This window comes from Biomphalaria glabrata, chromosome 11, assembly GCF_947242115.1.
Source record: "Biomphalaria glabrata chromosome 11, xgBioGlab47.1, whole genome shotgun sequence".
Classification (NCBI taxonomy): Eukaryota; Metazoa; Mollusca; class Gastropoda; family Planorbidae; genus Biomphalaria; species Biomphalaria glabrata.
Window position 1 is genome coordinate 6,603,417 of NC_074721.1, and position 61,902 is coordinate 6,665,318.

The 61,902-nt window shown below is 36.7% G+C and overlaps 4 protein-coding genes across 9 annotated transcripts in view; all 4 read left to right on the forward strand.

The window, feature by feature from the left end:
* LOC106068622 (uncharacterized) overlaps nucleotides 1–3,389 on the forward strand; it is a 5,008-nt gene extending 1,619 nt beyond the window's left edge. The window contains exon 3 of the mRNA XM_056004631.1: nucleotides 931–3,389. Coding sequence (XP_055860606.1) covers nucleotides 931–1,432 — 502 coding nt within the window. The 3' untranslated portion in view covers nucleotides 1,433–3,389. The remainder of the gene's footprint in view (nucleotides 1–930) is intronic.
* A 2,273-nt stretch (nucleotides 3,390–5,662) lies between these two features.
* On the forward strand, nucleotides 5,663–15,713 carry LOC106068621 (serine-rich adhesin for platelets-like). Its single transcript, XM_013228058.2, has 3 exons — nucleotides 5,663–6,191; nucleotides 8,968–9,127; nucleotides 10,056–15,713. The coding sequence occupies exons 2-3, from the start codon at nucleotides 8,991–8,993 to the stop codon at nucleotides 14,194–14,196; spliced, it is 4,278 nt and encodes a 1,425-aa protein (XP_013083512.2). The 5' UTR covers nucleotides 5,663–6,191; nucleotides 8,968–8,990; the 3' UTR covers nucleotides 14,197–15,713.
* A 10,354-nt stretch (nucleotides 15,714–26,067) lies between these two features.
* Nucleotides 26,068–33,700, forward strand: LOC106068619 (serine-rich adhesin for platelets-like). Its single transcript, XM_056004186.1, has 3 exons — nucleotides 26,068–26,193; nucleotides 26,912–27,063; nucleotides 29,283–33,700. The coding sequence occupies exons 2-3, from the start codon at nucleotides 26,942–26,944 to the stop codon at nucleotides 33,355–33,357; spliced, it is 4,197 nt and encodes a 1,398-aa protein (XP_055860161.1). The 5' UTR covers nucleotides 26,068–26,193; nucleotides 26,912–26,941; the 3' UTR covers nucleotides 33,358–33,700.
* Nucleotides 33,701–36,729: 3,029 nt separating this feature from the next.
* LOC106068618 (uncharacterized) lies at nucleotides 36,730–53,737 on the forward strand. 6 transcript variants are annotated; one of them, XM_056004187.1, is made up of 3 exons: nucleotides 39,573–39,815; nucleotides 47,709–47,855; nucleotides 48,833–53,737. In XM_056004187.1, exon 3 carries the CDS (start codon nucleotides 49,342–49,344, stop codon nucleotides 50,095–50,097), a length of 756 nt encoding a protein of 251 aa, XP_055860162.1. In that variant the 5' UTR covers nucleotides 39,573–39,815; nucleotides 47,709–47,855; nucleotides 48,833–49,341; the 3' UTR covers nucleotides 50,098–53,737. The 6 variants fall into 6 exon arrangements, with proteins under 6 accessions (XP_013083509.2, XP_055860162.1, XP_013083508.2 ...); XM_013228053.2 differs by lacking the exon at nucleotides 39,573–39,815 and adding an exon at nucleotides 44,256–44,640; XM_013228055.2 differs by lacking the exons at nucleotides 39,573–39,815; nucleotides 47,709–47,855 and adding an exon at nucleotides 36,730–36,884.
* Nucleotides 53,738–61,902: the final 8,165 nt, after the last annotated feature.

Below are 61,902 nucleotides of genomic sequence, written 5' to 3' on the forward strand. Positions count from 1 at the left end.
GTTTTTTTAGCATAGAAGTTCAACAATATGGGGGTGGGGGGCAGCTTTTCAATGTGTCTGATTGTCTTTACTGCCTTTATTTTGGTTTCGCTGAAAAAAGCACGTATAGAAACCACAAATAACAATGATATAATGGAATACCAATATATCTATCCATAAACAATATAGAGAATAAGACATAGTCATACCATTTCTGACACCGTTACAAATGACATAGGTACCACTTTAAAATGATCGAATCAAGAGGTCCTACACAATTACACAATATTATAAAAGTAAAATAAAAGTTTCCCTTTCAGACCTTTACTTTCCCCAACTTAAGTCAGGTACCCAAGAGTTGGGTGGACCCAGGGGCGCCCTAAAAATCCCGAAATTCAAAATCCAAGTCTTCACTGAGAATCAAACCCAGGACCACAGATTCGGAAGCCGAGCGCTTAACCACTCAGCCGCCGCGCCCCCTACACAATATTATATTATTTAAATATTATTTTGGCTTTTTTTGACCAAAAATAATGAACACAGATTCTTTCACAATTATATAGGCCTATATATATCAATTTGTAATAATTATAAATTCACTATTTTTACAATGATAAAACTATGCTTTGATCTAAATCTGTATAGAATGTCTATCCCTCTAATATGTTCAATGTCGTCGCTCCCAGAGCTCCATTCTTGGGGAATGATTTTTTCATTTAAGTAGTTTATTTAAGTAATTTATTCTCTAGTTTGACTAACCATTTTAAACATTTTTTCAACTCTAAACTGCAATTAATGGAAATCAGAAATTTAGAAATTCCTCTCTTAGAAAAAAGAAATATATCAGCTAAGAAAGTAAAATTCATAATGTGTAAACAATATTATCATTTGATTATGGCAGCGTAATTAATGTATTTCAGTCAGTGTTAATATTAATCAATGTCTTTGCAGATTTTTCAGTGAGTTTTGTGATGACCCTGGTGACCTATATTGGAAGTTTAATGGAAACGAAACGCTCTTCAGCACAACGAGCGGTAACCTAACCAAGGAGGATAACTCAAGCTTGTCCAAAACTTACAGGTGTCAGCTCGACTGGAGCCTCATTGCCGTTAAGTGCAACGTCATCAGCGTGGACAATACTACGTTCGGCAATGTCACAAACTGTTCCATACAGGAACTCAACAGCAGCTGTTCGCACCGGTGCATATATGTCTGGACCTCACTGTTAGACAGGAATTCCTTTTTCCTGGACGTTGGTCAGTGCCAGAGAAGTGAGGAAAGGTTTGTTGACTATTGTAGGACTTCAGAAGAGAATCCACCTGTGCCCAGCAGCGATTCAGACGACTCGACTACTGGCGATCCCATGAAGATATTAGCATATTGTATCATCTTTCTTCAGGCCTCTATCATCAGTGTGTTTATGGGGTTTATTCTATACATAGATATATTTTAACTCTCTAAGTGCAATGAAAGAAAATAGAAAGAAATGACAACTTTGTCTTTGGTGTTTCTAAAATAGTTAGAGTTAAATTGAAATTGAAGTTAACCACTTTTCGATATGTGTATTCATTTAATTTTTACTGATTGTATTTTCTATTAGCTAGAAAATCAATTTAGCGGAATTTCCAGGGTAATGATTAAAGGATGTACAGTTTAACTGTATAACTGTCTATATTTTAAAGTTTATTCACTATTCCAAATAGTTATGAATAAGATGTTTTCGACACTATGCGTTACAAGGGGAATAAAGGGGGATAAATTTGCAACATAATTATTCCTGGGCTAAGTGGGAAAAAAAAAACAAATTGAAGTCCCCATCTGAGCGGATTTCGTTTTAACTAAATGATTACCCCACATATTATGTAATCAACAAGAGAGATATACAGCTATTAAAGCCGTACTCATATACCAGAAATAGTTTCATGCTCGTTCACCTTTTTTGGTTCATTTATAAAGATATTAAATTATGACAAACTTTCAATTTTTATGTATTTAATATAGCATGCATGATTCAACCTTGACAAGGGGATTGATACTATAACTTGTTCATTCCATACCTGTCTATTAAAGCCGTTATTCCCTCATACAGAAAATCGTATTGTAGATTGCGCATGTTGTATGACCTGGTACTCGCGCAATGTCAATACTGCCACGCACTTTTGGGTCTCCCATTACTGTGGTCATCCTGAAAACAATACTTTACTTGATTTATACATAGTACCAGGTGACCGAGCCTCGCTCGGTTGTCTAATTTGAGAAAGATATTCATCCGAACTCATTTCGGAAACATCTTAGTACACGGCCTCTACTTTGGTGAAAAGGCTATTAAAGCGTACAATAAAATAGTGCGCGGATGCTTAATTATATGACAATTGATTCAAGAAAACTTGTGAATGTTTACAAAAAGGTTTCAGTGTACTGATGTAAGCCTAAAACGTAAGAGATGGCTCTCTTTTATGGCGTCCTCCGACACCCTTTCATTCATAAAAAGATGTGTAGCTAACATTAGTAATACAATAATAAAACATGTTTAATATGTTCAATATAACGGTCGACATTGAGTTTTCGCAATGTGGCAAAAGAGTTGAGAATTTTTTATATAGGCCCCCCCCTACATATAGAAAGTTAAAATTTTTAAGAAAATTGTTAGAGTCGTCTTCGAAATAATGTATATATATAAATATATATTCATTCAAGAATTGCTTGGTTGTTTGTTGTTTTACTTATTTCGGATGTTCCTTCAGAGTTGAAGATAATTACGTCCTAGTCCAAACCTCCCGCAGGACGACGGAGGATGGGAGCGGGCAGGGTTTGAACCCGGGACCATCGATAAGTCCGAACGACAGTCCAGCGCGCAAACCGCACGACCAGGCAGCCATCCATTGGTTAAGAGTATAGGATATATATATATCCTATTTTATATTTATATATATATATATATATATCCCTTAAAGCTAGATAATATCCCCAAGCTGGAGGAAGCTTTTTATACTTGGTGTAAACAGGAAATGATCAGACATGCCTCAGAAGCTGGAGATATTTTTAAAAGAGAAAAAAATCACACACAAAAAAATATTGTCGTGCTAGCAAAGGCTGGGTTTAAGGAAACAAAGGCTGGGTTTAAGGAAACGAAGGCTGGGTTTAAGGAAACAAAGGCTGGATTTAAAGAAACCAACATGTATACGTCTCTTATGTATGTGATATGTGAGGAGAGCCCGTATAAAAAACTTAAACATCAAAATCAATTTGAATTAGTTACATTACAATTACAAAGTATGTGTAGATTGTTCATGAATGAATTTATCTCTAAAATGTAAATATATCAGAATGGCTGTTAAAAAACAGAATATGTTTATGAATCTTGTTCGCTGTGAGCTCAAATTTTTTAATAAATACGTCCATAGAACAAATTGAAAGTGTATTTATATATATATATATATTTGTCTTTATATGTGAAGCATTTTATGATATCTCTATGTACTTTTTGAAAGGATCAGATCAACTACGAATTGCTTTCATGCATGTCAGTGCATGTTAATCAATAAATTATGTTCTGCCAAGTCACTGGTTTTCCTGGCTAGCTCAGGCAACCCATTCCATGCTCTAATAGCGCTAGGGAAGAAGGAGCATTTTATACAAATTTGTCCTAACATATCTGTTGAGGGCCACACCGACTAATAGATTCACACAAAAAAGGAAGCTGACATTCGACGGTTCCTTTCATTTCTATTAAACTTCTTGCTTAGTGTCAGCTTTGACTACCGTGTATTGATTGTTCGGCCTTTCACTGGTGTTATTGAATTTCGATGAGTGTTACCTCCATTTGGTTTATCTGCATTAGACCCTGCGGAAGTGCCTAACACAAAGCACTTGCCACAATAGATTTTCAAAAGACTTATTCAATCTTCAAATCGTGCGAATCCGCAAAACGTTCAATGAAAAAAAAGTTGGATCTGAAGTTGGATCATTCTTTTTTCAGCGGCCCCGAAAGGGGAAAAGATGCTATTAGTTTTGTGTGGATAGTCTGTCCGTCCGTCCGTCTCAGCGTCCGTCCCGTTTAGATCTCGTAACCTAGAAAAGATAATTAAAATCCGACATCATAATATTTTAGACCATTTAAAGTTCTGATGCAACGGCTACTTTTTTCTTTTCTGAAAGCGAAAAATCTAACTTTTTAAATCACTTATGCGAGTAATTTTTTTTTCATAAAAATACACAACTTTTACAACCATTCACTATTAATAGTAACAAACACGGGAGGCTCTTTAGGAGAGGAGATAGCTATATACCACATTTTTAACTTATTTATATAACGGTTTTAGATTTTTTGTCAAAAAATTTTTTTTTATTACATTTGTATTAGTATAGGCCTATGTACTCGGGCTGTAGTTTGGACAACACTGTGCATAACACTTCTAGCTAACCATATACAATTTGCATTCAATAATGTGTGTGTTTTATGTGTATCATTGTGTTATAGACGTGAATCGTTGAAATAACAAATTGAAACCATTCTGTTATCATGTTTATATTGTGTTTAGTCCTAGTGCATACAATTGTAACCAAACACACAACAAAGTAACAACAATAGAGGACATTTTGACATTGTCTCAAAGGAAGTTCATTTTTGGGATAAATGACAATCGAATGGCAAAGCCAAACAGAGAAGCCCATTATAAGTTGTTTTGTTTTTTTTTTGTTTTTTTTTTCTGATTTTTTTTTACCTTCCTCAATAAAATGTATTTTTAACTAGATTTGCTTAATGGTGGTTCAATGCGTGACAAAGAAAGGAGATAAAGAACTGAAAAGAGGCATTAGTAGTGCGCGGGGCCCTGAGTGGAGTGGGTGAGTGTCATATGAAGGTGCTTTGGTTTTGTGGACTGTCGCTGAATAGTTGCACCAAACTGCTGGAAGACAACTAAACCGCTGTTGATTTAATATATCTTATCTAATAAAGCTTGAAATAACTTCCTTGTGGACAAAACTAAATATAACTTTTATTATAATAAATTGTGATGAAATGCAATGAATAGAGTAGAATTTAGTACTAATGTAAAATGGTATTCAGGACAAAGACCAACTCACTACAATAACACGTCTTTTCAGTCTCGCGTTCTGGAGTCGTCTGTCTTAACTAGGACCGCTGAAGACAATGCCACCTATCTTTTATTCAGAACCAATCGCTAACCTCTTACCACCGACACCATAGAAAGACACTCGCAATAACAGATGACCACGAATATTTGTTGCGTTTTTCAATGTGAAGCTCTATAGGAGGATCTTGGGGTCTAACTTGTCTATGAGATCTTTGTTCTCTTCTGAGACCTTGCGATCTCTAGGGCAAATGATGTTGGCTAACGGTCAATGAGCAGGGTGTCGTGTGGTCAACACAACGACCAAACGACTTAACTTTCCCTAACTTAAGCCCGGTACCCATTAAGAGTTGGCATTGATTACTCAGGGGGCGCCCTAAAAAATCCCGAAATTCAAAATCGCAGTCTTCACCGAGATTCGAACCTAGGACCCAGTGGCGTAGCTAGGGTTGGGGAGGAAAGGGAAGAATAGGAAAATCCCCCCGTGCCCCCATTTGAGGTTGGCCCCAAAATGAGTGTTTTTACATTAAAAATTAAGTATCGTTAGGCGGCCCCAAAGAGGTCAAGCCCCCCCCCGGGCCCCCAAACGATGGAAAATTCCTAGCTACGCCCCTGCTAGGACCCTGTGTTAGGAAGCCAAGCGCTTAACCACTCTACCACCTCGCCCCCATGTGATCTGGACGTCTAAATAGATCTAGTGCAGGAGAAAGCAAATGCCGTTTTTCATTGACTGATCAGATGAAACTGTATAACATTCCAGGTAAGAAACTAATAAATCAGTGACTAGGTAACTTGGTCATGTTTACTATTGCTATTCAAGGAAATTATTTGTTCATGAAATAGCTAAAAAAGCTTTTAAAATAATCTCAACCATTTTTAGATGTATTTATGACCTTATTATTCTCTTTGTAGAGTTACCTTTGTAAAACACAGTCACGGAGTTTCCAAAGACAGAAATGACTTGATTACCACGATTCACTTCCTTTATTCGCGTATCGTTTACCTGTTTGCTGGTACAGGACGTCAAAGTCATTGTTTAGTCGGCAATAAGTTGTCATCTTTCATTACCAAATATGTGTGGATAAATTGTGTTAAAAATATTTTTTTAATTGTTGGAACGTAAGTAATTAATCTAAATATTTCTCAGATATATGATTTGTGATTTCTGGTTGTTTCATTGCTATACAGATTTTATAAGGCTAAGGATGTGTCTAGAAATCTTATAATAAATTCGTCTTTTTATGATATTTTTTTTCTTTATGGGACACGCCTTAGTTTAAAACTTATAGCGTTAACTGTCCTCTAGAACATCTGTTCATTACTAACGCAAGTACAATTAGCTAATTTGATTTGTTTCTTCACACTATCATATAGATTTAGTATGCTCAGTTTTAGTTAACTTTATTTATCTATATTTGAGACCAAAAGAAAACCACTGACGAGGACGGACTGTATTTCTAAAACTTCATAAGAGGTTTATAAAAGGAGAGCGAATTACCGTGGCGGCTCCAGCAGGGAAAAGGCCATACTGGTTTTTAATGGTTCTCCGATTGTCACGATTAAACCTAGAAAATAACGCTAGCTATAATCCTACTTCGCAATGACCTGTATCCGCTTCAAAATATGTCAAAGCTGCAAAATATCATGAAATCGCATTTCAAAGATCTTTTCTAATTTTGAGAATTTAAACGGGACGGACAGATGAACGAACAGACAGACCATACAAAGCTCGTGGCAGCTTTTACTCTTTCAGGCTGCTAAAAAGTCTAAAGACCATCTAGGCGTAAATATATATATTGTATATGAATGATAAAGAATTGCATTGAAGACGCAAAGCTTAGCGAGTGGTCTTTCAAATTTGTCGACTTACTACAAAACTTTTCAGCTCTGTCTGTCTGTCTGTCTGGCTGCCTGGTACAAATTTCGAACATGTTATTAGATCTCACTGCCTATTATCGGACCAAGTTGAAACTTAGCAAAATTATTCATTGTACTTGATCTAACATGAATCAATCAAAAATTTACCAATTAGTTAATTAAATATGGTAACTTTTTTCTGTTATCATAAGGGAAATAAATAAAACAGTATTGAAATATGGTTTGTAAATGCGGAGTTCTTCCTCTTGGATAATCTTTGTCTTTATTTAAGTATTTTTTTTATTTCGCTTGTTTGTCCATCTGAACGGTACTGGTTCGAACTCGAGACTATCCATACGTTGGTTTAGAAATTATTCAAAACGACTAGGCCACCCAAGAGATTTGAGTGCTGTCTTTAAGTGCTCAAGAAACATAAGTCGACTACGTTTTACCCGTACTACCACCTTTACCTTACCCATAGTCTGTTGAACCGTTTGGGCACCACACAAGATCTGTTGACCGTCTTTCTCCATTTTGCCTCGGTTAGAATTTCATTGAATGACAGGCCTGTCCATTCTTATGTCTTACCATCGCTTTCTCTGTCTGCCTCTTCTTCTTTTTCCTGGTACTGTTCCCTGAAGGAAAGTATTTGCTAGCCCCGAGGCCCTTGTGATCTGGCCATAAAGTTTACGCTTGTGTTTTTTTACAGTAAGCAGTTCATCGTTGGCTCCGATTGCTGTATTTATCCTGTTTCTAGACTCTTGGTGCCGTCTTGGTAATTGATACCTAGGATCTTTCTGTAGCATCTCAATTTCATTGCTAGGATCCTCCTCTCTAGCTCTGCAGTCTGCGTGTAAAATTCGCAAGCATATAAGAATGTGGCCGTGACCAGGTAGCGCATCAGTCTAAAGTTGATGCCTTTGTCCTTCCAGATTTTGTTTTTGAGTTTTCCTAAGTTTAAAAGGAATAACTATTTAGTAATGCAAAGTGTATATTTGAAGTGTGAAACAAACAAATCTATAAAGACATTGGAAAGTTTGATAACTTTGTAACTCCAAACGAAGTAGGGTATACTGTGCCTGGGTATGCTCTTCTGCCTCAACGTGGCACTCGGGGTGGAAACGATCGCTAGAGGAAGTGATTAGGCTAAATGAATAGCAAAACAAAACTCCTGTGGAGTGTCTAAGGGAATGCGAGAGCTTTCCCATTGCACGGTGCGGAGTTGAAAGAGAGCTTCCCTGTCCTTGTCAATAATCCATGCGCCTTTCCTCAATGGACCGTTACATTAATGACGAGCCCTGCAAGGTTAGCTTGGTACAACATAGGAAAATAGGGAGGTTCCCGGTGTGCTAGGCCTTCGGCCATGCATTCTAGTCCATGCGCCCGGAGTGCCGGATATATCGGAAATAGCAATATTTTACATAGACATTGACTTGGACCTCTTCCAGACAGAACGGTTTTGTTCAAGCAGGCTTACATGCCTAGAGCTCGAAGAGCCTTCGGCTCAACTCTTTGGACAATCACATGGGTATACACAGTGATGTTTCATCTCTGATTGCGGTTGAGAGTCACAAGCTCCCTTTCAGACTTTACGATCTATAGGGCAGATAATGTTATGGTCATCTGTTCCTCTGGCCCTCGGTTAACGAGCAGGGTATCATATGGCCAGCACAACGACAAGCCGCCTTTACTTTCCCAAACTAAAATCAGGCACCCTTTAGAGTTGGGTGTGCTCAGGGGCGCCCTTAAATCCCGAAATTCAAAATAACAGTCTTCACCAAAGATTCGAGCCCAGGACCCCAGGTTCAGAAGGGAAGCGCTTCTTAACCACTCAGCCACCGCGTCCCTTCCTTGAGTCATAGGTTATAATAAAAATAGTTCAAATATGAACATACTGTTGTTATAAATATAATTAGTTTCTAAAATTTTTTTCAAATGTAAAGTGAGAATGTGAATTTTATTAATTAAGGTTTCAACAATGCTATAATATGATAATTTAAATACATTAAACATTAAATCAGATATTTTGTGTCCGTAGACTTGCAGGTAAAGGAGAACAAAATGCTTCAGGCAAGGTATCTACTTCCCGAACACGTGCCAGTTTTAATGTCGCTGCTGGCTTTATATTTATGTGAGGGCTATCTCACAACAGACCAAGACAGCATTACAGTGTTGATTGACACTGACAACTGCACACAGTAAGTGTACCGTATCACTCTACTCCAGGGGTACTCAACCTGTGGGTCGCGACCCCCTTGTGGGTCCATTGACGATTTGCCAGGGGTCGCTTAAAACCATCGAAAATATGGATTGTTATTGTCTACTCTTCTATTGCTGTATGTGTGTGTGTGTGGTGGGGCGGGGGGGGGGGGTCGCGGCAGAGTTGGGGATTGTAAAAAGGGGTCGCCGAGCCTAAAAGGTTGAGAACTGCTGCTCTACTCCATCATAGACAGATCCATAATTAAATGGATAATATATTTATTTCGATGTATATATTATTGATTTTTATTTATGCGTAATATGATTAAATGTTTTTATAGGCAGGAGCATACCCGAAAGAAAAGGTAGAATTAACAGGAGCGGTCACTTAACGGGGGATGGCGCGAAATGATAACATTGTTTGCCACAGGTGTAAAAGTGTACATAAAATATGACTTAATGGATTTCATGTTTAAGACAATTTTTGTTCTTAAAAAAATGAAAACAATTTTATAAAAAAAAAATTCAACAAATATTGGTCCAGTATTTCGGATGTTTGACGGACAATTTATAAGAACTCTAATTGGGCTACACAATTAAGTACAGCAGTTATAAATGCCTACCAAAGATAAGATATTGTTACGCCTTTGCAGCAAGCAACTCAACGGCGAGGAAACAATGACACCATAAGTTTAATGACATCAATTACAATTCAAGGCGGATATCAACAACCATCAAAACAGTCCACTTCCTCTTTCTCTCTTCTATTCATTTTAGTCTATTTATAGTGTGCAGCCGTAGATCCCCTTCAGAACATGGTTATTACACTATTTTGTACAAGAAGTCAAATTACATTCACTGTTTTTAAAAATCCTGTTTAAACTAAAAAATAATGTAGTAATTTGTTTCAATGTTTCTCTGTCGCAGGTTGTTTGAATGTGTGAATCTAACCAGTTGCGAAGTGCACCTGGAAATAAACAACTACAGTCTAACAGTCCTTGAAACGAAGGGGAATAATTCAGTAGAATTTAATGATTCAGATTCTTCATTATGTTTGTCTTCCACTAATGTTAAAGGTCAATTTGGCACATGTGCTAAAGTGAACGCCACAGTTGAACCTAGCACCACTAGATGTTCGTCGTTAGACCCATTTCTAAATGGCTCTATATCGTATTTACTATTTACTATTGAGTTTGAGAACTCGACCTGCAGACTAGTCAACAGCAGGAGAACAAACTGTGATATCAATAAGACGGTTCACTCGGTGGAAGAGTCTGCATCGCTGGAGCAGACAATATTACCAACTAGCATAGAGTCATCGAAATCTTTGACCTTTGTGACGTCATCGTCGGAATCTGCAACGGCGATGGACGTCCTGAATGAGTCTTACGTAACAACAACATCGCAGTCGTCTCTCGACGTTACGGTGGTCGACAGTACATTCAGCGCTGACCATCTTCAATCATTTTCAATAACCGATTTTGTCTTAGAGTCCACACAAAGTTTAACAACAACGTCAACGCTATCAGCTTCATCTCCCTCATCAGTAGCTGACAGTGTGTTGAGCGTATTATGGATATCGGAAACATTGCATACTGTTGATGTAATTGATCTAACTAATTCAATCAGTCATGAGAATTTTTTTACATTAACTGATTCTGTTTTGGATTCACCTACAACATCAACGCTATCAGCTTCATCTACCTCATCAGTAGCTGACACTGTGTTGAGCGGATTATGGATATCGGGAACATTACATACTGTCGATGTAATTGATCTAACTAATTCAATCAGTCATGATCATTTTTTAACATTAACTGATTCTGTTTTGGAGCCTACCTCTGTAATGAATGAAATCCTAACCACTGTGTCACTGGAGTCTAAAATTTCGCATGATTCTAGCATTAGTTTTATAGAGTCTCAAAGTGTTCAGGTTTCTCCCAGCTCATCTGTTGTTGAAAGCTTACAAATGAATAGTTTAACTTTTTCCATTGAATCCACTCATACGTTGGATGAATCAATAACCAGTACACTAACAGATTTTAGTGTTGACGACCTATCATCTTTCCTAGAAGTAACACCATCTAAAGAAGTTCAGTTCTTAGAAACAACTACATTTCTTAGAAGTATATCTAATGAAATAATCAGTTCATTTAGAGATGAAACTTCAAGTTTATCAACTTCTTTCGATCTCCCTGTGTTCAGCAGTGCAAGTTACAGTATGACTGTTTATAAAGTAACTCAAACAGAATCTCCGTTATTTAGTAGTTCCTTATATTCTATGGAACATTTAAGTACTGCAACTAACCCTGAAACTGTACAAGCTAGTGCTACAATTATTTCTGTTAAAAGCTCATGGGACACTAATGAATCTACAGATCAAATCACACAGACAACTGAAGCTATTACCCCTTCATTAATGACGAATACATTTAACAATATAAATATTTCCATTGAATCAACTCATGTTTTAAATGGATCAATAACCAGTCCTCTAACAACAGGTTTTAGTGTTGACGACCTATCTAATGAATTTCAGTTCTTGACAACTAAGTCTCTTACTGCAAGTATACCTAATGAAATAATCAGTTCATTTAGAGATGAAACTACAAGCTTATCAACTTCTTTCGATCTCCCAGAGTCCAGCAGTGCAAGTTACAGTAGTACTGTTTATAAAGTAACTCAAACAGAATATCCGTTATTTGGTAGTAGTTCCTTATATCCTATGGCACATTTACCGACTGCAACTAACCCTGAAACTGTACAAGCTAGTGCTACAATGATTTCTGTTAAGAGTTTATGGGATACTAATGAATCTACAGATCAAATCACACAGACTACTGAAGCTATTACCCCTTCATTAATGACGAATACATTTAACAATATCAATATCTCCATTGAATCAACTCATGTTTTAAATGGATCAATAACCAGTCCACTAACAGGTTTTAGTGTTGACGACCTATCGAACGAATTTCAGTTCTTGACAACTAAGTCTCTTACTGCAAGTATACCTAATGAAATAATCAGTTCATTTAGAGATGAAACTACAAGCTTATCAACTTCTTTCAATCTTCCTGTGTTCAGCAGCGCAAGTTACAGTATGACTGTTTATAAAGAAACTCAAACAGAATCTCCGTTGTTTAGTAGTTCCGTATATCCTATGGCACATTTAACGACTGCAAGTAACCCTGAAACTGTACAAGCTAGTGCTACAATGATTTTTGTTAATAGCGCATGGGATACGAATAAATCTACAGATCAAATCACACAAACAACTGAAGCTATTACCCCTTCATCGATGACGAATACATTTAACAATATAAATATAGTTGTCTCAACATCTACTGAAACCGTTAACTCTAGAATAGACACCAGTATTGTGGTTTCCATAAGAGATCCAAGCATGCTATCGATGGCAGTTCATCCTCTTGCAACACTGACTACAAGTGAGAGCTTAGCTCCAAGCGAGTTTACGGCTTCCGTTGAAGCAAGCTCAAATGTTTTTGTATTCTCAAGTTTTACCTCCAAATCGTCACACCAATCCATGACGTTAGTTGGAGTATCTAGTACCGACACTACTTCTGAGCAAAACAACATTACCACTTTAGACAATGTGACCTCACACCAGAAAGTCATCTTAACGACGGTCTCAACAAACGATACCGTCTTCTATACAATGACCACACTTGACCCGAATGTCACAGTTAACCTGTCGGTATTCGCAAGCACTCTTCGGCACTCCGACGACACCGTCCCGATCGTTCTAGGCGTAGTGCTCGGCTCAGCAGCTTTGTCAGTGTTGGGTATACTCCTATGCTTGTACGTGAAGCACAGAAAGAGGAGTCAACTAGCCACAAGGGCGCAACGGTACAAGACGAATGGCTTCAGAAACTGGAAGAGCACGAAGCGCAACACAAGCGGTTCAGATCAAACCTCATTTGATCATATTCCTCTCGCTGATTATTCGCCAATGCATTCAAAAGAGTACGTGGGTAACCATACGAAGTCTAACGTGGACAGCTCTGGCACAAACATCGATAAAGACAATAATCCCCTTTTCGACAACGACACACTTCAAACCCAAGAAGATGGTCTAACAAAAGCCGCCGACTTTGGCAGGCTACGAGCTGACGTCATTATCGCTGGCCTGAACAATAACATTCAGGGTAAAATCAAACCCAGAAAAAGTGATGCTTTAAACTTAGAAAACATCCAGCTCAACGACTTGCGAACACAACGAGACAACACAAAAAGTGACAGCAATGTCAACCCTCTGCTCGTGGAAAAGAATGAAATCAAGCTTAAAGCGACCGCCCACGGGAAATCAAGAAAGTCTCGGGAGTATACTGATATTGCCACTGAAGTCTTCGACAAAGAAAACACTCGACCAAGACCAACATCCTGTGATGTATATGCCACTATTAGTGAGGTCGATACTGGATCTATCAGGTATCAGTATATTTCTCTGTATGACAAAGCTCGAGCACCTGAGACAGAAGTAGCTAACCCCGAACTCTTCGAGTACTACTCAACAATCGCAACAGAAAGCAATCAAAGAAAGATAACTTCGAATAAAGCAATAAACCAAAGGAATTCTGAGTTATCCACGGATCGAACTTCTTTTAATGGCTCCAGTTTATACGAAGATATAAATATATTCGAAACAAAAGAAGTGGATTCTTCTCAAGCAGGAGGCAATCAAGACATGTATTCTATTTTAGGGCAAGAGAGCAGAGAAAGGCTTAACCCTTACAACAGTCTTCCTTACCAAAAGGAGGAGGGAATGAACAGTGACTCCGAATACCCACAGCACGCAAAGCAAGTCTCCCAAAACACTTCCGGTCAAGTTCAGCCCGTCTACAACAAACTTTTCACTACAGACGTGCTCCAAACTGATGGGCATATCTACAACCAAAAGCAGCAAGAGAGTCCAAGTCTTGCAAATAAATCTAGATCTGAAAACGTTTTGCCCTCTAGCAATGAGTCTCAAAACAGAAACAGTGATTTAAGGGAGAATGGAGAGATTATCTATTTCATCTTGGAACCGGGTAGTCAGTATGATTAGAGTCTGGTCAGATATTTAAAGAAACGAGATGTGGCAAAATATTGAGGTCGCAGCGGGTCTGCGCCATATAAACCCTTGAATTCCTCTTTAAGAGTCAAGTCCGATTGCTTATTATCATGTATTATAGGGAAGAAGGGTTACTATATATTTCGTAATTCAAACGTCTATGGATTGGAGAAACACCTGACACAAGAAATTATCTAGAGACTGGGATGCAACATAATTTAGGTGTAGGACTCTGGAAATATACATTGTACTCTATTCTGAGATGTTTCAAATTCTGTTCTGGGAATTGAATTAATTCATAGATATTTATTATTTAAAACATAATGTTGTTGTTTTTTTTATTTTTTTCGCTTATAAGAATTTCTAAAATATGTTAGGGTTAAGCTACACTCAGAGCAAACTAAAAATATTTATCTGAAGCTAAACAGTTCACCCTAGCAAGATATAACTAATACAACGGGCTTCAGCCATTGATATGTGAAGACGAATGAATACCCGAACCTATTAAACTCTAAGGGGGATAAAGAGGGTACGAGCAGGCTTTCTCAAGTTTGACTAGCCTAATACAGACATACTACATACATAAAGGCAGCACTTGGAACCAAAGTATTGTTAATGAGACAAGATAGCGAATTAAATATAAGTAAATTAAAGGGCTCCAAACCTGGAAGTCTGGTGTGACCAGGTGGGGACGGAGCAAGGCGGGGCATCTGACAATTGACTACTGGGGAGGTAATTACATGCATGTGAGATGTTTTAATAGAGTCTAGAGTTTAGCTCCCTTAGTACCTGCATTACCTCTTAGCAGTGTTGCCGTATCGGGGCTCACTACTACTTACCCTGGTCGACGCAGTCCCATATTTTCTCTCACAAAAAAATGTGGTCTTTATATATGTAACATGGAAGCACTCTTCATTGTTTCACTACTTAGATTTACATTTATATTCACTATAGTCGGATCCAACTATTACGAAAGTGTAAACTGACAGTAGGGATTAAAAGAGAAAAAAAACAACAATCGAGCAAGCGCTACGCTTCCTTGTGATGTATGTGATGTATGTGATGTATGTGATGTATGTGATATATGTGATGTATTGATATATGTGATGTATGTGATGTATTGATATATGTGATGTATTGATATATGTGATGTATGTGATGTATGTGATGTATGTGATGTATGTGATGTATGTGATGTATGTGATAGAAGTGATGTATGTGATGTATGTGATGTAGTGATATACGTGATGTATGTGATGTATGTGATGTATGTGATGTATGTGATGTATGTGATGTATTGATATATGTGATGTAGTGATATACGTGATGTATGTGATGTATGTGATGTATGTGATGTATGTGATGTAGTGATAGAAGTGATGTATGTGATGTAGTGATATACGTGATGTATGTGATGTAGTGATATACGTGATGTATGTGATGCACGAGATGAACGTGATTTAGGTGACATGTGATGTACATGATGTATGTGATGTTTGTGACATGTTATGTACATAATGTATGTGATGTTTGTAACATGTTATGTACATGATGTATGTGATGTTTGTGACATGTTATGTACATGATGTATGTGATGTTTGTGACATGTTATGTACATGATGTATGTGATGTTTGTAACATGTTATGTACATGATGTATGTGATGTTTGTAACATGTTATGTACATGATGTATGTGATGTTTGTGACATGTTATGTACATGATGTATGTGATGTTTGTGACATGTTATGTACATGATGTATGTGGTTATGTAATTTACGTGATGTATGTGATGTGTGTGATGTACGTGATGTATGTGATGTATGCGATGTATGTGATGTGTGTGATGTACGTGATGTATGTGATGTATGTGATGCGTGTGATGTACGTGATGTATGTGATTATGTGATGTATGTGATGTATGTGATGTGTGTGATGTACGTGATGTATATGATGCGTGTGATGTACGTGATGTATGTGATGTGCAGAATACAATGTGATGTAATGTGATGTATTCATCTTCTTTTTTGAAGTAACGTCTGTATCATATAAGATAAGATAAGATTTAATGTGATCTATCTGATTTACGCTATGTATGTGATGTACATGATGTAATGTGATGTAATGATGTAAATGATGTAAGTGATGCACATGATGTAAATGATGTAAGTGTTGTACATGATGTAAATGATGTACATGATGTAATGTGATGTACGTGATGTATGTGAGCCAGAATGCGTCTCCAGTAGCCAAATATAATTATACAAGCCAAAATAAATAATTAAACATTGGATCGCTTTATTTCAAAATTTTAATGCTTTTATTAATTGATTTTTCTGAATGTTGACTTTCGTAATTATGTTTTTAGCTATTTTTGCGAAAGAAAAAAAAAAGAAAACATAACAACATAGTATACAACTCGTTGGATTGGTACTCTATATTATATTTCTAATCTTCCTGATCTACTGACTTATCACTAATTCACCACTTGCAGTGGACGAAAAAATACTAGAATTTAACTAGTTATTATTTTCCCAAAAAAACGTTTTAAAAAAAATTATGATTAAACTATTTTATATTAGATAATTATCCGTGTTTGTTTTAAAATATTAACTAGATTCATTTTGAGGGCGATAAATTTTAATAAGCAATAGCAAATTTTTTTAATAGGAAAACTTAGAATTTGCGCTATTCAATTTTAGCTTTATCATCATAGGAATCCTTGGGCCTTATGCCTCTTTTCTTTGCCTTTTTTTTTGGCTTTATGTGCCTCTTTTATGGGCTTTCTTTCTTGTTTTTTTTTTAATATATAGGTTTTTATTTGTAAGTTCTAATAATTCACAAGTATTAAATCATAAACAATTGAAAAGTGATTAACCTAAAAATATAATAATAGTAATAGAAATATTATTTAATATCAAAGACATACTACCTATCCATTGAAACCACTAGAGACAGAAAAATGATACAAGTATCCTCTACCTCAGAACAATCAACACAATATCAAATATCCCTGACCCCCAACACCCCATTTCTGGAATATATTGTACAAGTATATGAAAATCAAACTAGATAATTCTCTACCCTAAAATCCATTATTTTCCTAAATGTCAATTCTAGGTGATTATGATCAAGCACCTTATTATTATGTAGAGCTTTGAGCCAGCTAGCCCAAACAAGATTCCTGTATTCGGAAACAATAATCAAGTTAAAGTTATGTATCATTTTATTTTTTAGTTTCGGCAGCATGTTTAAAACAATAGACAAGTTAACATTTACATAGTTGCCACAGCTAGCTTCTTATAGGTCTCTTACAGTACCTTTAACCTTAAGAAATAATGGACATTCCAAATACATATGTTTCTCATTATCAGCATTTTCAAGATAACATAATTTACATTCAGGGTCATTTGTCCGTATTGAATGTTAGCTTTATTACCTTAGAAATCCCCCTCTTTAATTAAACAGTTGCAATTAATTCTGTATATCAAAAATAAAAGTTAGTAGCTAAATAGCTTTCCATTGATATGAATATAATCACAAACGTAATGAGCAAACAGAGAACTTCGACTATCTGCCACAAGCAAACAAGAGCTCATCGTGTGGGTACAGGGAGAAGAATTAGAAGAGAGAGAGCGATAGGGTGGAATAAAAATGTTTCATCCTAGCAAAGACAGAGAAAAATGAAGAAAGACAGTGGACGGATCATATGTGTGGCCCGATGGTCCAACAGACTAATGAAGTGGTGAGGGGTGGGTCTTTACACTCACGTTAATTTCTGCAGATTTCTTTAATCTTTGACTAGAAAACATTAGAGTTACTTGCAGTTTATATATGCAAGTTGTTGTAATCAAATAAAATTCATTTTTAAAAAGTATCAACAAACCAATGAATGTGGTAGTTTACGTTGAAAATAAAAACACTTAAACAAGATAATGCCTCATTTTACCCTCATACCAAATTACCATAGTTTTTAAATCCATATATTGCTATCAACGCGTCGAGTTATACATTTTTAATGCCTTGTGAATGGGGCTATTCATATTATAGACCTCGTATTGTCAATCTACCAGAATTCATAAGAAAAAAAAACAACACTTGAACCTAACGTAGATTTCATGCCAATGGTGTGCTGAGACTGTTGAAGCAAAAACCCATTCATGTGTTGAGGGCCAGACTTTGAGTGAATCATATCAGATGGGAGTATATAGCAGATATGTAAATTGTTTGGGTCTGAGCCGTGGGAATGTTGTCAGGTCAAAAGTTAGACGCTATATACAGAGATGTGAACTACGACAATAGTGTCTTCATGTATGTAAGGTAAGAGAAAAAAACGGTTTCATAATTTAATCAAGTATTCTACAGCTATAATCCCAAACTAACTTTGTACATAGTTTTATGATGGGAGTGTCAGCTGGTACGCTCTGAATGGCATTTGTGTATATGGTATACAATACTGGCGACAGGACGCACCCTTGCTGCGCTCCAGTGCTAAGTTCTCTCGTGCCTGACACATGCCCGTTCACTTTTATATATTTTGGGCGTTTGATAAGAAAGTTTAGAATCCAAGCTTAAATGTTTTTGCTAACGTTCAATTCAGAAAGTTTTTGTATCCTGCGATGTGGTTGGATGGTGTTGAATGCGGATGAAAAATTTACGAATAAAACTCTGGCGTAGTGTCTCTGGGTATCAAGATGATGGTATAGAGTATAGACAATTCAGCATGAATAGTGTTACATCTTCTGTACTTCTTGACGGTTTGTAAGCAAACTGGTGCGGGTCAAGACGTGTTTCGACTTCTTTCAGTAGATGTTTTAAAATCATTTTCTCCAGTCACTTCATTGGAATTGATGTCAGTGCTACGGGACGTTGTTGGAAGCAATGATCTTTTTTTTTGGGTACTGGAATTATTTCAGATGTCTTCCAAATGGAAGCTATTTTGTGCGTTTGCCAGGACTGGTTGAAGATAGCACAGAAGATATAAGACAGTTGTTCCGCACATAGCTTTACAAGTTTGCCACTTAATTTGTCGGGTCCTGAAGTTTTGGCAGTGTTTACTTGTTTAAATATTTTAATCACTTCTTGTTTATTGAACAGTTCTTGAGATTGGTTTAGATTGCTGTTGTCAAATAAAGCCAATACATCATGGTGGTCTTTCTCAAAGTCGTGGCAGTCAAATCGGCTGTAGAAATCATTTAATTCATTGGCAAATTTGTTATTGTCAGCGACACACATTGGTTCGCGCTTAGGTACGTAGCCAGTAATTTGTTTCAAGCCAACAAGCTTTAGAGTTATTTTTCTTGAAAGAGCTTTCAAGTTTTTTTTTCTTCAATCTCTCTTTTCCTTCAAATAATTTCTTTTTAAGGGCTTTTATGGCTGAGATGAATTTAGAAGAACTGCTCTTGAACATTCTTTTCTTGTATAGAATCTCTTCCTTTATGTCTTTGGTCATCCAGGGTCTATTGTTACTGAATGTTATAATTTTCTTCTTTGGTACAATCATGTTTTCACAGAACTGGATGTACGAGTTGACGGTTGTGGTAAGTTCATCTGTCTGGGCAGTTGTTTACAAACATGTCCCAATCTGTTTGCTCCAGACAACTTTGTAGCTGTAAAACAGAGTCGTCAGACCATGACTGGATGGACTGTGCTAAGGGTTTGGTTGTTGAAAAGGAATAGGACTGTAAGCACTTGATCCAGAATTGTGTAACTGACATTGAGAAGAAAAAAAAATGACGGCATCACTATTGATGTTATGCTTGTGGCAGTGTCTTAGTTGCATTATATATTATATATATGTCCATGAATCATACAGTGAGTTCCGATAACTTTTGGAGATTTATTCTGTATCAAACATTGAAATCCAGACCGACATCCAAGCACACTTGGAGCGCCATCTGATCAGGCATCACAAATATTTTAGTAATAAATCTTTTACTTTTCTAAACATGAACAGTGACATTTGATTAGAAAATCGCTCTACATTTTGTAAGGGATTCGGCTCTAACCATCACTTGAACAATGTCTTTGGTCGATGGCAATATCAACGGTGTAAGATTTCATAGCTCTGTCAATTCTGAGAGTTTCCAAATAAGGTTTTGATTATCGCCACCTGAGTTAAATCTGGATTTCTTGACTCTGTCAGATTTAAAGCAAGAATACTGCATGTCCTTATTGTCCAACTTTGGACTTTGCTCTGGTTTCAAACAGATAAAACTTCAGTACAAATAACGTATCGGAGTTTTTTAATTCATGCTGATTGAAATATGGAAATACAACCAAAAAGCGAAAAATGGTCATTCGAGATCCATGATCATAGAATATTTCGTGATGAATATATTATCTTCAATATCATGGACTATAAAGGGATGAATATATTATCTTCAATATCATGGACTATAAAGGGATGAATATATTATCTTCAATATCATGGACTATAAAGGGATGAATATATTATCTTCAATATCATGGACTATAAAGGGATGAATATATTATCTTCAATATCATGGACTATAAAGGGATGAATATATTATCTTCAATATCATGGACTATAAAGGGATGAATATATTATCTTCAATATCATGGACTATAAAGGGATGAATATATTATCTTCAATATCATGGACTATAAAGGGATGAATATATTATCTTCAATATCATGGACTATAAAGGGATGAATATATTATCTTCAATATCATGGACTATAAAGGGATGAATATATTATCTTCAATATCATGGACTATAAAGGGATGAATATATTATCTTCAATAATATGGACTATAAAGGGATGAATATATTATCTTCAATATCATGGACTATAAAGGGATGAATATATTATCTTCAATATCATGGAATATAAAGGGAGGAATATATTAGCTTCAATATCATGGAATATAAAGGGATGAATATATTATCTTCAATATCATGGACTATAAAGGGATGAATATATTAGCTTCAATATCATGGACTATAAAGGGATGAATATATTATCTTCAATATCATGGACTATAAAGGAATGGCGTTTCAATTGCTTCAGGACGTGCTAAAATCTTCAATATAAAAATATTGTTTGCTCCCACAACAAAGGTAACGCGTTACACGATTGCAATTTCAAAATACTTTTGTTGCGACAAATGTTTTATTTGTAAAATGTTTTACATGTTTCGGATGTTCCTTCAGAGTTGAAGATAGTTTACTTCCTAGTCCAAACCTCCCGCAGGACGACGGGGGATGGGAGCGGGCAGGGTTTGAACCCTCGACCGTCGATAAATCCGAACGACAGTCCAGCGCGCAAACCGCACGACCAGGCAGCCATGTATATATGCCTATATATAAAAGAAATAGCTACCAACAGAAAAGCTTGTCTTGTTTTAAACAGTGTTGTTAGACTCACTCAAAGTGCCCTCTATATCCTCTGGTAATACGTCCGTGTTCTTAAGTATATCTCCAGCACTCTTTACTCTCGTTTCATGATTTAAGGTATGTAGTAATTGGAGAATCCATCATCTCTCTAGGGACCACGTCCAGAGGTAAATGTAGATCATCTCTGCTACAAATGTGCCCCTCTCAACACGTATGAAACGACGATAAAAAAAAAATAAACTTCCGATGAGTACTAGATGAAAAAGCAAAATTTCCGGTGGTCTTAGGCAACCCCTGGCATATGGTCATTCGACCCCCAGGTTGAGAACCCCTGCACTAGAGGCACGGTACGACTTGATTCGTCAGTGTATTCTTACGATGATGTGCCTCGTACGCGGGTATACGGCCCTAGGCCGAAAAAAAAAAGAGAGGGTATCACTGTTTTATATAATGTAGCCTTACTTGTCCAGAGGGCTAAAATTATAAATAATAATAAGGCCTGTGACTTCGAGTTCGAAGATTAATGAAAATGTAGTATTTCCCGTGGCTAAGCAACCCCAGCTGTGACCTACATATTTTGCAAAAAAAAAAAAAATATAAATAAAATAATAAGCTTTTTTTGAATAACTTATTTCTAATCACAAATAACAATTCCGGTGTCTCCACCAGGAGCTAAATCTATTTCGTTCCGTTCTTAACTCGACCACAACGATTTACAGATCTAGTTTTGGTTGATATTTTAACGAGTACAAATGTCTCATTGACTTAACGAGCATTTCAAACTCTTTCCATCTTTAATTTTTACTTTTCATTCGCTTTCTTTATTACTATACCTCTATTCAAGTCAGAGTTTCATGGAACCTGGAACCAGGAACCACAAACATGGAACCTGCATGGATGCTGATCTCAAAAAAACGTCTCTAACGTTTCTCCCTGAAATTTAACAGTTGATGTAAACCGCTGAGAAAAGAATTACTAGCTCGATGGCCACATGGCGAAAACTCGAGTTTGGCCGTTATAATTTTTCAACAAAAAAATAATAAAATGTAAATTTGGCTTGAGAACTAGACTTACATCTAAGGCCAACTTGGGTTTTGAAAGGACTATAGCGTTCGGGAATTTCCGAATGTAAGGCATTATAGATTCAAAAGTTTAATACTTTTAAGTTCATAGAAATTCTGCGCCTCTAAGTCTAGATTTAAAGGCCTATCATTGGAATTATTTCATTTTTAAAAAATGACCTTGTTAGCCGTAGTGTACTGATAACTGAGTTGTTTATTAAAATTTAATGTTGCTTTAAGTTTGTTGCAAGATTTGTAAGTATCAGGGGCGTAACTAGGGATTTGGGGGCCCGGGGGGATTGACCTCTTTGGGGGCCCCTTGCATTTTGACATTCGACATATGACATGAGATAATGTACGCAAAAATAAATAAGCCCCAAATCAAATTGGTTCAGTATATCAGTAAACTTAACAAAAAGTAATCATCAAGACTCTTTTAATGAATAATACCGTTGTTTATTAGTTAAATAATGCACAAGTGACAAATCTAAATTGATATCGCTTCACATCTATAACATCAACTACATCGATACTTTCTAGTATTTGTGACTTCACTGACATTAAAGCTATAATAAGCCTTTCTTGCGTCTTTGTGCTCCTGACATAGTTTTTGATGAACTTGAGCTTTGAGAATGATCTCTCACATGACGTAATGGAAGTAGCCTGAGTTAGCAGTATTCGGAGGAGGTTGCAAAGTTTGAGCACACGTAATTCCCATATGAAGCCTGTTTCCTCAATATGACATCATTGAAAAAGCGATTTTCCCTTTATTTCATCATACAAACAGGAAAAGTAGCACAGTTTGTCACAAGCGTGTCTTAATCTAACAGGTGTCTTGGTTCAAGAAGAAACCCAAAGGTATCCATTTTCTTTCCAGCCTTTGGAATCTGCCCTTCATCTCCATATAAAATCTGTCCAGCACTTCTGTCGCAACACGTTTGAATTGCAGTTCTTTTGACAGTCCTACATTAGAACTCAACTTCCAATCAAGTCTTTTCTTTCTTCTGGTTGTTTTGATTACAGGGAATCCATAGTATTCACTACCTTCTTTTGCTTTTTCGATGGATTTTTGGTTTTTGTCAGTTTCTCATCATTTTGCAGAAAGCATGAAAGGGTACTAATTTCTTTAGCAGCTTTCCGTATATGCAGTCCAGACTTTTGTAGCTTCTTCCGAACTATATTAATTGGGCGCAGGAGCTTTGACCAGAATTCAAGATAGGCAAAAAATTCTTAATTTTCCACTGCATGAAGAAGATTTTGTGCTAATATTATATGGTACCAGTATTATGTCATTGTTTGTTGTTTATGTTTTGTGCGAAAGCAAAAGGATTCAGAGCATACAAAAGTGTGAAAGATCCATATCTCGTTATGCTCGAGTATAGAAATACTTCGATAAGTGGACTGCCGTATTCACCATCACAACTGCTGACGAGTAGAAGACTCAGGGAATCATTCCAACTGATCACAAACTATTGAAACCATCGGTAGCTCAAAATGCAGAGACATTACTCAACGAATGACAGATGAAAAGCTAAGTGAAATACGATGCAAAAGCAAGACTACCTAAAGATTATTCTGTCGGAGAGTTCGTCTAGGTCAAACATGGCAGAAAGCAGTTGTCATAAAAAACATTCATCACCCAGATCTTACATCATAAAGACAAACGATGGAAAAACATACAGAAGAAATCAACACTTTTTGAAAAAGAGTTTTGATGAAGACATCTCTGGGTACTATGATACCGATGAAGACAATGAACTGCAAACTGTTGGAACAAACGAAACAGACAGTTATAGACCAACGTCTAGAGAACTTGTTGTGCCAGTCAAGACAACCAGAAATGGACGAATTGTTAAAGTTCCTAGTAGACAGGGCCGGCCTTAGGCCACTGCAGCCTATGCGGTCGCAGTGGGCGCCGCGCTTTCATAGGCCCCGCGCTAATTCCAAATGTACATTATTAAATTAAACCATTATAACGTATGTAAAATAACAGGGTTTTCGCGACCTCCTGATTTTCCAGGGCCTCCAGGAAATCTCATGAAAAGGCAAAATATAGCCTACGATAAAGTCCTGAATTTTTTTTTAATTTATTCAAATCTCCTGAAGAATAGACGAAATTGACATTTTGGGGTGCCAATATATAAAAAGTGGCATTGCAAGCTTTCATTTGATAAAAATGTATTGCAAAGACGAAAGTAGGCCTATTTTCTAATTCAAAAAAAAAAATACCCAGACTAGGCCCCGCGCGATCCGTTTCGCATAGGGCCCAGCAAATGCTAGGACCGGCCCTGCTAATAGATATCACTCTTAAAAACTTTAAAAGGAAGGGTGTGATAATAACTTCAAAAGGAAGGATGTGCTAATATTATATGATATTACGTCATTATTTTTTGTTTATGTTTTGTGCGAAAGCAAAAGGATTAGATGTAAATAAAAAGGGAGTTTCTATTGGATTGAGGAAAGATTAATAAATGGGTAATAACTCGAGTGTGAAGTTTAATTCTGAAATTATAGACGCCAAACCCGAATAATGGACAATTTTAGCATTATTAAGAATAACTTTTAGATCTGTTATACTCGATTCTGTAAATTTTGCTTCAAGGTTAATTAGTGTAGCCATATAATACTCGCCATTTAGATCTATTATTAGTAAAGGTAACAAGATACCTGGAATTCGCTGTATATCATGCAGTTTTATTCGTGGCAACAAAGTTTAAATTTAAAATGTAAGACTAATTATTTTTAAAAACTTTGATCTCTGTGGGAAAAAATATTTTTAAAATGTCAACAGTCAACGTACTGATAGACCTAGATCTAGGTTTAGTCTTTGTGATAAATTTAATCCATAAATGTTGAAAAAAAGGACACCCGTTGACACTATTTGTCAATCAAATATATTAATTTATGTATTTACAAATAAATTTCGGAAACCCATTTGGGGGCCCCCCCAAGGTGGGGGCCCGGGGGGATTTTAAAATTCTCCCCCCCCATCCCCCCCCCCCTTAGTTACGCCACTGGTAAGTATGTCATATATTTCTACGTAGGCCTAAATCTAATATATATTGTATCTAGATTCTAGATCTTGACGTAGACGTAGACATCTAGGCTAGATCTTAAGAGTCCTAAACAGAAGTCCAAGTCCAGGATTAGATCTAAATGTCCATATTACGACAGATATCAATAAATAATCGCTGACCGAATTTATAACATCGTTTGTTTAATTATCTGATGGTGTCAACATCACAGGTTCGATACCTAGATTGAACCAAGTATGTTTTTTATTTATTTCATTATATATTAAGATTATATATTGTCTTTTTTTTCAATGTTTTTTTTTTATGTTTTTCTTGTTTGTTTGTTTTTTTTAATGTTATAATGTATTTATACATGAGCTTGAAAACTTGGCTTCTTCCTCTCAAAGCAACTGATGTGACCTACAGAGAGGCAGGTCCCGGAACAGTTTGGAAACAGCTCTTCATTTTTCCTCTGGGTAGACTCCCGAGGTCTTCACAATGTTTGGATATAACTTCAAGGCAGCAGAAGTTTGGATTCAGAGTTTTGCTTCTCCTAGGTGAGTAGTCTGCCTTGGCTAACGAGCCTTTCTAACCTTATCTCATATAGTACATATGTTCTTTATAAAAACAGAAGAGAATTACGTCCTACACATATACATTCGTCAATCTTATCTTATCTTATCTTATCTAATACAGACGTTACTTCAAAAAAGAAGATGATTACGTCCTACGCGTCATGCATTTAGTCATGCATATTAACCAAATGACTTAAATTCTGCCAAGTCACTGGTTTTGCTGGCTAGCTCAGGCAACCCATTCCATGCTCTAATAGCACTAGGGAAGAAGGAGCATTTGTACAAATTTGTCCTAGCATATGGGACGAGGAATGTGCCTTTATCTTTGTGTCTTTCTGAGTATTTTATTAGATTTTGTTTTAGTATTTAAAGATTATGGTTCAGTGTTTCATGTATAATTGCTACTTTACTTTTCAGTCTTCTATCCTGAAGGCTTTCTAAATTTAGTGATTAAACTAAAGGTGTTACTCTGGTTAATGTCATGTATGTCAATCAGAGACTTAACTCTGGCAATTAATTGGTTTCCTTCACTGATGCAGGCAACCCGTTCAATGCTCTAATGGCAATTAAAGTAAGGAGCACTTGTACGAAGTGGTCCTAGAATATGGTATTAGATATCAGCTCTTATACTTGTGTCTTTACAAGCGTAAGCAACTTTTACTTTAAAAAGGCATTAAGATACATTTTATATTATTCACAGACAGAAGTTTTACGTTTGTCTAAAGCAGGCATGATGTACGCATTAATGCTTATACTCATCAGTAGCATCAGTCCGGTTGTGTCAGATACCTCTGGGATCAGCTTTAACGTCAATGGCTACACTTTTATCTTTGATCAACAAAATCTTATCAAGTGAGTAGTTTTTTTGGTCAAGCCAGCAATGTGCCTTTGTTCACATTCTTAATTTTTTTTCCCCTTTCAGACCTTGTGGTCTGTAAAGGTCATCTGATTCTGTGGCCTACGGTTAACGAGGGTGTCATGCCAGCATAACAACCAGCCTTTACTTTTCCCCAACTAATGTCAGGTACCCATTAGAGCTGGGTGGACTCAGAGGCGCCCAAGGATCCATATTCTTAATTGATGTGTTTTTAACCTAATTTGCTTTTTTTTTTAATGGGATTGGGGAAGGGCGTTGATTTTATCGTAACTAACACTTAAGTTGTAACATGTGTTTTTCTACCACTTCCAATTCTGGAATCAAGTTGAAACTTTGCACCAATGTGTCTGACCAAACATGAATCAATAAAAAGAAAACTGCTTGCATAAGTGATTTTAAAAAAATAGATTTTTCGCTTTCAGAAAAGAAAAAGCAGCCGTTGCATCAGAACTTTGAATGGTCTAAATTAGTCTAAAATATTGTGATGTCGGATTTTCACTATCTTTTGTAGTTTACGAGATCGAAACGGGACTTACAGACAGACAGGCCACACTAAACTAATAGCGTCTTTTTACCTTTCGGAGACGCTAAAAAACCTAACCATTTTGTCAGGGGCACTCAAACAGAACAAGTCTGGGGCAGTCAAACAGAACAAGTCAGTGGAACTCAAACAGAACAAGTCTGGGGCACTCAAACAGAACAAGTCTGGGGCAGTCTGGGGCAGTCAAACAGAACAAGTCAGTGGAACTCAAACAGAACAAGTCTGGGGCAGTCAAACAGAACAAGTCTGGGGCAGTGAAACAGAAGCACGGTCTTCTCTTCTTCCTTTCTTTGATATCGAAATAAGGGAAATCTCTCTATATCTATCTATATATTTCCCTTTATTATGTTTTGTGCACATTTTATTGTCCCACTAAAGGTAAATCACTGTAATCTTTTGTTTGTTTGCATTTTAATTAAAAAAGCTTTTATAAACTCTCAATAAATGAATCAATAAAAAATTAACCAATTAGTTAAGCGTACCAGACAGACATGAAATAACGATTAAAATTAGGAAGAAACAAGCAAAATATTGTTAAAACCCTGCCATGCACACCGCCATCCAAGCAGAAGGAGCGCACGGCCAGAAACTAGACAGAAAGAGGATGTTGACATCAGGAGAAGAACGATTTCCGGCCAGTCTAGAACCGATAGGAAGATGTTGTGCTCCATGCAGATGTCCTATGTGTTTGTCATGTCTCCATGTAAATAAGCATCTATGTCTCGTTGAGTTGCCTCCCTTCAATTATTACAATTTAATTTTTTAAAAATCCTTTTTTTTTTCAAAAAACAAAGCTTATCTTAAGTTGAAGAACTCCGCCTATAAAAACTATATCTATCAGTAATGTGCAAGTTATTTGACTTATTCAATATGAAACAAAATTAGGCATAAGGCATAAATAATTTTTTTAAAAAGTAACCTATTTGGCAATTAATTGATGGTAATTCATTATTTTGTTTAATGCCAACAAAGAACTAATACTTGTCAATACTTTTCTCCCTCACGCATTCTCCGATCAAGTTGTTACTTTAAACAATTATTTATCGTATCTAAGAAAACATGAATCGATAAACAAAAATATTTAATTAGTCTATTAATTATTGGTAATTAATTATTTTGTTTGATATCAAATAAGGGAAATAACTTGTACATTATTGGTAGATATAGCTTTAAGGACAGAGCTCTTCCCCTTTACATAAGCTTTGTTCGTTTGCTTGTTTTTTAAAGGATTTTTTCATATGTTTTTTCTTATTTTTCTTTAACTTGGAATCACGAAAATATTAAACGCACACCACAAACACTCAACATCATTTGATTTCACCAGTAGATTCACAAAAGCAAAAATAATAACATTATTTCAAAATTGAGCTATGTCCCCTGTAACCCTCCCTTGTTTATATACTCTCTCTAATCTACGTATCTTCCATTGGTCCAATTAACTAGTAATCTATTTTTAGTACCATGGAAATCCCAATGTCTATTCTTAGCAAGTAACAGTATCTGCTAGAAGCTAATTAAACAACATATTTATGAGAACAATAAAAAATTGATGCGTAACTATTGTATTATGAATATTTTCTCGAGCCTAATTAGACCACTATTAGACCTTGACGCGTACATTAAGTAAAAATGGCTTACATTTTTTTTTCTCAGAGCGATGGACTGCTTTAATCAGACGGCATATTTTTGTGTTATCAAAACGTTATATGAAAATAATAAGGTTCTAACGGCAGAAGAGATATCCCTTTCAAACATGACACTTGTTGCGGCTGGCAGCGAGACTTACTCCAAGTATGTTAAATGTGCATCGCCTTCAGAGACGTCCACACAGCAAATCTGGTGCAGCAGAGTGCATCAAAACGCTGCCTTAACACAGAGCGACACTGCAGGCTCCAAATGCCACGCTCTGGGAGTGATCTCGAACGGCACTGTACTGTTTCAGTTCAACTTGATATTTCATATCAACGATAATGTGGTTCACTCTTCAGTGCAAGAGGTGAACACCTCCAGGTTTGAAGTTTCATCTTGTACACAAAACAGCATCACATCCTTTATCTACCATGACTCGAGTACATCTGTATATACTGCAGCCTACACAAGCTCTGTACCGCTTACAGACAGAGCATTGCAGACATCTGCTTTAAGTTCCTACTTCTCACTAATTACTGCAACACTTTCTGGTGATTTTGTTCATCACACTTCCAATAACTCTGAGACCACTGACTTGATGTCTTCTTTAGAAACTTTTAGTCATCTAAGTACTATGCCCATGGATGCCAGGACTGCTTCAAGGTCGCCACAAATAGCATCAATATCAATTTTAGTAGATCTGTTTTCTGATGCTTCTAATTATATTGAAAGTTTTGTCACATCTTTGACAAGAGAAATCGTGAATGCATCACTCATTGATGTTTTAGCATTAACTTCGACATTTAATTTCGTGGATGATTTCACAAAATCTGTGGCTTTATACGAAACTTCGCATGTAAATTACACTTTTAATGACGCCCTAACAATTGAGAAAAGCTCAACAGTACCTGTCAACTTTACATCTGTCAATGAGTTTATCAGTGTTACACCTTCCACATCACCTGTCAGCTTTACAGGTGCAAGTGAACATATCAGCCTTACTCCTTCAACATTACCTGTCAGCTTTACATCTGCCAATGAGTTTATCAGTGCTACACCTTCCACATCATATGTCAGCTTTACAGCTGCAAGTGAACATATCAGTCTCTTTTCTTCAACATTACCAGTTAGCTTTACAACTGCAAATGAGCCTATCAGTCTTACACCGTTAACAGTGCCTGTCATCTTTACAACTGAAATTGAATCTTTCAGCCCTACTACTTCCGCAGTGCCTGTCAGCTTTACAGCTGCAACTGAGCATATCAGTCTTACAACCTCAACAGTAACTGACAGCTTTTTAACTGCAATCAAACCTATCAGTCTTGCAACCTCAACAGTAACTGACAGCTTTACAACTGCAATCAAACCCATCAATCTTACAACCTCAACAGTAACTGACAGCTTTACAACTGCAATCAAACCCATCAATCTTACAACCTCAACAGTAACTGACAGCTATATTACCATAACATTTATAACTTTTTCTAGTCTCAGCAGTTCAGTGCTTTCAATAATATCGCAGACGGGTGTGCCAACAGTTGCATATGAAATGAATTTTACAGATTTTGAAACTCTACTAACCAAATCATCTTTTAACATTACAGCAGAATTTTCAACAAGATCTGAATCTTCAGGAATTGTTGAGCCAACTTCATCTTCAGTCTTTACAAACTCACAAGACAATGAAAGTAAACATCTGACTTCTTCGATGGACGTTGCAGCCGAACTTTCACACATAAGAGAAACTTCAATCAATGTTGATTTAGATTCTATAGACTCTCTATCTCCGACAAATTTAGCCCCTACAGTTTACACGCAAAATACAGAGTCAGCATCTTTTAATACCTCTGTGATACGTGTTACGGCCGCTACAACATTGGCAATGGAATTTATGAACACGAACTTGGCAGTAAGTGATGTTCCCGCAGCTTCTTTAAGAAATACAGAAACTACATCTTCTAACAATTTAGCAATAGACGTTCCTACAGACTTTAACACTTCACCAAATAGCGTTCATTTAGCTATGAGTAAATCAGAATGGATACTACGTGGATATTCTACCACTTCAGTGGATATGTTATATACAGTTCAAACTGAATTAGAAGATCTATTACCTACAACCTTTGTCAGTTCATTTGGCATTTTACACTCAACACATATCTCTTCAACGGAAATACCAACCATTGCCCCAACTATGTCGGTAGATATCTTACTTAAGACATCATTCACTATAACAGATGCACTATTGGTACCATCTAGCACGTTATTAGATTTATTGCACACCACCCAAAGAAATGTAGAAGATATATCTACAGGCTCAATAAAAACGTTATATATCTTACCTACACCATCTGCCACTTCAAAAGATATTTTGCCTACAGCCCCAACCAGTTTAGTAGATATATTACTGACAGCCTCAGTGTCTTCAACAGATGTACCAAGCATGGCATCAAGCGTGCCACTGGACATGTTCTCAACAGGCTCAGCCACAACAATGGATGTAACATCGGCATCATCAGACAGTTCACGAGATGCGTTACACGCAACTCAAACCAATTTAGAAGATGCGTTACACTCAGGTTTAGCACAAACATCGTCTATATTTCTCACATCCCACGCCACTTCTGAAGAAATTTTGCCAAGTTTAAAAACCAGTTTAGCAGATGTATTGTCATCGGAAAATACACTAAAAGGAGCCTCAGAAATGTCAGTAGATATCGTTCTTACTTCCTTTAACACTACGGATGGTGTAATACTGGAACCATCGACTATTTCAGCTACATTCACTTTAGTTTATTTGTCGTATTTAGATATAACCACTACATCTGATATACAAACACTTTTAACAGCTTCTATAAATGTAGCACCCACTGTCTCAAGCCTGACTGAAGACTTATTGCTTCAAATTTCGACCACGTCTGAACATTTTTTTCAATTATCTTCAGGAAGTCAAGAAGATGTCGTTTCATTTGATTCTACCACTCTTACACCAAGTAGAAGTACCACTAACATGCCTGTAGATAGTGCAGACATAGACTCTTCTTTTTTGACAGATGTTTCATTCATCAACGATTTAACCTCTTTACATGTGGTAGAAAATACAACTCTTTCTTTCTATGTACTCCATTCAACTTCTAGTTCAGAACTTGTGTCTACAGCATTCATTACATCAGATGAGTATCAAGCTACCTTCTCAACTATCGATGCAAGAAGCAAATCAATAAATACAACATCAATTGCTATGTTATATCCAACAACATTTTTAGAACCATCGCAAACTACTTCGACTTACTATATAAAGTCAACCTTAGTAAAAGAGACGCCAGAATTAATAAGAACGACACACCAGTTGTCAACTTATACTTTTTACGATGGAACTGGGCGCATAACACCACTATCTACAAATACATTTTCAACAATGCTCTCAGAAGTTACAGATGCTATTAATCTAATACCAAGTTCTACTACTTTTATAGCCTATGTTCTTCTTGATGCAACTGTTTTCTCTGAAGTTCAAAGCGAACAAATTCTCACTGTAAGTGGAGCATCAAAATCTCAAAGTTCACAGCTTACATCTTATTTATCTCTGACATTGTACAAATCGTCTACCGTAGCTTTAAATACAGCAGCAGAAACAATAGCCAAGTCACTTGAACCTTTCTACACATACTTAGAGAACTCGTCTCAATCCTATGCAAGAAAGTCTAGTATTATTTATGACTCATTGGCCTTATTCAGCAATTTACATCCAATAGTCTCGCCAAGTAGATCCACATCTATGACGTATGAACTTCCGTTGTCAGGTTCCTCGTTCTTTGAGTCCAGTGCTCGCAGTGTGAGCATCAGTACATCGACAGACACCGTTTCAACTGTCTCCAGTACACCAGACACTACATCGAATACCACAAAAGTGATTTCTTATATATCCAGCTATATCAACACCTCAGAGAAGAATCGGATCATCGGAATCACTTTTGGTGTCTTAGGATTTGCTGCCGTACTGATTGTATTAGTGTTTGTGGTGAAAAAGATCAGATCTGTGAATAGAGAGAGCAGATTCAGGTCAGAGTTTGACAGAGCTTCGCACTACTCTTGCTAGACGCTGAACAGGTAACGCACTAACATTCGAGTGTTGGTTCGTCGTCTAGTCTAGCAATGTGATTGATAACAACATGTTTAAGAGAACCAATTATACAGATCTCGGGCACGGTGGCTGAGTGGTTAAGCGCTTGGCTTCGGAACCTGGCCTTCTGTCCACCAACAAGTGTGACGATATTTTAAAGCTTTTGCCAATGTAAGCTTATCTGTAAAATCAATAAATACTCACTGAATATGAAAGAATAGCAATAAAAACTGACCCAAGAAAATACATATGTGAGAATGATTAAACAGTTTCTATAGGGGATATATTTATTACACTACAGTCTTACAAGTAAAAATATGAAGTCTTCACGAGTCTGAAGTAAAATGAGACGTACAGTATATCATGTGGTTAGGCAGTCCCATCTTTGTTTCAGATTCTATTAACAGAATGTAATCTCCCTCGAGATAATACAAGATTGTATTATTACTATCATTTCTTTAATGATAAAAATCAAATAACGAAAACAATTTCAATCATAAATATCAATGTATGAAATAAACTTCAATCATAAATAGCAATGTATCAAATAAACTTCAATCATAAATATCAATGTATCAAATAAACTTCAATCATAAATACCAATAATTGAGTAAACTTCAAACATAAATATCAATAATGGAATAAACTTGTGAGTGGCCTAATAAACATGTGACTAACTTTCTCAGTCCCACTGCTTCTAAAACTATTTGAACACAATATTAGTTTTGTTTCCACTAGACCCGGGGTCGGCAACCTGCGGCTCGCGAGCCACATGCGGCTCTTTGGGTGTGAAGCTGCGGCTCTTTAGTTCTATACGCAAATATTATTTTTTTTTATCGAAACATTTTTTAAAATAGTTCTGAATCGTTTAATGAAAATTAGGCGCTGATTCTATCTCTCAGCCACTTGTACTCGCTTTTCACCATAACCCTTCCCCATTACACGCGTTTTGACTGTTGTCAGCGAGTGGGAAGCTCTCGGCCGTCGTCGCTTGTTTCTATGTAGTTTTTAATTCGCTTTCGATGCAAGACGAATATGCATCTTCACGTGCTTTGGCTGTGGCGTAAAGTTTGTTGTTTCAAATAAATGAGTTAGAAGCGATTATCTTCTCAAACTTAGAAGCACTCTATAAGTAATGCTAATATGGCCAGCTTTGCAGTACCACTAGAAGTTGCACAAAAAAAGCAAACCATTTAGAGATGGTCAGTACACCAAAGAATGCTTCCTACGTGCATCTGAAGAACCGTTTCGTTATTTAAAAAAAACAAACCAGAAATCTTGGGAAAAAAAGGCAAAGATTTGCCACTGTCCGCCGAAACAAAAGAAGATAGATTGGCTAAAATGTCTTCAAATGTAACATATTTGCAGGTGGAAGATATTCAACTACTTTCTTCTGCCCTATCACTTGGTATAATTGAGTCTTGCAGCATAAAAGACTCAGCACAAGTTGCCCTTTTTGTCAGGTATATGTCTTCCCAAGGTCCAAAGGAAGAACTTCAGGGTCTGATACCGCTATCGTGACAAACTAAAGGTGAGAATATAACGAATGCCATGCAAAAATACCTTGAAGACATTAAGATCAATTGAAATAAAATCGTTTAAATGCAAACTGATGGAGCTAGAAGTATGACGGGAGCAAATAAAGAGGCAACTACGATTCTTCAGAGCAAACCAAACCACGAAATTCTTACGTTTCACTGAATAATACACCATTCCGGTTGAAATAGTTGAGACCATAAATTTGATAATCAATATTGTTAACATAATCTTGTCAAATGCACTTCACCATTGTCAGTTTAAAGACTTAAATGGAGACTCAGTATTCCGAGCTCCTTCTTCCCAATAAAGTGCAATGGCTGAAACGTCTTGTTTGTGCTTGAATGGAATAAATATATTCCTAAATGAAAAAGGCATTAATCAGACATAATTAAAGAACGACAAATATTTGCAAAAAAATTACTTTATGGTTGATATAACAGAGAAATTAAATAACCTGAATCTAAAACTGCAAGAAACGGAAACCCATTCAATGTTTTGGTAGAATAATTTGTTTGTTTTGAAGAAAAATTAATTGTTTTTGCAGAAGATATTCAGAGCGTTAAGTTAGTTCATGTTCAATGTCTAAAGCAGCATCACGATAAAATCAGGGCAACTTTTGACATAAATTACTTCAGCACAGTTATAAAAAATCAAAGATGAATTTCTTGATAGATTTGAGCCATTCAAAACCAACAAAACCATTCTAGCATTCCTCTCAACACAAATAGTAACACAATCCACATTGATGCGTTTGGAATTGATACTGGATCTCTAGAAACTCCTTTGATCGATTTAAAAAGTAAAGTTTTGTGGGGTGGAAAATTTACAGAGTTGAAAATCAAGTTGGAAGCGTTGGAGGTCGAGAATTGTCTGTAAGTTATGCAATAAAAGTGGACAGTTAAAAGGAATGCCGAGACTTGATTGGACGCATGGAATAATCTTCCAAAATGCTACAGTAGGTTGAAGAAGTTGGTCTTTGGAGTACTGACTATCTTTAGATCGACATCTACGTGCAAGCAAGTGTTCTCTTGCATGAGTATAATTTAATGAAAAGTAAGAAGCTAAAAAACAAATGAAAATTTAGAGTCGTGTTTGAAACTAAAAACAAGTTATGAGCCAAATGTATCCAAACTTTCTAAAACCATGCAAAGCTATCGCTCCCATTAAATTTCTTTGCTCAATTGTTTGTTAGTGAAGTACAAGTTAGTAGTGTAAGTAAATGTTTAATTGCTTTAGTTGGTACCGTAATAAAAAAATAATTATCTAATAATGCCATATGTATATTATATAATTTGTTGTGAAAAACACTAATTATATATGAATAAATATATTCGTTTTTGTTTCATTAAATATTGTGTGAGTAGGTCTACTATTTATTGTTGGTAAGAAAAAAAATGTAAATTTTGTGGCTCTTTAAAAACTTTAAAATTTTGTAAATTCAAATTTTTGGCTCTTCCGACTCAAAAGGTTGCCGACCCCTGCACTAGACCATCAATTAAATAGAGTTGGGGAGGAGTGATGGGAAAGGGGGGGGGTCAGTGTTCATTCCTGAAAGGTGTTGGCGTGTCACTCAGGCATGTCCTATTTATTCACCTACACGGGCGGGAGTCAGGGAAAGTTGTTGCTATGTTTTCCTCGCCCCGATTGTCCCCCGAGCCGGAACGATACAGCAAGTATCAAGACATAGGGCGCCTGAGTCATCGACGTAAAGAAGAGGGCGAGAATTGAGAGAAGGGGGGGGGGGTAAAAGGTGGATCAAAAGATTGATTTGACATTGGAAAAGAGAAATAGGTTTTAAGTGCTTTGACGCTGAAACTGCTTCTTAGAGCAGAAAAAAAGAGTCAATATTTACCATTTCATACCAATGAACGACACCACTGAACACTATAATAACAATTTCAAATGCTAAACAATTGGATATACGAACATCTAAAGTCTGAAGTCTCATTAGAGCTCTTTAAACAGTAAGCCTTACATTTCAATTATTGTTCATTTAAGTTGAACTTTTTTTTTTAGTGTCTATTTCTTCTTTTAACAATATTCCTTTTAGTCAAATGTTTTCAAAAAAACTTTTCACAGCACTTTAGAATTTTGAAAATTGTGCTGAGAAATCCGCTAGTAGTTTGATCCCTAGCAGTTAGAGAAAAACTTGTCCGTTTTGTATTTATTAAACAAATCTACATGTAATATTTATGTACACATTTTAAACTTTTTTAATCGATGAGCACAAAGTTTTAAACGATTGGAGTAATATATTTTCACTTTAGATACACAGAGAATAATAAGCAAAAAGTAAAGAGCTAAAGAGTAAAGTATAAAGAGTTAAAGAGTAAAGTATAAAGAGCTAAAGAGTAAAGTATAAAGAGCTAAAGAGTAAAGTATAAAGTGCTAAAGAGTAAAGTATAAAGAGAGAGTAAAAAGATAGAGAGTAAAGAAAAAGAAAGATTAAGAGATATAGACTAAAGAGATAAATAGTAAATTGTAAAGAGATAAAGAGTAAAAAGATAGAGAGTAAAGAGTTAAAGCGCAAAGTGTAAATAGATAAAGAGTATAAAGGTAAAGAGATAAAGCGATAGAGAGTACAGAAATGAAGAGTAAAGAGAAAGAGAGATTAGGAGATAGAGAGATTAAGGTGAAGAGAGTAAAGAGAGAGAGAGAGAGAGAGTAAAGAGATATAGAGTAAAGAGAGAGAGAGAGTAAAGATATAAAAAGTAAAGAGATAGTGAGTTAAGAGATAAAAGAGATAGAGAGTAAAAAGAGATAAAGATTAAAGCGATAAAGTGTTTTAGGTAATGCACATAGTATTTACAAGGTTCCAAATATATCCTGACACTTTCAAAACTGTCCATTACGGTGTCGGCGTGCGTTCCAGTGTATCCCATGACCGTTGGTATGAATTTCTCCCAACAGACAGGAGAAGAAGAGTTCTCTATCTCTTCCCCCACTTAGTCCTGTCTGAAGTTCCCACAATGACATCAACTATCACTACGATTGGACCTTGTCTTATACACTGCGCAGTCCTTCGTTCCATGCCCTTCTTTCATCGACCGAGGGCCTCTCAACTCAAAACCGTTTAAGGACCGCCACTCTACGACACACTGCTGGATATCAGGCCTCTCTTTCATCTCAGCCTCGGAACGCCAAGGTGACCTGAAGGGGTTTAGGTTCGCTACCCATCGCTAACGTATCCGCTTCCACTAACAAGCTTGTACACCGAGGCGCCTCGTTAAGGCTTCGGGAATCGGAATCCTCTGCCACCAAACGTAAGCACATATCAACGCTTAGTCTATTTATAGATCACTATTGCTAAATGTTTACCCAAAAAAAATTGAAATTTTCATTTTGATCAACAGTATTTATTTATTGCTGTTAATGAATTAATATTAACATTGACATAGTTGAATGATGAATTGTTTGTCTAATATACAGCCTATCGCACTTTTTCTCGCACGTCTTTAAGTAGCGTCTTCATTGTTTATACGAGAAAAGATACGTAGAGTCCCTTTAACCAGCTGGCGTCTGTAATGGCTGTAAGCTTCCACAGTTGAGGTTCTGTAAAGTTTCAAGATTGTAATGAAAAAAAGAAAAGAAACTGAAAGACATATAGTTATAACATGATTTTGGCTTTTATTTACATATTTATTTTCTATGTTTGGAAGCCAAATTTAGGTACTGGAAATGGAATCTATATGCTCACTCGGGGTTGGGGATGGAACATTGGCCAGCAACCCAGTCAATAAGGGTCCGCCACGCCGTTCCACAAAGGGGGCCGACATCATGGCCGTTAATGCTGGGGACCCTCAGACAGGACTAGGGGTGGGGAGCTCCGTGTCCAGGCCAGCTCGTTAGATAAAGGCCTAACGATCAGAGGGATGATGGCGCTTTTGGCTCCGAGTCCCTACTGGAATAGTTCGAAGGTTCGCCCAGTCCCGTGTTGCTGCTCGAGGCCAATCGTCAAGGAAGGCCTGAACACTGACTTGGAACGTCGCAACGTCTGGGCAGTTTAGACCAATGGCTCGTTGCCACGTCACTGGTCTTTACAACATGGCAATTAGCTATTGGTCTGCACTGCTCACGGGTTGCGACGTCTCAGATCAATGTTGGGGCCTTCTATAACTAATGTTCTCGTGCTACTGGGTGAAAATTACAGAAATATTCAGTTTAGTCATTATAATTATTTAACCATTTTTTTCTTGTTACAGATTTGGTATCTGATGCTACATTTATGTAACATGTAGGCTTTAATCTTAGTTTCAGCAATTAGCTTCACATTTGTAATGGGCCTCATTCACCAAAACGAACGGTCTCGTTACAATATTGATAACACAAAGAGAAAAAAAAGTCACGTGATAACCATTGATAGTTAAAATTAGATCGTAATTTGTATAGAAGAGATAGGGAAACAAGTGGCTCAATGTCGTTTATATACGATTTTGTGAATGGGGTCCATTTATTTGAACAAAGGTCATAAACATTTGGTAAAATCTCATTCTCTAGGCACTGAACCATTAAGTGTATTAACATTTCAGTCTTAAAGTGTCTAAACTTAATAATATTGACATACAAATATGTTATTCTAGACAGAAAATAAGAAGGCAATAGTTACCCTACCGCAGGGGCCGCCACTGCAAGTTTATACGATTTTAGACTGATTCCATGTGTGTTTAATCAGTGTGTTATGTGTTTCCAGTGTCATATGTCATGCCATGTTAGACCTTTTCACTTATCAACTAAAAAGAACGAATTTTGTTCCTGTTTCTGTATTATGTCAATATGTACACACAGAATGGGGACTCCTGATCAATGTTCTGAATAGAACTTTTAGTTTATAAGGAATCTTTGACAAATACTTGCATAACGTTGAACTTTCTTTCAGAACTTTCTTCCCTAGAGAGGTAATAAATACTTAATTATTATTTGTTAATAAATGTATTATCTAGATTGTGGAAGGAGGCGCGGTGGCTGAGTGGTAAAGCGCTCGGCTTCTGAACCGGAGGTTTCGGGTTTCAATTTTTTGAATTTTTTTTATTTCGGGATCTTTACTGCGTCTCTGAGTCAAACCAGCTATAATGCGTACCTGACGTTTGTTGGGGATAAGTCAAAGCGATTGGTCGTTGTGCTGGCCACCCTCGTTAACCTTGGGCCACAGAAATTTATGACCTTTGACATCATCAGTCTTATAGATCGCAAGGTGTGAAAGGAAACCAGACTCTAGACAGTTAAGTCACAATGACATAAGCTTATATGCGAATATAATTGTAACAATCAGATTAAATATTATGTGAGCATTCAAAGAGCCATTCACATCAATAAAAAGACTATTTGCCTAAGTAAACTATGCTAGACATATTATAATCTAGACTCTAGGTCTTTATGAAGAATTGTTGTTTTTTTTAAATCTCTTTAAATTCTTCAGAATCCATATCGAATGATTCGCTTTTAAAACGAAAAAAAAAAGAGTGAAAATGATCATTTTATTAACTATTTTCATTTTAGGAAACACAATGGTTTTAACTTTTTCTCAAAATCCTCGTCACTCCATGCGAAACATAATTTGGCAACAAATTTCCCCAACTCCTCCCAGCATTGAGCAAGCCTTCGTTAATTCAGTTTAGATTTCAGCTTGTGGTCTAAGCTTCTTCCTTCTTTCTTTCCTAAAAGTTTTTTCAAATTTTGATTTCTATGTAGAAAACTTCAATAAGATATAGCAAGAGCGTGACAGGATACTTTTTACAAAGCTCATATTAACTCTGGTTGTGTGTGTGTGTCTATCTGGCCGGCTGTCTGGCCAAAACTTTGTACACGTTATTTCTCCGACACTGAATCTCGGATGAAGCAGAAATTTTGAACAATTATTATTTCTTTTACCTGACAACACAAGAATCAATAATAAAAAAAAATTAACCAATTAGTTAATTAACTATTGGTAATAAATTACTTTATTTTGTATCTCAAACAAGGGAAAGAAATAATACTTGATTGAAGTGGTGGTCTAAGCTTAATTAGTCCCATTTACAGATTGTCGTCTGGGGCTTATTTTAAATCTAATTACACGACTGATCCAAACTGATTGATACACGTAATAAAAGCTTTGTTTTTAACTGTATTGTTTTTTAAATTTTGGTTGTTAAATCATTTTGGTTTAACTCTGCGTCCTCACACTGACATACGGAAACATATAGGGCACCATTTTAAAAAGGGACAACAACACGCCGTTTGGAGACAAAGTTAACGGGGGCAGAGTATGGTAGAGGAGAAGAAAGCTCCGTGTCGAAGGCGGTCTGCTGTGTGTGTTTTTTATATTCGTCTTTTCAATGTCATTAGGGCATTAAACATCCTTATCATTTTGAACACCCTTTCACTCAGTTGCTAGACACAGTGTTATTACAATATAGCAACCTAGACAGTGTTATTACAATATAGCAACCTAGACAGTGTTATTACAATATTGTAATATAGCAACCTAGACAGTATTATTACAATATAGCAACCTAGACAGTGTTATTACAATATTGTAATATAGCAACCTAGACAGTGTTATTACAATATAGCAACCTAGACAGTGTTATTACAATATAACAACCTAGACAGTGTTATTACAATATAGCAAACTGGTCCTGGCCCTATCCCTTAGTCTGTTGGACCGTTGGGGCATCAAGCAAGACTCGTCAACCGTCTTTCTCCATTCCTCCATGTCTTTTGCCTTCTTTTATTTTGTCCTCCCATATTTTCTCTCTGCCTCTTCTTCTTTTTCCTGGTACTGTTCACTGAAGGAAGGTCTTTATGAGTCCCGAAGATATTGTAATATGGCCATAGATTTCACGCTTGCGTTTTTTTACTATAGTTAGCAGGTCATCATGGGGTCCGATCGCTGCAGTAACCTTATCTCTAATCTCTTGGTTTGTGATGCGGTCTAGCAAACTAGACAGTATTATTACAATATAGCAAACTAGACAGTATTATTACAATATAGCAAACTAGACAGTATTATTACAATATAGCAAACTAGATAGTATTATTAAAATATAGCAAACTAGACAGTATTATTACAATATAGCAAGCTAGACAGTGTTATTACAATGTAGCAAACTAGAATGTATTATTACAATATAGCAAACTAGACAGTATTATTACAATATAGCAAAGTAGACAGCATTATTTCACAACTAATTTTAAATGTCTATCATTTAAGTAGGGGAATGCAGTTTACTAACACCTGTTGAGCTTGTCAGGGACACATTTTTTTAATGTTTAAAGTCTAGATCTGTTTAAACCTACAATAGATAGTCATAAGGACATAAAAGATTCAATTCTAATGTCACGAAACACTTTAGAATATATACGTAATCTGTAGCCTGACATTGTTATAAAACTTTATAGCTGTTCAAGATTTGGCGCTATAAAACCCCTGACAGCCCTGTGTCTCAATTTGATTTCATCGTCGCTAGATAAAGAATTGACTTAAAAAAAAGCTCTGCTACAACAAAATATTGGTACATCCTAGTGATTAAACTAGTTTACTCTACAATGTTCAAGTCAGCCCTGTGCCGAGTCCAATAAAAGCACAGGCAAAAAGGGACATGTACAATTCTGCACTCAAGAACGTAGGAAAGCGGATATCAAGAGACAACAGTGTAATATAGATTGTTAATATCTATTCTTCTTCTTATAGTTTCATTTCCAATTAATTATTTATTTATTTTGACGGTTTGATTGTATCTTTAGTAAATGTATTAATTTGACAATAAAATATAAAAGAAAAGAAAATTATTGTAAAGTTTAATATTAAAGCGCATTCACCATTATGGTGGCTAGATAGGGGCAGAAAAAAACTTGGACATCGCCTTAGTAATGCAGACAAACAAGAGCAAAGCAGGAAGAACAACTTCAAGCAACGAAGCGGAACGAATCACGTGGTTTCACAATGATGTCGTCACGCCTGGCCTGTTGACAATAATTTTGATATTGAAATTCCTGTCACCAATGTACCAGCTAAGAAAATATTTAGCAGACGCCGTGGGCGTACATTTAAGTATTGTCTTACTAGCTTATGTTTATGTTGGTGGCCTCCCCCTTTGTAACTCAAATCATAGGTGTCAACTTGTTCGTTACAGAGCTTAATGTGTTCTGTCTTTGCATGGCCATTGATACGCTAAATAGCTATGTTTGTGATACTGCCTTGAACTCATGCATAGCTAACAAGAGACCAGATGAATCGTGCTGTATTCTGGTTGACCGCTACCTTAAGGGAGTCAAATTTCTAAGTACTAGTTCACCTCCAACTGTCCCTTAGTCTTTTGGACTGCTGGAGAACCACACTTGATCTGTTGATAATCTTTCTCCATGTCTGTCTTGTTGCCAGGATTATGGTCCCTTTCGTTGACAGGCCTGTCCATGTCTTGATGGTTTCTTCCCATCTCTTCTTTTGTCTGTCGTTCCTTCTTTTCTCTAAAACTGTTTCCTGCAGACACGTCATTGCGAGCCCTGTAAATCTTGTGGCATTGACTCTCAACAAAATCTCTCTCTCTCTATGTTACATAAACATTGAACAATAAATGTTGTCAGTCTATGCTAATTAATACAACCATTAACAGAAACGATATTTCGATTCTCTTCTAAGTGTGACAGTTACGGAAGAGGGGCATACAGCCATGATACTCGTTACGGAGATTCTATTTTAAGAGCATGCAATTTACTTCACTATTTGTATGTTTTTAACTCCACTACAAACAGGAACCTTCATTCTGGTATTAATTCAGTTTGCAATGAAACAAAGTCAGTTACAAAAATTGTTTTGTTACAACTCTCCTTTCCCCTCCCCAACTTTCTGTCTAAATAATTTTTTTTCTTTTAAATCACACAGCTTATATCAACTTTTTCTGTCTGTCTGGTACAAATATTTAACACGTCATTTCTCTCATATACCATTCTCGGACCAAGTTGAATCTTCGTGAGATTATCCATCGTTCCCAGAGAAATATGAATTAATGAAAAAAAAAATTTAATAAAATAGTGGTGGTTAATTAATTTTGATTGATATCGAAAATAGAAATAAATTTTACAGTATTGAAATATAGGACTGTAAATGTAGACTTCTTCCCCCTAGATAAGTTTTGTATTTTTTAAAGCATTATTTTTTTTCAGTGATTTCAACTAGTATTTCTCAACCTTTCCTTTTTAACAACCCCTCCCCCCACCTCGACCTAGTCACGAACACAACACTCAAGACAATATAAGGGCAGTCGGTGTGGATATGTAATTAGAAAATCAATAATTATTCACACTTTGTTATTTCTTTCAAAAGTTAGTTTGACTTTTTGTATGTGGCAGCGCCTATGGTTAAGTGTGTAGCCTAAGAATGAACAAAAAATTGTTAACTGTTTGTTGAATGCCCTTTTTTTTGTTTTCACATTGGCATTATCTCAAAAGGCTTTTAAGTTGGGAGAAGACTTTATCCTAGGTGTGCCCTAGAGTGTATGCCTTTCTTTAAAAATTATGTCATCTAGATGTAGCCAGGTAGGAAGTTAAAAGTTAGACGGCTGTTGTACTATTCCACAATCTTAACTTCTTAGATAACACTAGACCCGTCTCGGTATTTAGTTAGCGTCACACTTTGTGAATGTATACCACTGTCTGAACAGTCTAGCGTGTGTGATTACTGGGATCTGCTGAAGTGTACAACTGGGAATATATTCGACGAATTTTCTGGAGAACTGACAGGTATGGCTAACACTGTTTAATGTAACACCTTTAAAAGCGAGGGGGGGGGGGGGAAGATGTTTGTTTAGTTTGCATTTTCTAGTAAAAATACGCTGACTTACGAAATCAACTTCTGCAGTTTGTGTAATAGTCTGTAGATTGAGGGGCTTAAAGAATAACAAATAGTGTTTAAGTATTTAATTCTCTAGATAACAATTCAAAGAAATAGTATTAAAGTATTTAATTCTCTAGAAAACAGTTCAACTCTGAAATAGTTCTGGTCCAAATACGTGCATATAAATCATAAAGTACTAGCCAGTAAATTTCACATTTCAGAACTTGCCATTTATTGGGACAGGCGGTTTCTCGAGGTTGTTATGTGGCCATCACAATTGTCAACAGCCTTTGATTCCCCGACGTATGTTTGTTACTGGTTTAAGTTAGGTATACTCAAAAATCTCAAAGCTCAACACTTCAATCTTCATTGGAATTTGAACTCCAGACCCGTTGGTTCCAAAGTCAAGCTCCTTACAATTCAGTCACCAGCCATATAAGTTCTTTAGTGTTATAAAAATGGTTTAATGAAATACAAACAAGTTTTGGACTTTTAAAGCTTTGGTTATAGTAGTACATTAAATGACTAAATTTTGGACTGTCGTGTGTACTGTGGGAGGCGCGGTGGCTGAGTGGTAAAAGCGCTATGCTTCCGAACTTGGGAACCAGGTTCGAATCATGGTGAAGAAAAGGGATTTTTAATTTCGGGATCTTTGGGCGTTTCTGAGTCCAACCAGCTCTAATGGGTACCTGGCATTAGTTGGGGAAAAATAAAGGCGGTTGGTTGTTACGCTGTCCACATGACACCCTCGTTAACCGTAGGCCACAAAAACAGATGACCCTTACATCATCTGCCCTATAGACCACAAGGTCTGAAAGGAAAATTTTTTATTTACAGCATACATGTGTTGTTGCTTTCCAACTGTCACTTTCGGAGGCAATTTGTTGTGGATGTTCACATCTACTCTATTAAAATTTAAATTTGGCCAAGTTTGAATAGTTGACATTATGTACAGTTCTGCAGTCGAAATTTACAGTATAAACGCAAGGAGATAAATGTCGGTTAGCTAAATGACAACCTTAGTCTAGAGCTATAAATTCACAATTTTTAACGACACATATAGATCTAAAGACTTGAGGTCTCCTCGTGAAATAGCTGGTGTACCATGAAGGGTACAGATAATAGGACGTTCTCTGACACGCGACTCAGGAAATCTGTAATTACCTTATACGAAGGTAGAAAACAACTTCTGTGTTTAATGCCATTTACAATTTAATACAAAGTATTTTTTAACTCGTTCAGTCTGTCTGTCTGTCTGCTTGGTACACTTTTCGTACACGTTATTTCTCCCACTTGTATGGTACTGTTACCGAAGGAAGGTCTTAGCGAGCCCCGAGGACCTTGTAATATGAGGTTTATTTTTTTGTGTTTTTTTTTTACAATAGTTGGCAGGTCATGGTGGGGGGTCCAATCGTTTTAGCACGTAAACCCATGCAGACATAAATTCAGTTCTTGAAGCATTATCAAAGTTTGCATGTTGAAGACAGATATTACATGGGTGGTGATTCAGTGGTATAGAGTTTGGCATTCGAATCTCGGTGAAGCCTGGAATTTTGTATTGTTACTACGCCCATGAGTCCACCCAATTCTAATTGATTGTAAATAATGGCAGTGAACACAGAGGCTGTATTCTTCCTTCGTATTAGGTCATTTACAGATTTCTTGAGTAGTTGGTTGGGAAAGTAAAGTCTGTTGTGCTGTCCACATGACACGCTCGTTAACCGTCGGCCACAGAAACGTAAGATATTTACATCATTTGTTCGCAAGGTCTGAAAGAAATACTTTTTTTTTTACATTCTCTTATAATTTGACCATCAAACAACTCTTGTGCGTATACATATATACATTGAAACATTTGCTGATTATATTTTTCTCTACTGTTAACGTGAGTACAAGGGAATACTTTTATTAAAAAAAAAAATACTTAACTCTTTCTCTCCGTAATTATTTACCACATTCTGGTGGAATCAACGCTGGTATCGTCAGTTAGGAGAGAAAGAGTTAAATATTTTCTTCTTCCTCTTTCTCCTATATTTATCACTTGAATAAAAGGGAGAGTAATCATCTGTACCTCAGAGCTTCTTAAATTTGTGCTGAAAATCTTGAAACCTGCCTTTTTAAAAGAATTGCTTATAGTGTTTATGATCCATTAGTTGGAAACTTCGGGAGCCGCCTCTGAGTTTGTGTCTTTTCTAATGATGTTATAGTTTTACTGCTGTTCTATATTTAATTTTAAAATATAATATTAATAAAATGAAAACTATGCACTGTAGTGAAACTTTAAATGGAGTTGTTGAAGGCCTACTTTGATATTTACAAAAATGAATGTGTATCTTTCACTTCTCAACTATTTCGACACGACCTCAGCAATATTGTAACTTTCGTAAAGCAGTTTTTATAAAGTATTAAAAACATATTGTATTTATATAAGTATGTACCTAATTTAAAACGCAAAGCGTCAAGATATTACATGAATAATCATAAAACTCTTTGGTGGTAAATGTTCCCACTTAATGAGAAATATTCTCATTCCTTATAAGTAATTGGGAAATAAGTAATGAGCCTTTAATTGTGCAATAGTAATCAAATTATAGTTTTACAGCATAAGATCCCATGAGAAAAAATAAGAACTCGAACGCATTTATAAAATCATTTAACTGAATCCTTTCGTAAGATCGTTTTCGATTCCAAAGATCAAAGATTTCACTTGACCTTGTCCCCCTGATTCCCAGTGGAACCTAGAGATGCAACAGTACTTCGCTATCGGACTCAGTTCTTGACAATTCCCTTCAGTTGCATTCATGTCCGTCCTGCCATTCCTGAATCCTGCTTTACCATCTTCTCCATTGTAGCTTTGATCTCCCTGCTCTAGACATTCTCTGTGGGTTCAAGTCTAGAACCTCTCTTGCAATGTTGTCCGCTGTTCTTCGCATTGTGCTCCAAATCCAGCTACATTTGATTTCTTGTATTTCAGTATTTCACATGACCAGGCAAACCCAGTTGCGACCTGTAGATTGCGCCAATTCTAATGAAGACAATGCAGTTTCCGAGGGGATCTACTTAGGTTTTTCATTCGTCGTCTGCGCCTGTCTTTGGCAAGTGCCCTTCTTTGGTCTCAAAGGTGAGTTCCGCGGTCTTCATGAGGGCCCTCCAGCTGTCTCTTTCTGAGTCCATCTTCTGCTTTCCTTCATGTCAGTGACGGAGAAATCGCTCTTGGTTTGATCTTTATTGCGTATTTTCTATTACGCCCTTGACACGCGGTCATCCTTCTTGCAGGATATTTGTGCAACCCAGCGCAGCTGTTGAATGGTTTATAGGACCTCCACAGTGTCCACACCAGCCTCCAGCAGAACATTATAATTTGTTGGGCAGTCTCGCCAGCGTATACCCATTATGGAGCCTTGCTTTATGCTTTATAGACATTTTCGTTCGACGAGGCATATTCTCATAACAGCCCAACCCCCCTCCCCCTTTTTTTTCTATTAGGTGCTCAATCGGTTAAGGTTACTTGTTAAAACAAATATTCAAAATAACTATAAATAAGAAGAACACATCGATCGGTGTATGCAGTACAGAAACATGAGCTCAAACCATATATAAATTATGAAAAATGCCATAAGGACAGTAGAGAGGGACTGCTTATAGTTCAACAGCTACGCTGGGCAAGGCATGTATCCCGTATGGGGAAGGATATTTGCCAGAGGCAATGCTTTTTAAGTGAGCTGAAAGGTGGACGGCGTAACGCTTTAGAGACAAGCCTAGCCGCAAGCTTGCATTAAAAGACATGGTAGACAGCCACTTGCAGCAGGTGGCTTTTGGCCGAGACAGCAGGAGATTTCTTACACAGGCCGTGGATTACTCATTCGAGACCAAAAGTAAATCTACTGTCCGGGACAGATGTAGACGGCTGAGACGACCGACAGACAACGGTTATGATTATAAATATATGTAGGTCACAGCTAGGTCTGCGTATCCACATGAAATACTGTACTCCTTAATCTTCTAAATAGAAGACAAGCTTTATTATTAATTATTATATTTATATACGTTTGTGTTATAAATATTTGTTATTTTCTTTTTTTTTCTTTTCTTTTTTAGATACCGGAGAAGGAAATAGGTCTCCGCTTGGTGCTAGCTACATCTGGCTGGAAGTTTTAAGCAAGCACTGATTCTTTCCAGTCTTTACCTTTAGAAGTAAGAGTCAAAGTGGGCCGATATTTGAATTGAAGTACATTCATCCTAGACATCATGTCTCAGTGCACCACTACTTTCTTTATCCCTAGATGAAAAGCAATGTCTAGGTTTGTCTTCGAAGTTTAAGTTGAATCGCAGTACTCCATATGGCTACTTAGACCTAGCTGAGACCTACATATTATGCCACATTCAGCTCAGACAAAATCTATGTATAATATGCTGGCGGCTGATTTTTTCCTTCGGCAGTAATTTCCTTTTGGTCTTGTATGTGAATCCTACGACCTTAGTAACAAAAATATCCAGCTGTCTCTTTCGGGTGCTTTTTGCTGCAAGAGCTCACATCTATGCCGATAAAGACAACCTGATGTACCAGTAGCTATGTCACAGTACACATTTAGCATGTCTGAAAACGCATGTTCTTGAAGATGCAAGACGGTGGTATCGCTGGTATTGTTATTGCCGTCGTCGCTGCCATTATCATCTTTGCCGTTATCGTCATCTGCTACTTGAACAAGAAAAAAAAAGGCGACTTCCTGTTAGAGGAAGTGCCAGAAACGTCGATGAAGATCGCCTACACCAACAAGGGCGCCACCGTCAAGGATGAAAGCGTTAACGTCATAGACTATACTGAGATCCCTTTTAAAATGCCGGAACCGGCGCCTAGGAGAGAGGCTGAACCATCGCCGAAACACCAACAACCAGTGGTGTTCAGCAACGGCACCCTGCGGCTCAAAATAACTGAAGACGGCGACTACGCCACTATAGGCGCCAGAGTAAGCATGGTGGTTATGGAGCCGCCCAGCCGAGAGCTGCAGAGCGTGCCGGAAAATGCTGAAATCATGCATGCTGTCCAGGAGTCGGACTTTTACGAGCTTGAAGGCGACTACGCAACCCTGGACAGTGTCGCCAAGAAGCGACTCGAAATGGACAGAGCGGATGACAAGCAGGAAGCCAGTCATGTCACAGTCATACAAGTCCCCCTGGAGAATAATACTGACAAAGAGAATGAGTGTGAGTACGCCACGGTGGTGCCACGAAGTTTACGGCGGAAAAACGTTGAGAGAGTGGTCAGTGGTGTACATCATTTGAACAGTGACCAAAGCACTGAAACATCTCAGCCTGTAGACCACGTCGCTACGTCTCAACAGATAGAAAATGAACATTTTTGAGAATTGTGGAAAAAACTCTAAAAGGCTGAAACTGGCTATTCTTACTGTAATAGTGTAGCTTCGAGAATTCTATTTAACAAAATTGGAACTGTTACGTCAGTGTTTATCCGCTGTTAAATAAGTATTGAATAATAAATCAATTTTTAAGTATTCCCACAGGAACATATTATAAGAGATATGAATTAAGTACTTTCAACATTATATTTGTTATTGGATGGAATTAAATTATTTCACTCTAATTCTTAACGTATGTTCCATCTGTGGATAAAGAAGCAGATAATGCAATGTGTAAATATGCTTGTAAATTGGTGTGCTAACACATATTGTTAAAAGGAACAATAACAAAGTAATAAGTACGACACTGAATGATATAATAAACGTCAGCATAAACATTCCACTAACCCGCTTACTGTTCAGTATAGTTTTTTTTTCAGATCATCATAAATTATAGTAAGGGAAATAACACTACATTTCCGAAATGCGAAATCTAGATTTATTGCCCTTGAGAAAGCTTGCATAACCGTAAATGGTACAAACATTACTGTGGTAGCATTTTATGAGTAGATCTACATACCAAGAGATATTTTAAGAAATCTATGTTATGATTCAGCAATCATGTAATATTTTGTAAATCACAGAGATAATTATATATATATTTTTTTTACTTATATCTATCCACTACTTTGTTTGACGGTTGGGCACCATGCAAGATTTGTTGACCGTCTTTCTCCATTCCTCTCTATCTTTTGCCTTAGATAGAACTTCTTTCAATGGCAGGGCCGTCCATTCTTTTAAGATGTCTTCCCATCGCTTTCTCTGTATGTCTCCTCTTCTTTTTCCTGGTACCGTTCCCTGTAGGAAGGTATTTGCAAGTCCCGAAGACATTGTAATATGGCCATAGGCTATGATAGTATACCTCTACATTATTTTAATGTTACTGATCGTTGACTAATTTATTAATTTATTTTTATCTGATGTAGATTCTCGATCGCTATATCAGCAATCGGTTTTCTTCAGAATTTGCATCCAGTTGTCGAGATCTTGTATAAATATAAGCATCTTCCTTCATCTGTTGACAGATACCAAGAACAAATATTAAGAATACTTTAAAGAAAAAACAAAAGCGTATGTTAAATGTCATCGTATCAATTGGTTTGGATCAGTTGTGTAATCTTGTGCACGACTGACGTAGACATAATATTTTTAGAAATATTTTTTACCAATTGTTTTTGTTTAGCTATTAGCTGTCTCAATGCACCGTGATCCTATCACTTGTCTGGACCAGTTGGGAAATAAAAAGGAGGGGGGGGGAGGGGGCTATCTTGGTGAATGTTTACATGATCGTTTTTTTTAATGCATACAGAAAATGTTTACTCTGGGCTCGAGTCCCCAAGGGGACTAATTCAACTTATACCTCAACATATGTCAAGTACGATTTCTTTCCCTTATTCAAGATACGAAACAAAATATTAACAGTTTATTAACTAATTGATTAATTTCTTTTTTATTGATTTTTGTGTTGTGCAATATTTCAACTTAATCCTATATTGGGTGTGGGAGAAATAACGTGTACAAACATTTGACTAGACAGACAGACAAAGTGAGTTCATAATAGCTTTGTTAAAAAAGAAAAGGAAACGATGGGCAGACAATGGACAAGCTCTTAAGTTCGAAGAGGATCTTCAATGCAGGCATAGCGAAATATAAAACAACAGGGAACTGGTTCGGAGATATCTCTTGAAGCTCCAACAGGATTCGAAACAAACAAAGGCGATGAGGAAAGCGCATAATGGTGTCAGAAGAAGGCCAATTTTAAGCGCACTATAAAAACAGAGGCAGATGTCAAGTACCAATGACATCTTATAGTTTAGTCATTTTATTATTTCTCCCACACCCAATCTCGGATCACGCAGTCATTTTGCACACTTTTTTTTTATTTTACGAAACAAAACAACAATCAATCTTAAAAGAATTAACCAATTAGTTATTTTATTATTGGTAAGTAGTTATTTTGTTTGGTATCTCAAACAAGGGAAATAATTTGTACTTGTCTGAAGTGGTGGTATAAACTGAATTAGTCCCCTTTATAAATCGTTGCCTGAGTCTTAGTGAACACAACATGAAAAAAAAAAAAGGACGCGACTATAGAAACAATAGATTACTATACAATCATACATGTTCATAAGTTCTCCATTAGCAGAGTGGTAACCGTGTTGGCATGAGAAGGCTTGAGCCATGAGTTCGAATTCAGGTCGCTACCCCTTTTTTTTTTTTAATTTAATTTTTATAAATGTTTTTTTTTGTATTGTAAGTCTATTACAGATTTCATTACACGACTGATCCAAACTAATTGATACAAGTACGCTTCATATAAGCTTTGTGTTTTAAAAGTATTTTTATATTTTTTTTTGTTCTTTTTATTTATTTATTTATCTTTTGCTACTTCTAGTTTTTTTTTAATTTTAAACCATGTCTTGAAAGTATTGTGACATGCTGCACCACGTGACTTGTGAGATTAGGGACAAAGGTCAGGAAGTTCTCCTGAGCGCAATGCAATGTTTGTATCATGTTTTATACTTCCTCCCTTATGACGTGACCTCTTGAAGTGGAGGTTTTATAACTTCGTGGCTTGGAGACATTCTTCCAACTCTGCACCATCGTTTCAGCAAACTCTATACATTCCTTTCAAGTGTCCCAGAAATTATTTCAGGACAAAAACGACTTTTTGTTTTAAAGTTTCTTTATTGAACTTTGAACTTATTCACTACGTACCCATACAGCAGATCATCAGGGCTGCTGTCGACCACACCATGTACCCGATTGCTTGATACTGTAAATGGCGAGTCGACATTAGGTATTTGAACACGTCCGACACGTGATCCCTCGGTCACGTGCACATTGCCTTGTCCTAATTCTATTGTATTGCTTTCAAATTTGACCGAAATTTCTCGATTTTGACAATAATTTTTTTTTGATCTCACTATTGGGGCGGAGCTGGTTCTACCTCTACCTATACATTGTTTTGAAATATTCATTATTTTGTTTTGTAACACCAAATTTAGTATACTATTATTTATTCATTCGTTTATTATTATTATTATTACTATTATTATTATGTCAGAAATGAACGAGTAGTCATTCTCTGGCGCTGCCAGGGTCGAGTTTCGCTAAAGAGAAACAAAATTATTATTATTATTATTATTATTATTATTATTATTATTATTATGTCTATTTCGTATTGTTATTATTACAATGACGTAAAGTAAAGCTAACACCACGATAGGTTAGAATATTTTGACACTTTAAATCAAAGCACTATGTTTGTATATTTCAACACGACATTCTTCGTTCATTGTATATGTGATAAAGATGAAATGAATATTAGTCAACTATAGAATACTGAACCCGTATTGCTTGTTTAAACGCTTGCATACTATTTGCTCTATTTAAACAGTTTGTTTAGTACTATTTAATGAATTCTATGGGCACCTGAAGGAAGACATTTCAACAATGCATTCAATATTTTTAAATAAAATGAGAATCAGTCTCCTCAAATGAGTATTAAAATTGCAACATAAAACCAACATTTTTTTGCACTATGAAAAAGGAGATTATAATTAAAAACGCATGGTGATTACAATGGAACGAAAATGTGTTCATTTTGTGTTTGTATCAATTTTTGTTGGTTGAAATTTTATAAATATAATGTGTAAAATAGTGTAAATATTATTAAGTCCACTATTTCTACAATGATATTTAAATTTAAGCTAACACAGTTTACAGCTAAGTGACGCATAATCCCATTCCACTTACTCAAGCACGATCACTCTGCCTACCAAAGTACAATAGAACAACGGAGTTACGTGTCTTTCTTGCGCATGAATATCTTTGTTCAAAATCTTATTAACATAAACAAAGATAGAAAATTTACAGTAATATAAATAATGCAAAGGCAGCAACCAATATGCAAACATTATTTTATCGATATAAATAGTTTATGGACCCTTCCATTTTTATTATAATCACATCTAAAACCGGCTTAATCGATGTTCATTTATAATAATATACATAGTGATGTTATTGCGACGACCCAGTTAAAATAAAATGGATTAAATAAAAAAAAAATAGTATGTTTACCTTTAGGCAACGTACGTTATGACTGCATTGTTTTCTCTATGTTTATTTAGACATGCACACTTTTGACGGCAATATCTTGAAACAATAGTCCCATAAACAATCATCGAATAGAATCCATAATAATAATAATAAGGCTTGTCTTCGAGTACGAAGATTAATGAGGAATGCAGTATTTCCCGTGGCTACGCAGCCCCAATTGTGACCTTTATATTTTGCCACCACCAACGCAGGTATAACCTTTGTCTGCCGATGTTCGAATAGATCTATATAGAGTAAACATTTAACATACATTGTATTTTTTGTAATGCACAAATTATAAGACAAATTATCCTCATGGATAATTAAGATTATTATTACTAGGTTAGAAACGTACAAGTAGTCATTCTCTGGCACTGCCAGGCTCAAGTTTCTTTAGAAAGAAACAAATATTCATTGTAGTCTCTTTATCAGTTTCCATTGAGGAGTTTTTTGGTGATGTGGCAGGTCTGCAGCAGTACCGCCCTCCGACAGGCTACCAGAATTTTCCTAGGAATGTTAAGGGCCTCCCGGCCATGAAAGTATTTGTGAGGTCAGTTAATAGTATCTTCTCGGTTGATATAACAGTAGGGTATATTGTTATTTTGGATAACTTCTATAAAGCCTAGGTTCCCAATTTTTTTTTGTTTTTGCATTTCAGTTTTTATTATCATTATGTTAGAAATGAACGAGTAGTCATTCTCTGGCGCTGCCAGGGTCGAGTTTCGCTAAAGAGAAACAAAATTCATCGTAGTCCCTTTAACAGTTTCCACTGAGGAATTTTCTGGTGATGTGGCAGGTCTGCAGCAGTACCGCCCTCTGACAGGCAACGAAGATGTTCCTAGGAATGTTAAGGGCCTTGAAGGTGTCTGTGAAGTCAGTTGTTATTATCCCCTCGGTTGATATAACAATGGGGTATATTGTTATTTTGGACAATTTCCATAGACGCTTAATCTCCAAGCCCAGGTTCCCATATTTTCTTTGTTTTTCTATCTCAGTTTTTCTTAAATTATGAGACAGTGGTACGGCGATATCGATAATGGTAGCGGTTTTTTCTTTTTTATCGATGAACAGCAGATCTGGGCGATTGAAATCTACCGTTTTGTCGGTCAGAATAGGCCTATCCCAGTACAGCAGATGTTCAGTAGACTCAAGAACCTCTTATTATTATTATTATTATGTTAGAAACGAACGAGTATTATTATTATTATTATTATTAAATTATCCAAGTAAGGTATGTAAATTAAAAATTTAAAAAAAAAAAAGGATTCTTCAAGAAAAGTAATCACACACAAACAAAAATTAATAATTAGAGGAATTAAAAAGAAACTAACAACGGAAGCGGAAGGAGCATGTCACTCTCTTTAGATTGAAGATCGAAAAACAACTTCCTTGATAGAATCTCCAAAACACAACGTCATGGGCCACTTCAGGCATTGCGGATTTCAACTTTTATCGCATTTATCAACTTTTAATAACAAACATACATTAGCTTTTACATGTTTCAATGTTCCAAAGGGTTGAAGGTTATCACATCCTATTTCAATCCTCCAGCAGCACGGCGGGGGGCAGGATTTGAACCCGGGCTGAATCATTGAGATGACACCACCAGGCAGCCGACCACTACTACACACCCACCTACTTGTTTTTTTTAAAGTTTGAAATATAATACATGTTTTCAATACTTTAGATCAGCTTAGTATCACTAGGGCAATGCTTATCAAACTGTGGTACGCTTACCACTGGCGGTACTTCAAGCCAAGCCAAGTGGTACTCGTGAGGTCCTTTAACTTTCACTAATCGGTGTCTCAATCATTCCGTTCTCGTTTCAACAGTTTATATTTGTCCATCTAAGTTTACATCAGGAGGATATATGATCGAACTAAAAACGGAAGTATAATTACTTTTTTAAATTTGAATTATCACCATTAATTTGAGACCAAAACAAATCGAGAAATGACTTAAAACTAGTTGCTTGCCAGGTTTGATATGTCACCCGTCTTCCCTTTTAAGACCATGTAGTCTACAGGGCAGATATGTAGAGGTCATCTTTTTCTGTGGCCACTGTTAACGTGGATGTCATGTGTCCAGCACAACGACCAACCACCTTTACTTTTCATCGACTAATGTCAGGTACCCAATAGAGCAGGTTGAACACAGAGGCGCCCTAAAGATCCAGAAAATTAAAAATCCAATTTTTCACCAGGATTCGAAGTTATTCAGCCACCCCGCCTTCCTTCCTACGTTTGTAAAATAGTCACAAAGCAGTGGCTCGAACAGCAATGTTTCTGGAGATGCCAAAACAGCATTCAATTAACTGCTAAAGAAGAAGATGAAGATGCTGGACCAAATCGCAGGTACTGTGAAAATTATTTGCAAAAGATTTTTTAATTACACTGAAAGTGACAATCATCGACAGTCTGTGTGCGTCACCTGCAATGTCAAACCAGCGTTGCCTACAATGTAAAACCAGCGTTACCTGCAATGTCAAACCAGCGTTACCTGCAATGTCAAACCAGCGTTGCCTACAATGTAAAACCAACGTTACCTGCAATGTCAAACCAGCGTTACCTGCAATGTCAAACCAACGTTACCTGGTTGTCAAACCAACGTTACCTGCAATGTCAAACTAACGTTACCTGCAATGTCAAACTAGCGTTACCTGCAATGTCAAACCAACGTTACCTGTTTGTCAAACAAACGTTACCTGCAATGTCAAACTAACGTTACCTGCAATGTCAAACTAGGGTTACCTGCAATGTCAAACTAGGGTTACCTGCAATGTCAAACCAACGTTATCTGCAATTTCAAATCAGCGTATAAAGTCATAGGTCGCGCATAGGTCGCGCATAAAATCTTTTCGTTCGTTTGAAATTAAATCACTTTTAGTTCTTGTTTTTAACTAAACCTTAAATTAATAATTTAAAAAAACAGTATTGTACTTGCAATCTACAGGACAGCGGATATTAAGGTTATCTAAGAGTCTATATCTTTTGCCACGGTTAACGGAGCAGGGTGTCACGTGGCAAGCACAACGAACAACCGCCTTTCTTTCCCCCAATTAAAGTCAGGTACCAATGAGAGATGGGTGTATTAAAAAGATCCTAAAATTCAAAATCCCAGTCTTCATCGAGACACGAACCCGGGACCTCTCGGTTCGTAACCAACCGCTTATCACCCAGCTACAACCAATTTAAATAGTTTAATATCACTGAACTTCATCAGTATAATGATTTTAATTTTTTTTTTTTTTTAAGAAAATGGGGGAAAAAAATTAACAATTCATTGACAGTGGTACTTTCGTACATTGGTTCTTATCAAGTGGTACACTGCACTAGAGATCCAACTTAGGAGACTAAAGTACTGCTGTCCGGATTCTCAAACTGACGGTTCATGGTGCATCATGAGGATCGGTTCCGACGGAATGGAAGATTCTCTTGCATTGATGGCGCCCTTATATCTAGCAAGCTTGAGCGACATTTGTCCAAATGGTAGGCAAAAGCCGATATGTTTAGTATTAGCGGCGTTATAAGACCTACCAATATGTACTAGTCGCCTTGTTGAGATGTCCTAAAAGGTTTGAGATAAATCCCTTTATGAACTTTTGACCCGGGAAAGGATTTTACCCCGTGGTCAGGATGAAGGATTGGCTCTTCACCGATCCTTTAGTCTGAAGGCCCACATAAAATAGATGATTATTTAATCACATCCTTTTGTTCATGAGTCACGGTACCTTAAGCCAATGCAATGGCCGATCTCACGAAGGGACTACTTCATATTCCTATAATTTATCATTGCGTTCCTTGGGGGAGCCATCGGTACCGTATGGACCCCTCTGGAGAACGGTGCAATGGATGCGGATGGGTTATCAAGCCTTTTTCACATCCTCGCCAAGTGCATGTACACTCGCTAGAGTATAACTGTGGTAGCTTACTGGAGGCTGTGTGTGCTCTCCACTTCTCCACGTGGGCGTTTCCACGTAGGCGCCACTCTGAGGCGACGTGAGATTTCCCCCGCCTACTGTATGCTACAAATTGCACAAGGCTCATTGGCTCCTGAGATGATGATGTGATAATCAGTTATTGGTGCGAGCTCTATTCAGCTACTCATCTCCTAGTGTTAACAACATCTTCAAGACAGTTCTTTTACATAACAACTAATATTTATTTTCAACAGGGTTAAAATTGTTGTCTTCTTCTTGTCTAGATTCTTATTTATCTAGTTAAATTCTAGTTACTCTCTAGCTTGGTTACAAAACAACTCACTGCCTTAAAATATCGCGTCATCAGTTTCTGTCGTCCTATACACAATTATCTGGTTTCAAGAGTATCTTCCTAATAAATGCTTTATAATCGTCGCGTATCGTACTAGCATCATGAACAACCAAAGCACTTATCTACGTCTGGGCTTAGTCAAATAGACACTTAAATAGTGTGCACAACTGTATCATACCAGGGTCGTTAAACGAGGAAGTTTAATCCAAGTAGCATTCAATGCAATGACAGACACACACTCACACACCTAAAAATCTACACCAACATACACATAGTTTCAAGCAAGATAAGTGAAATTTCCCAATGATGTCAGACTTACTAAGCTGTTCACATAACACATCGTATGACATCATATGTGCCCTGCTGGTCACGTGATAAAGTGCCTGAATTGAGGGTCTCATGTTAAGATCACGAATCTGCTTATGACACATACGTTAGACCTAAAGGATGCTATGGCTGTTTGTTGTTGAAAACATAAATGTATGGTGCTGCGAAAAATAATCAGGTCACATAAACAGTTTTAAGTATTACATAACAAGTCATAACATATCATTGTGATGGCATGATGCAGCGTTTCTCAAACTTTTACTATCGTCGCCCCTTTAAAAAAAAAATTATTTCTCGCCCCCCTTAGACAACTTGGCTTGGATGATGTAAGCTCCCACAATAATTTCAATGATGGTTTTAACAATGAACAATCAAAATATAAAAAATCCTTTCTTTTTTCAAATCAAAACTTATCTAAAGGGGAAGAACTCCGTCCTTAAAACTATATCTACCAATAAATATACAAGTTATTTGCCTTATTCGATATCAAATAAAATAATTAATTACCAAAAATTAATTGATTAATTTAGTATTTTTGTTTATTTATTTATTTATTTTTTTAGGTACAATAAATAATTGTTTAAAGTATCAACTTGATCGGAGAATGCGTAAGGGAGAAATAGCGTTAATAATTATTTAAGGGACTAACCCCAACAAATTTAGCCATATCTATGAATAATAAAGTATTAGTTTACTTTGTTGCTATTAAACAAAATAACGAATTACAAGTAATTAGGCTTATTGTTGGTTACTTTTTTTATTTATTGATGTCTATGTCAATGAATAATTGTGCGAAGTTTCAGCTTGATCCGAGAATGGGTGTGGGAGAAGTAACGTGTGCACACCTTTTACCAGAGAGACAGACAGACAGACAGACTGAGTAAGTTGATATAAGCTTTGTAAAAAAAAAAAAAAAGTCGGGATAGGTTGAACCGATATTGAAGCAATTTCTTGCAATCAGAGATAAGAGATGCTAAACCCAGGCATCTAGAGTACACTATTCATACTAGTTAAACAAAATAAACGCAATTCTATCTGAGCCACAATAAATGGGGGAAGGGGGGGGGGGGAGGAGCACTGGTCAAGAGACAGCAATTAGCACTCGTACGTCTGTATTAATCATCTTCGAGTTTAGTCAAATGTGTTGTCACTGACAAAGTCGTTTACAATCGGACGAAGAATTACTTAAGGGGAGACATTTTCAAAATGTCTTCTTCAGAAGGTTTGTAAAAAAAAAAAAACTCATGTAGTTACAGACGCCACGCGGGAAAAAAAAGCATAGATCTCTAAAGGCCCTATGTATATGTTAAACCAACGCCTCTTGGTTAAAATATTTTTAATTTAAAAAAATGTTTATAATGTCATTTTACATGGTTAAGATTTAAACATACACAAAGTAAAAAAAAAATAAAAAATAATAATTTGACCATCTTCGGGCCTGCCCCTACCCTTGTCAAGACATTGCGCCCTCTTGTCAAGACATTGCGCCCTCTTATCAAGACATTGCGCCCTCTTATCAAGACATTGCGCCCTCTTGTCAAGACATTGCGCCCTCTTATCAAGACATTGCGCCCTCTTATCAAGACATTGCGCCCTCTTGTCAAGACATTGCGCCCTCTTATGAAGACATTGCGCCCTCTTGTCAAGACATTGCGCCCTCTTATCAAGACATTGCGCCCTCTTATCAAGACATTGCGCCTTCTTATCAAGACATTGCGCCCTCTTATCAAGACATTGCGTCTTCTTATCAAGACATTGCGCCCTCTTATCAAAACATTGCGCCCTCTTATCAAGACATTGCGCCCTCTTACCAAGACATTGCGCCCTCCTATCAAGACATTGCGCCCTCTTATCAAGACATTGAGCCTTCTTATCAAGACATTGAGCCTTCTTATCAAGACATTGCGCCCTCTTATCAAGACATTGCGCCCTCTTATCAAGACATTGCGCCCTCTTATCAAAACATTGCGCCCTCTTATCAAGACATTGCGCCCTCTTACCAAGACATTGCGCCCTCCTATCAAGACATTGCGCCCTCTTATCAAGACATTGAGCCTTCTTATCAAGACATTGCGCCCTCTTATCAAGACATTGAGCCTTCTTATCAAGACATTGCGCCCTCTTATCAAGACATTGCGCCCTCTTATCAAGACATTGCGCCCTCTTATCAAGACATTGCGCCATTTAGTCAAGACATTGCGCCTTCTTATCAAGACATTGCGTTCTCTTATCAAGACATTGCGTCCTCTTATCAAGACATTGCGTCCTCTTATCAAGACATTGCGTCCTCTTATCAAGACATCGCGACTCAGTTTGAGAAACGCTGGGACAATGGAAACATCTATTTCTTTGTCATTTGTCCTTTTTTGTCTTTACAAAATAAGCTGTTTTAAGTCCCTCACTCTGGCTTATAAATTGTATATCATATGATAGACATCCCATTCTAGGTCTACCTACCTATCAAAATCATGTTAAGTTTGATAATGTATCTATAACGCTACACACGCATGCAGCGAAGTCTCTCTCTTTAAAAGAAATATAGAGCTTATGTTGCTTTTTAGTCGCTAAGTTTGAGGACCTAAAAGGATGAAGCCTATTAGTATCACTGACTACGGATGTAGACTATGACATTAATTTGGGAAATGTGTTAAGAATATATTTATATTACGCTGTCGAGACTGTAAAAGATTGTTTTAAACATGGCGTTCAAATGGTCACTTTTAAAAGAGAATGTTATAAAACTTTTTAAAACAATTTCATACTAGTCTTAGTGGCCCTTTTGGTGGGCCTACCAGCCCACTTGAGTACCGGCCCACCGGGCATTAGCCCGAATGCCCATATCGCCAAGTCCTCACCTGCCTCATTCCCTTCTCCGTTAACTCTCGTAAATTTCCGAGTCTGAACGAATGGAATAGTTGGTTTTGTTAGCAAAGGGTGGGGGGGGGGGGGAATGAATTTGTTTCCGTGATTATATGGCAAACAAAAAGAGATACTCTACGAGTTCCTACAATAGGTTTGCATTGTACAACATAGAAAACTGCCGAATACTTCA

Coding starts and splice junctions, on each gene's coding strand:
- LOC106068619 (XM_056004186.1), top strand. CDS start 26,942: ATGATGTACGCATTAATGCTTATACTCATCAGTAGCATCAGTCCGGTT. Junction 27,064..29,282: donor GATCAACAAAATCTTATCAA/GTGAGTAGTTTT, acceptor TTTTTTTCTCAG/AGCGATGGACTGCTTTAATC.
- LOC106068621 (XM_013228058.2), top strand. CDS start 8,991: ATGCTTCAGGCAAGGTATCTACTTCCCGAACACGTGCCAGTTTTAATG. Junction 9,128..10,055: donor GACACTGACAACTGCACACA/GTAAGTGTACCG, acceptor TCTCTGTCGCAG/GTTGTTTGAATGTGTGAATC.
- LOC106068618 (XM_013228055.2), top strand. CDS start 49,342: ATGTTCTTGAAGATGCAAGACGGTGGTATCGCTGGTATTGTTATTGCC.